This window comes from Elgaria multicarinata, chromosome 10 (genome assembly GCF_023053635.1).
Source record: "Elgaria multicarinata webbii isolate HBS135686 ecotype San Diego chromosome 10, rElgMul1.1.pri, whole genome shotgun sequence".
Taxonomy (NCBI): Eukaryota; Metazoa; Chordata; class Lepidosauria; order Squamata; family Anguidae; genus Elgaria; species Elgaria multicarinata.
The window spans coordinates 58,030,834-58,102,922 of record NC_086180.1 but is presented as its reverse complement, the minus strand read 5'-3'; the positions used below and the strand labels follow the sequence as shown (position 1 = coordinate 58,102,922).

General features: G+C 41.9%; 1 protein-coding gene across 1 annotated transcript; it reads left to right on the top strand.

The window, feature by feature from the left end:
- The first annotated feature begins 12,199 nt into the window (after positions 1–12,199).
- Positions 12,200–59,828, top strand: KDR (kinase insert domain receptor). Its single transcript, XM_063135168.1, has 30 exons — positions 12,200–12,369; positions 17,545–17,635; positions 19,594–19,790; positions 20,467–20,609; positions 20,819–20,987; positions 21,755–21,909; positions 22,944–23,115; positions 23,737–23,848; positions 24,843–25,006; positions 29,645–29,801; positions 32,957–33,080; positions 34,367–34,475; positions 36,039–36,380; positions 38,380–38,526; positions 39,398–39,529; positions 42,083–42,189; positions 42,641–42,776; positions 44,894–44,998; positions 47,628–47,741; positions 49,206–49,294; positions 50,319–50,463; positions 50,978–51,078; positions 52,550–52,672; positions 52,917–53,028; positions 53,860–53,959; positions 54,371–54,476; positions 54,898–55,049; positions 57,619–57,715; positions 57,833–57,921; positions 58,156–59,828. The coding sequence occupies exons 1-30, from the start codon at positions 12,297–12,299 to the stop codon at positions 58,367–58,369; spliced, it is 4,077 nt and encodes a 1,358-aa protein (XP_062991238.1). The 5' UTR covers positions 12,200–12,296; the 3' UTR covers positions 58,370–59,828.
- Positions 59,829–72,089: the final 12,261 nt, after the last annotated feature.

Below are 72,089 nucleotides of genomic sequence, written 5' to 3'. Positions count from 1 at the left end.
GGGGATCCCCAAGGTTTGCTGAAGTACTAAAAATACTGGGGGGGGGACTTAGGGTGGGGGAACCCAAACAGCCCAATGAGGACTGAGCATGCTCAGTAGGCATGGAATACCAACTGACTGTTTGGGGGAAAGGGAACCAGTGGGGGTGGAATATGAAACGAGGGCACTGTGGACTGGCAGGAACCCTGAACATGAACATTTCATACTGCTACATTTTGTTGCTGGTCTCATTTATTAGCCAGGGTCCCCAACCTTTTTGGACCCATGAGCACATTTGGGAATTTGAGAAACTGTTGTGGCACCACCACAAAATGCCTAATCAGTGGATCACTGCTTTGATGTTTACCCCTTGTGTCTATGGTGGATCTTAGGCTGTGTGTTATTCAGCAAAAACATTTGTTTCATGTCTGTTAAACACCACAATGTCTCTTTAATGAGAGATTGTCTAATTCAGCTATGTGCTGGCAGTGCAATACAGCTAATGCTTCTTTTAAACATATGTTTTGATAGTGTCCTTTAGTTGCTTCTTTTTGGGAGGAGGTTATTATACAGATTTTTATTTTATTTTTACTGGGAAAGTCTTTAATATTCAGAGATGTACATGCTCTTTTAAATTACTTACCTGGTTCATGGAAATTAACAAATGGTCAGCACAAATGGAGTCACTGCATTCTTTTGACAGCAAAAAGACTAATTTTACATCATTGGAAGGCTAAATACTCACCCCCTATAATGCAATGGACTGAGGACCTTACACCACTTTCAATATTACAATGGGTGAAATAAAGACACCACCTTCAAATGGATTCTTATTTGGATATTTGTTCTGCTTTTGTTGAAGCTTATGTATAATTGGTAGAAGGTAGAAGGTTTCATATGTATTAATTGCTATGGATAAATACAAATACATGTATGTATATTTTTAAAAACAGATTTTTTTAAAAAGTTTTTACAGGTTTCTGCAGGCATCACATTGGTGACCCCCTGTGTTAGACCTTGGTTAGATTGCTTGCCAGAATGTGGTTTTACTGGTCAGACATGTCCAGAAGGTAAAACGTTTCTTCATCCAGTGCACAAGCTTAGGCATATCACATGTCAGAAATTATAGTTAGTGCTCTGACACCACTTTAATAGTTCATGTACCATTAACATGGCTAATTAACATGGTCAGTTTCACCATGTGCACATTCAGTTGGGACAACAACAAAAATCTTAATGCACTGACAAACAAGCCCAATCTGAAGTTGTTATAACCGGCCCTTTGGATTGCTAGAATGAGAAGACAAAGTCAGTGGTTTGCTTTGCATTGTAGGGGTGCTGTGAGCAACTAGCTAAGAAGGAGCAACTAAAGTCGGCATAAAGATCTGTCTGCTGAGTAACTGTAGTAGTATACGTGGTCACTTTTGTTCAAACAACAATTTTTGGACATGTGACAGGTACAGGATGTCATTGTGCTGACAGATCAGAGGCACAGGTGGCAACTCCTCCCTGTTGAAAAAGCCAGCAGGTCAGGAAACATGTGGATCTAATGGGGAGGAAGTGAAAGTGGTGATCCCCAACTCATTTTCCTGATGACATACTTGTTCAAAAGGAAAGCAAGTGACGTTGGGAAATGACTTTCACTGATTCTGGGCACTATGCAGTGCAGTAATGATGAAAGTTTCTTCCATTCTTCTCTGATATGTCCAGATAGAGTGTTTGGCTGTACGGTATAATTTAGAGCAGAAGTGGGCTGACTTCATTCCTGAGTGGTTTTATTTCTTTGCTTCCCTTCTACTTTCTGGTTCATTGTTTCGTACATCCTTAAGCAAGAGTAGATAGGATCATTTAGTGTTGAGGAGTTATGCCTTAACTATTAAAAGATCAGGAGTATATACTCCTGCTTTGTAAATTTAACAGATATTTCTTGGATTCTGGGATGCACCCATGTCAACAACAGCGAAAACAATGAACCAAGCAGCAAATTATTTCTTAAGTGTCTCTAGAATATATATGTTTGTAATGGTGGTTTTGATTAGTGAAAAGTATTTTTAAAAATTATAAAGGACAGTCTCCCACTCATAGAGATGTATACAGGGAAGTCCTAATTTTATTTTGGGGAACAGGGTCACATAAACTTTGGTTGATTCCAGGCTGGTGATGTAGTGGTAAATTTTGAAGGGCAAGTGGTCCGCATGACAGTACCCCCTAATCACACCTCTAAAGAGAGCTCAAAAATTCAGGAATTTCTGTGGAGCAATATAAATTTGTGTGTATATACATACCCACACCCACCCACCAGTATATAGCATAATACACAATTTATTATGATCAGTTGACAATCATAGAGAGGCACTGTAAAGCTAAAGGGTCTTAATTGTGCATTCTAAGATCAAGTAACCCCCAAATACTTTTCATTACAACTAGGAGAGCTCACAACAATATATTATTCCTGTCAAAACCTATTCTCCTCCCCTACACATACTCTGAGGATTGCAGCAAAGTTCAAAGGGAAGGGGAAAAGCTGAGGGGTGGGTGGGTGAGAGATGATGTCATCATGCTTGCTAATCAAAAAGGCCCAGTGCTTCCACTCTGTGGGCCCTCACCCCACTACACCACTGTTCCAGACAGACGGCTCCTAGCACAATCAATCAAAAGGCAATGTTTTGCTGGTAAGAAAAAAGATGGAAGAATGCCTGAAAAACACAGGAAGATTACAAACTGGAGACAATGTGATCTGGACCCCCTGTAAAATTCTGTGAACGAGGCAGGGCAATGGCACAATAATGGCCTCTTCTGGAAGCGCCCTTTAGGACCTTATTCATGGTTGAACTATGCATTATGTTAATGGCATAGCATGTAGCTAAGACTTATCTTTGTTTTTATTTATTTTACTCGGATTTGGATTGGGACCATCTCACACTGGGAGGGGAGCATTACCCTCCTCACACACACACAGTTTGCTTCCAGAAATCCCCTCTCCATGGTACTTAAGAAAAAGAAAAGAAAAAGTCTGCATTGGTATCAAAGGAGCCTTTTTTTCTTTTCTTAACCCCTGCAGTGGCTTGAGAAGCAAATGGTAGGGGGAGGTTTAATCCTCCCCTCCTGATGTGTGCTGGTCCCAATCCAAATTTGGGGCATGTACACTTACTCTAGAGGTGGTTTTTTTAAAAAAAAAAAAAAAAAAAGCCTCAGCTGTGTGCAACACAATTGCACACTGCACCTAATAGCACCAGGATGTTATTTCCATTGAGGAATGGAGGTTGGGGCCAGAGTTAACCCCCCTCCCTCAGCACTGTGGACATGATCCAAATCAGGCTGCCTTATGGCTGTATTTAACAGCAACATCATCAACAACAACAGCTCCAGTTTTTGAGGACCCTTGGGCAAGACACTCTCAATAGGCTCCCTCCCTCAACGACTGGGTTCACAGGCTTGGCAGCTGGCAGTGTGGCTTAAAAAAGCCACAGTGGTTTGTGATGCATGCTGGGCACCATTGTGTATATTCAATTCATGACACGGGGTTGCTGCAGCATATTGTATCATATGAACCTGGCCAGGGTGCCTTGTTACCATGGTTAAAAAGCCACCCAGAACCCATGGGCTGTTCTTGGATTCCGGGGTGGCTTGTTAACCATGGTAACAAGGCACCCGACTTGGATTCATATGACACGATAAGCTGTGGTGACTGCCCACAACAGCTTGAATATTCACAATGTTGGCTGGTATGTGCCACAAGCCACCATGGCTTATTTAAGCCATGCTGCTGGTAATTGCCCACTGAGTTTACCTTTTCACCACCACTGTCACCCGCTGCTTTGGCTTAGAACTCCCATGCTTCCTCACTGTTGGCTATGCTAGTTAGGGCTAATGGGAGTTGTAGGCCAAAATATCTGAAGAGCCTCAAGTTGTCCACCCCTACTTTATAACATTAAGAATTGTTGTTTGAGTTTTCTTGTTTTCCTTTTCCCTCCCCATCCCCTTTTCGTTTTGTACCATGTCTTTCTATATCATAAGCCTGAGGGTTGGGGCTTGTTGTTTTCATTGATCTGTAAGCAGCTCTGGGAGCTTTCCGGCTGAAGAGCAGGATATATACGCTTTCAAACAATTAGTCAATTAATATGTAAGCTGGTCCTTTGATACACATGCTCTATTTTAAAGTAATTTATCTTGCCAAGTGCATGGAAGATCTGAACAGAATTTCACCACTTGTATACCTTATCATCGAATACATATGTCACAAAGCTGAATTTAGCATAGTCCAATTCCGAGTGCATTTTGACAATTTTATTTTTTTTATTTTTTTATTACATTTTTATACCGCCCAATAGCCGAAGCTCTCTGGGTGGTTCACAAAAATTAAAACCATTAGGAACATAATAAAACCTCCAACAAGCTAAAAACCCAAATACAAAATACAATATAAAAAGCACAACCAGGATGTGAAACTCTCTGACAGTGGAATCTTATGTGTGTTTACTCAGAAGTGGGGCTGATTCCTAAGTTACTCTACATAGCATGGATCCTGACTAAAGTGTAGCTGTCAATGAAGCTGGGCAGAGAGCATGCAGTCTTGTGCAGGCTTGCTAGAAAAAAAAGATAGGAGCTTAGGTTCCTCTTTCTCCTCTTTCTTCCTTCTCCCCATGCTGAAGGGGAATGCAAATGGACAAATGGGCTGAGGTCCAGTCCTGAAAGTTTGTCCAAAGAAGTTCTCTTCCCCTCCTCTCCAAGATGGATTCAGAAGAAAAGATGTGGGACACTTAGCACCGAAAAATCTAGTGATGACTTGGATATACAGAGAAGGCCTTGTTAATCACTGATAGATGAAATTGGTAAAATTTACTTCTGGCTTTAAAAATGTTCAGTCAGCAACTTCATTTGTTGTTGTTTTATCATACTTCAAGTCATGTCTGCCACAAAATATGTTTCCATATCTGTTTCACTATGTCTCTTTGGCAGGTGCTCATGACCTTGATCTCTTCATCTTCCACCCTTCAACCACTCAGGAGGTCTCTCTTTTGGCACCTAGGAGGTCAACAGATGTCGACACATAAGGGGGCATGTGATGCCCACCATTCCAAGGGCTGGCACAAGGGGAATACATCCTGCTGTGGAAATGCCAATTGTAGCTTTTCATGGAAAACTCATGAAAAGCTTTGTGCTTTTGATACTTTGGGAAATCAGTGAGGGAAAACATTAAAGGTAGCATTCTGCTTTTTTTGAACATGCAGAGTGCAAAATTTATATGGCTCTCCTGACTTCTGAAATCTATTTTTGTATATATTAGCATATAAGAACATAAGAAGTGCCCTGCTGGATCAGACCAAGGGTCCATCTAGTCCAGCACTCTGTTCACACAGTGGCCAACCAGCCATTGGCCAGGGATGAACGAGCAGGACATGGTGCAACAGCACCCTCCCACCCATATTTCCCATCAACTGGTGCACACAGGCTTACTGCCTCGAATACTGGAGATAGCACACAACCATCAGGACTAGTAGCCATTGATAGCCTTCACCTCCAGGAATTTATCCAACCCCCTTTTAAAGGCATCCAAACTGTTGGCCATCACTACATCTTGTGGTAGTGAGTTCCATAATTCAACTATGCACTGTGTGAAGAAGTACTTCCTCTTATTTGTCCTGGATCTCCCACCAGCCAGCTTCATGGGATGACCGTGGGTTCTAGTATTTTGAGAGAGGAAGAAAAATGTCTCCTTATCCACATTCTCTATACCTTGCACAATTTTATACACCTCTATCATGTCCCCCCTTAGCCTCCTTTTTTCCAGGCTAAACAATCCCAGTTGATGTAACCTTCCCTCATAGGGGAGATGCACCAGCACCTTCATCATTTTAGATGCCCTTTTCTGCACTTTTTCCAGCTCTATAATATCCTTTTTTAGGTGTGGTGACCAGAATTGTACACAGTATTCTAAACGTGGTCACACCATAGATTTGTATAAAGGCAGTATGATACTAACAGTTTTATTCTCAATTCCTTTTCTTATAATGCCTAACATGGAATTTGCCTTCTGTACAGTGGCCGCACACTGGGTTGACATTTTCATCGAGCTGTCCACCACAACCCCAAGATCTCTTCCTTGTTTGGTCACCGCCAGCTCAGATCCCATCAGGTTATACTTGAAGTTGGTTTTTTTTTTTTGCCCCAACGTGCATCACCTTACACTTGCTTACATTGAACCGTATTTGTCATTTGGATGCTCACTCTCCCAGCTTGGAGAGATCCCTTTGGAGCTCTTCACAATCCCTTTGTGTTTTAACAACCTAAAATAATTTGGTGCCGTTGGCAAACTTGGCCACTGCTCACTCCTAATTCCAGATCATTTATGAACAGATTGAAAAGAATTCGTCCCAATACCGATCCCTGTGGGAGCCCACTATTTACTGTAACAGTCACTGTAACTCCATGTATTATGTTATGTCATTTCCCCCCTTTCTGTCCAATTGTCAATAACACTGGGCATCCAAAGTGTTCACGTTTTCCCCTTTCTCAATATCTCATATGGTTGAATTGAAATCACCATTTCATCTTTGTCAAACTTAAATTACATGGTTTAGAGCACAGTTACAACTCTGTCGGAAAGGGAAGTCTGCTTCATCTTCCTCTAGATATCTTTTGGGTGATGGCTTTCATAGCCTCTTCAATTTAACACCCCAGAATGTCAGGGATGTTCTATAATACTATAATTCTATAATGTTCTATAATTAAAGAGAAATAGAACCTGCAAAAAAATGTGGTGTGCTTCGCCTCAGTGTTCTAGCCAGCCAGCCATGTCTTCTTTCAGGGTACTCTATTTCATTTTGCATCCCCCCAACAGACATTCTGTGATCATTGAGAATGGCCAGTTGTCACTGGGCTGTTGTCTTCATAGCTCCCCCACTAAAGTTTTGTTCTATTGTTGCAAAAATTGGAGTTCCCCTGGACATGTTGATGCCTCCCACTTGTTTCTCAGTAGCCCAATTTTGGCTATGTAGCTATCATAACTCAGCACCTTAGTTTGCTGTTATTATATATGATATGAATGATAGGCCAGAAGGAACAGTGCTTTCCCAAGTGGTACACAACATACTTAAAACTCACATCTTTTCAACTTTATCTCTCCACATGAATCTGCTGTATTGACATCTCTTAACTAATGATAAATGTGTTTCCCCAATCTATAATAAGCAGCTAGATCAAAAGATACTGAATTATATCTCTGTTCAGGTGAATTGGTTAGCAATTCTCTATATAAAGTAGATTACATCGTTGGTGTACAGTTCTTAGATGTTTTAGAATAGATTAAGAGGGTGTCTAGAAAAATGATTTGAAATGTTTTAGCTTATTGATCCATCATTTTCATGCTTCAGTTTATGCTTCACGCATGTTTGAACAATAGGCAATGATATATTTCCTAATGGTGAATCCACAGGAGTGTTTAAGAACAGGACTTACATGTTTTTCTAATGCATGCTGAAACCAAATGCAGTTTGCCATCTATATATGGCAGTCAAATCTTTATTTGACTGCCATATATGGCTTAATAAATCTTCCATTTCAGTGCCTCTGTTGGATTGCAATAATAGGGGGAAATGCCACATCTCCAGTCAGAATGGGGTAATCAATCTGGTTCCCCCCAGAAGTTTCTGGCATACAGCTTCCCTGACCATTGGCTATGATGGCTGGGGCTGATGGAAGTTATAGTCTAAAAACATCTGGAGGGCACCCTTTTGGATGGTTTGTATTGGTAAAAAACCACTGCACCATAGCAAGAGACAGAATATTATTCAATAGAGTCTGCTTTTCTCGCATATTTAGGGTCAGGATGGATTTTTTTTAATCAGGTGAGATTGAGCAGTAGCATGAAACACAACACACTTGTTTTAGCTGATTGGTATAACTACAGTAAACATTCCTTGTCCTGCAGACACTTTTAACATGGACCTTGAAGCTCCCTACTTTTTTTTTTGTCATTCAACCATTTCACCATTGCTACCACCATGGATTGGCTTAGCATAGCAGCTAAGAAAGTGAGCCATAAATCAGAAAATCCTTAGATTGAATCTCAGCCCTGTCATGAACCTACTAGGGCCTCCTCTGAGGCAAACCACTGTCTCCTAGCCTCGGTCCCGCCATCTGCAATGGAGATACCAATGCCTTACAGGGTTGGTGTAAGGATTACTACTAGATAATGCATGTAAGCACTTCCAACATTCATAAGTGTTATGCAAATATTTCTTGTGGTTGCTATTGATAATAATAATAATAATAATAATAATAATAATAATAATAATAATAATAAAATTATTTCTTACTTGCCTTTGGTAACTTTCAAATCCCCTCGCCTCCCCTTCCCTCCCCACAGCCCAACAATTTGGTGATTTTATTAAGTAAGAAGATTATAGGAAAAGGTAATGCCTCTGTACTGTTTTATTTATTTATTTTTTAAAAAATCAGCTTGCTCTTCTGCTGTAAATGGGAAGCTGTTTATATTGCCCACTGATTACAGAAATTACAAAGCTGACTGTAAGACTGGAACGTCTGTGCCAGGATCTCTCTCCCCAAGTTGTTGTTTTTCACAATTAAGGAAATGAAAGACAGCTTGCTGTTGTGTCTGCTCCTGCTGCTGCTGCCTCCTGTCTTGGCCAGACTCCTTCGGCCAGAACCTGTCTGTCGGCAAAGTGCTCACGGCAGGTCTGGGGAGAGGAATCGTGACTGACTGAGAAGCAGCAGCAGGAGGAGACATACACTGGGAGTGTCTGGGAGACACCAGTGCTTCCTCATTCCCTGTAGAGCCTTTGGAGCGTTTTTCATGAGCTTTTGGTAGTCCTTTGTGCCTTGGGTTTAATGAGGTTTTGGCCACTGAAGGGAGAAGCAGATGCACAAACAAAAGATGGTGAGCATCCAGTATAGCTAATAGGAGATGTTTGTTTAGCTCCCTACCTCCCTCTTTTTTAAAAAAAATCAAACTGAAGATATATCTTGGAAATGAATCCTACATAATATGGTTCGGCACACTAACATGGAGGAAACCAAGCCACACCTGGAATGGAAAATGTTGAACTCTGGGATGTCAGTTGGCTCTTCACATTTTAATCAGTCTTTGAGGCATTCCCAGTAGCAGACAGGGTTGTGAATTGCCCTGAGGGCATTTGCCAGTAGAGTGGTATATAAATTTAACAAATGAACAAATAATAAAAACTTATGTTGCAGAATGCAGGCTGAATTTACTAATATACACAAAACATATTGACTATAGGACTTTGGCCATGTAAGTGTGTCTCCTAGGAATTCTGGAAGAGGATCTAACTTCCTTGAAAGTGGGAGACATTATAGGGGAACCCAGGGAAGAGGGATTTTCTGCCCCGGGACCAAAATAATATGACTAGCCTTGGATACTGTGGACTTCGATGGAGATGGGGGAGAAATACTATTTACTGTTCCTTCTCAGATAGCAAAGTGTCTTAGGCCTTAGCTAGACCTAAGGTTTATCCTGGGATTGTCCTGGGGTCATCCCTGTTCACGTAAATGACATACAGGATATCCCGGGAGCAGGCAGGGATGACCCTAGGATAAATCTTAGGTCTAGCTAAGGCCTTAGGATTATTAAGAAAAGTAAGCTAAATGTTTTATTTCCTTGAAAGGAGAAACCTATTTCTCTCAGGAACTGAAGGGGACAATGAAAACTGGTATGGATGTGTTACTTATGTAGTAGTTCTGTACATTACAATCACCCTTTTTTCATATAAAACCCATAAAGTGTGTCACATGCCACATAACTTATAAACACTGGATGTTTTAGTGCTTTTCCCTACTTCAGAAAGCTTTGATATAGCATCAGTGACAGTTACAGTTTTTTTTAGCAAGAATGTAATATGGTAGTTTGTATTGTCCAATAGCTGAAATTTCTGTTGATGGCAATGTAAAATGCCTTTTTGGAAAGCTGTAGGGTAATAAGCTTAAAATTCGTCATAACAAAGAAAATTATTTCAGCAACACCATTATGTCTTTCTACTGTTGTTATGCACCTTTGACAGAAATGTTGTCTTCAGCATTAATGGTGGGAAGCAAGTATTTTTTATCAACCATCATTTTAATAAGCATGCACACAAAATGGGCACAATTAATTAAACTTGGCTCATGGGGATTAATGCCTCTGAGTGCAGCTACAAGAAACCTTGATGAATGGTCTCCTTATTTTGGAAATTCATAGTATCTTTTAGCTAAGACTTTGAGAAATGCAGCAGGTCAAAAGATAGTCATTAAGGACAGGTTCATTTTAAATGTTACATCAGAATTAAGTTCTCAGGGCATCCAATGTTAGTTTAACAATCAATTAGTTTTAACTCTTTAGGAAGGATTTGTTCAGACAATTTGGGAGATTTGGCAGGCTCCAAGACTTAATTCTTTTAGGCTTCTGGACAAAAATATGGTGACTTCATAAAGTTTTCAGTTGATTCCTTTTCTGTATTTAGTTATTTTATTATAATAACTGTCTTAAGGGATTGAGTTTTGTTCTGTTATTGGTAGTTCTGATTTTGATTATTGGATACTGTATGGTATGATTATTACTTTTCATGGCTAAATGAATAAATACATGATGGGAGATTAGAAAAAGAAAACATTTAATTTGGGTGCAATGCTATGCATGTTTAGACAAAAACAAAAGTCCTGGGGATTGCTGGGAGTTGTAGAACTTTTTCTGTCTACACGTGCATAGGATTGCATTTTTCAGTATCAACAAGAAAAAAGGTGAATGTCTCATTATTTCCCCAACAGTGTCTATGTAGTGAATGGCAATGGCAGGCCATATGAACGGTACATTATGCCTTCCAGCCTTGAAGTGCTTTCCGGACAAACCTTTTATTGTGCTCATTCATGAAGTTTGCAGGAGTGAATACAACATTCAGTTCGTAGCACTTCTGAGTTTTTCATCTTTCTTCCATCTTTTTTCTTACCAGGAAAAAAAAACTGTTAAGGAAGAAGAAGGGAAAACATGCGCAGTGCCAAGTTTTGATTGTTCTCACTAGGAGCCATTTCTCTGGAAACATCTTTGGGAAGAGATTCTACATTGTCCTAGATCAGGGGCTGAAGACATTTGGCTGCCTGAGACAAAGGCCAAGATAGTACCTGCCCAGCATTCCATGTCTAGAGGCCCGCCAGACTGGCAACTGAATTTTACTTCCACATTGGTGATGGTACAATGCCCTCCACTGCACCGGAGAGCAGCAGACTAGTTTTGGAGGTGAAAGGCAGGCCAGATAGCATACATTTATTTATTTATTTTAAACACTTATATCCCGCCCTACATCATTAAGATCTCAGGGCGGTGGACAGGTAAATACATATGCCCCACAGCTGCTCCCTGTCTGTCAGCATCTGTTGCCTGAGGCAGCTGTGTCATTCTGCCTAATGGTAGGGCCGGCTCTGTTAGGGGCAAATAGACTTCAGACTTGTGGAATCTATTTGTTGTTGTTTACTAGAAGCTCTGTAAAAGCATGGCTCGGGAGAGCGGAGACATGCTTGAATTAAGGTCCAGGCCACCTGGGAGAACATGCTCAGCCAGGAATATGTTCTCAGTGCCAGAGCTGAGCTCACGAACCTCATACACATACACCCCTTCTGTTCCCCCATCCTCATTTTCAGCAACCTATTTTCTGTGTATGAGAGAGAGAGAGCTCACACACACATTCACACAGAGAGAAAAGGTTGCTCAAAGGAAGCTTTTAGTTGTTGCTATTGTTAAACCGTTGTGCTTAGGATCCCTTGCTGATCTACCACAATTCCTCAGAGATCTACCAGTAGACCAAGATCTACCTTGTGTTGGACTACAAATCCCATAATCCTCCAGCCAGCTTGCAGTCCAAGCTATCTGGAGGGCACCAAGTTGGAGAAGGCTGTGCTAGAGAGAGCGTGGAAGCCGGGCTTGGGGGCGGGGCTAGCATCTTGAGCTCCTCCTCCGACCCAGACAAGAAGCGCTGAGGCCGGGGATTGGTCTCCGCTGATTTGCCAAACGCCGCCTGCCGGGAAAGGCTCCTGCCGGGGCTGTGCAGAGTGCGAGAGAGCAGCTAGAAGGGAATCCGCAAGAGTTTCCCAGCCAAAAGCGCTCGTCGCTGCGCTTCTTCCGCTGGTTTGCCGAAGCGCTTGGATCTAAAAGGAAACAGCAGAGGGTGGGCTGGGCTGTTGTTGTCGTTTTTACGTCGTTGTTGCTCCTTGGCTGATGTCAGGGCTGTAGTCGAGGGATCGCCTTCGCCCGGTGGCTTCACCCGGGGGACCTTCGTGGCTGTGGCGGTTTTGTGGTTACTTTGAGAGAGATGGAGCTTGCCGCAGATCTGGGTCTGATCATCGTGCTGTGGTTTGCCGCGGAGCCCTGGCCGGTCGATTCAGGTGAGCGGTGGGGTTTTGATCCGTGTGGCCAGTAAGAAGCACAGCCGAGCTCTTGGCTCCTTCCTTCCAGTCTGAGGATTAGCTGGATCCAGGAATCGGATCAGTCCTGCTGGGTTCAAGTAGATTCTCCCCAAGCCCTCCTGAGCCATCCCATGGAGCTGGGTGGATGTAGGGGTGGGGAGAGGAGAGGAGGCCCATTTCACAGGAGGAAGGTGCGAAGAATAAGGCGACGGTGTTCCGTGTGCGATACAGCGCTTGGCACACAGCCCGAGCAGCAAACCAAATGGGAATTGCGTTCACCAGTAGTCGTGGTCGCGTGGTGTAGCGAGGATCCACAAGGCGAAGAAACAGTTACTTGGGAATGGACCTAGCTTCCGATCCTGACCCCATGGAGACTTGACACCCACAGGGAGCTTCATACACGCGACCATGTTGACAGTAGATGTATGTCGTAAAACTCTTACCGCTTTGTAGGGCGGTACCAATGGCCAAGCTACTCACCGGGCTGAGAGAGATCGAGAGAGGAAACTACCACCCCCGAGGTAGTTTGGACCTCGGTATGGGCTCATGTGTCTTTCGTCCTAGGTGGGTCGCGCTTGCGATCTAGGCACGGGGAGTGAAGGGGAAGTAAGAAAAGGAAGGGGGGGGGGAACTGCCTCCTTCGCACCTTCTCGTTATGAAAGCAAGGAAAAGTTTTGCCCTAGACACAGAAAGCCAAATCAGGTGTTTCTGAAAGTGGGGTGGGGGTGGGGTGGGGGAGAGAAGAGTGAAAGGGGGATGATTTATCACTTATGTGTAAGGGTAAAAAATGTGTAGAAGGGTTAGATTGTAAGCTCCTTTGGACAGGGACCTGTGGTATTGTATTCTGCAAAGTTTCACACACACTGATGGTGCTATATTAACAACAGCAACAGTAATAAATTAATTTAAAAAATACTACATCATTCTTTGTAAACAATATACATGTCTGTCCACATTACTGTGTGTATGCACAAAACACTATAGGAAGCCACCACCATTTTTTGTTGTGGTTGCAGAGGGGCAAATACTCTACAACAACAACATCATCATCATCATTATTTTTGTCATCAATGTATATGGCATGCCTGCATTAGCCTTTTGTAAACCATGCCCACCATGTTTCCTATATAGAAAACATCTTTTATGAACTCTCCTGAACTTCTGTCAGACATGGTTGACCTAAACTTTCCCAGCCAAATGCCCAGCAGTTGTGTTTGGACTGCAACTCCCATCATCCCTACCTGGTGGGGTTCCAGGTTGTGGAAGTTTGTAGGCCCTACAGTGTAAGGGAATCGATCCCTCTACTACTTATTTGCATATGCTATGTCATTAAGATGACACAAATTGGCACTTTATAGCGATGTGAGTTATAAAAGAAAAACAAAGTACTAAAAATAAAAATCCAACCAACCAATACTGACCACTTTTCAAATTGCTTGGGGGAAAGGAGGTTCTTGGAAGATTGAACTAATCATTAAGACCACAATGAGTTTTGTACAATGATAAAGGAAATAATCAGCAAAACATTAAGTACCATACTTATTCTTGAAGGAGAGCCCTGGGGCATCTGCTGTGGCTATATTATTGGTGCTAACGAGGTGGTAGGCACTGGAGGAGAATGTCAAACCTCAGATGCTGCCAAGGTCCTGAAGGGCTAAAGGACTCTTTGGGTTGGTTTCTGGTGCTTCCTTATTAGAGATGGATAACTGGAGTATTATTATATTAGTGCTGTTCTAAGTATTGCACAACTCATAATAAAGTACAGTGAATACTTATATGGGAAAGATGTTTTCTCATCTCAGTGAGCAGAGGATCCACAATCTGTGATACCCATTTTCAAAATGTATAGTGTAGAGCAGGGGTCAGTATACGGGATCTACTTGTTTTTATAGGAACCTTGGGATCCACCAACTAGACTCTGGTGCAAAACATTTTTGAGTATCACAGTCTTTCCTCACTAAAATCCATTCCTGGTTACCTTATGTTCTTGTCATGTTTGTAATATAATTTAGGGTTTGGAGCACCTTGGATAGGTCTTTTAGAGTTCTGACTGGTTCTGACTGAAACCCACTGACATTGGAGCCACCAGCCTCCAGTGATGGTGAGGGAATCATTTTGTTGCTGCTCTTGTTAAACAGTTGGGGAACAGAAATCCTTACTGAACTCCTGCAAATGACCCAGAGATCTACCAGTCTGTTCAGATATCTCTGTGTATAAAGCCCTGTCTTTCAGTTTTACAAGGAAATATGGCCAGATAGGCAGAACTCGGTTTCTAGATAATTTTTAATTTCTCTTTTTGGAGATATGAAATTTTAGTATCTTCATTTTTTACTTTTACTTTTTAATGTTTTATCTTTTTCCATGGGCTATTGCTTGTCTGGCTTCCTTTATTCACCTTTATTCTTTATTTCCTGTCTTCCTTGAGGTGGTGTAATTCACATAAGCAGGATTGTTCTGAGGATGACTGAGAGAAGAATGTATTTACATTGGTTGTGAGCCGGCAAAGGTGGTCGTTCCTGAGTTCCATTTAAATCAATGACAATTAGCAGCACCTTACTGCAAGATGTGTGCATAAGATTGTAGTTTAAAGCTAAACTCCTATATCTACTTACCTAGAAATAAGCCTTGTTTATTTATTTATTTATTTATTACATTTTTATACTGCCCAATAGCCAAAGCTCTCTGGGCGGTTCACAAAAATTAAAACCATGAAAAGCATAATAAAACAACCAACAGTCTAAAAACACAAATACAAAATACAATATAATACAAATACAATATAAAAAGCACAACCAGGATAAAACCACACAGCAGAAATTGATATAGATTAAAACGCGGGATTAAAACAGCAAAGTTAAATTAGGTGTTAAAATACTGAGAAAATAAGAAGGTCTTCATCTGGCAACAGAAAGAATACAGTGCAGGCGCCAGGGGACCTCTCTGGGGAGCTCATTCCCCAGCCGGGATGCCACAACAGAGAAAGCCCTCCTCCTAGTAGCCACCTGCCTCCCTTCCTTTGGCAGGGGCTCACGGAGAAGGACCCCTGTGGATCCAGGACCCCTTATTGAATCCAGTGGAAGTTACTTCTGAGTAGACATCTGTAGGATTACTCTGTGAGTGATACTAATGTGCATATGGCATGTGCAAAGCAATCTTAAACATGTTTACTCAGAAGGAAATTCCACTGAGTTCAGTGGGGCTTACTTCTTGGTAAATTGGTGTAGGAGTGAAGCTATAATCACAGCTTTTTCTGGATATTAACTTCTGCATTTTGGGGATAAAGTGATCTACAGTTAGGTAACAAAACAATAGCCATGTTCACACATCATAATAACCCAGAATTCGGCAATCCTTAGATTAGCGTAATGTGTGAACCAGGTCATTGTGGCTGCCAAAGCAGAATTTAAAATTACGTCTGAGAGACATAAACATTCAGCAGGTCTTGTTTCTGTTGGCCTGCCTACGGTTGGCCCCTTGGTAATGCCTGATTAAGTTTGATCATAACTACAGAAGCTACTTCCCAATTCTAGAAAGCTACCAAAGAAAAGAGATCTTACTTATTTAAGATTTTAGCAGATGTTCTCTGCTGTTTGGGATGCTTGTCGCAGGAATATTTTAAGTCATTGCATTTGTGGTGTGCGCAAAGTTGAAGATAGGGTGACCATATGAAAAGGAGGCTGGGGCTCCTGTATCTTTCACAGTTGTATTGAAAGGGGAATTTCAGCAGGTGTCATTTGTATGCATGCAGCACCTGGTGAAATTACCTCTTCATCACAACAGCAAAAGCTGCAGGAGCCCTGCCCTCTTGACCAGATACAAAGGGTCTACTCTAAGCATGACTAAGTCTGGATCAAACCCAAAACATGTCAAAAACTGATCAACCTGCCAGTTTCAGTTGGTCAACAGAAGCAATAAACAGTATGTTAAAACCATCTCTTAATTTAAAGTTTATTATGCAAATATCTGTCAGATACTGAGAAATCTAGGCTAGCTTATGATTCAAACCAAAGAATGACAAAGTGACAAAGGATGCCCAGAATTACTTGCTCACTACTTTCACCTACACAATTAGTTTAACAGAGAGCCTCTGAAAGCTGGTGTAATAATAATGTTTAACAACAGTTAACAAAATGGTGGCAGATTATTGGGTGGATGGTTGAGGTGACCATTTCAAAGAGTGATAGGGCCAGGTGATTTGTGTGCCTGCTCAGCCTGTTGTCGTGGTGCTAACTGCTGCTGGGTCTCTCTTCTTATGGTTCTTTGTCTTTAAACTGGACTTGGACCAGTTTAAACTGGACTTGAACAGAGTCCAGTTTAAACTGGACTTGAACAGAGGATCCCTTCAAATAGAGGACTTTACAAAGGAAAGCAGAATACATGGTCATTATAGCATTGGCCAGGTTGGGTAGAAGATGATGGGAGTTGTAGTCCAACGCATCTAGAAGACACCAGGTTTGGGTAGGCTTTTGTGGGCTACAATTCACATCATCAAATGCAGTTGTCGGTTGGTAGATATGTTTATTAATCAAACTTTTTGTAAGTTCTAATCCAGCTTTTTCACCCTGGAGTCTTCCCTTTCAAGTTCTTTCCTAGCCAAGAAAGGCAGCTTTCAGATCAGTGACCGAAAGTTTATATTGACACATAACTCAAAGCAAAGGAGTTGATGAATTCGAAGCATTGGCTAACTATGTTTAAAAAGTGTTTAAAAAGAAAAGATGTCGATTATCCCCGAGTGAATGAGATCATCATGTGAAACCAAGTTCACTTCATTTCAATGTCGCATATCTTTAGTTAGACCTTGAAGTTCGTGATACTTCAAAACAGGAACTCCACCCTAGCTTTATGAATTGCAGAGTTGAGTTGCTAGCTTCTGACCATCTGCCCATTCTTCCTGTTATGACAGAGCTTATGAATTTCTGTATGATGTGTGAAAGGCCATGTTTTATCCTTCATAATTTAACCATTTAAATGCACAATCGCTATCCCATAGTAGTCAATGGTATCATTCCCCTTTACATACACAAATCTGGCATGCATCCCAAATTCATATGCTCACTTAAATATACAAGCAACATATGTGTGACATGATATAATCACATTTCTATTGAGCATGCTTCTTAGGCTATTCAGTTTTTGATCTTTTGCATTTTGCAGGCTCATCTGTTTCACTGGATCCACCATCCCTTAGTATCCAAAAATCTATTGTTACTGTAACTGCAAATGATACACTACAAATTACTTGCAGGTAAGGATGGAGCATCAAGGTGATGGTCATTTTGTATGTAGTTCCCCCCTCCCCCAATTACGTTCTTTCCTTTGTACTGTGATTTCCTTGTCTTGGGTGCATAATAGAGAGTTACATAAAATGTAGAATGCAAACAAAGAACTGGGAAATCCAAGGATGCCTAAAGTATTCCCAATGTGGTCTGGCTTAACTATTTAAAGTTCTATGACACAGGGAGGGCTGGGGTGGGGGAAAGAAAGACATTGTCTGAGCCCTAGCAGAATGGGAGATTTTTATTTTATCTATTAAGTGTATTTAAGTATTTAGGGTATTTCCATACCACCTTTCATAAAATTATTTCCCCCAAAGATAGTAAATGAGCAAAACACCCATGCCTTCCCTTGCATCTTCCTTGAATATTTCCAAAATTGAGGAGTCTGAAGAGACAAAAAATAATCTCCCATCTTCTAAGTCAGAACCATCTATCAGACCACTCATAGATCAAACTTTGTGATCCAGACTGTAATCTGCCACAAACAGATAGCAGCTACGCTGGAGAAAGGTACCTGCAGAGCAGATAATTCCAGATGACCCTTTCAAGAGAGCCAGGCCACATACAGTATTTCACAGGTGTAATCTGTGTGTAGTGGGCCACATTGCCGAGATGGGGAGGATTGAAGGCAGCAGTGGGTGGAGCCAAGGTAGATGGAGCCAACATTTCTCTCTCTCTCCCCTCTTTCTGATATGTTCTTCTCTCTCTCTCCTCTTTCTCTCTTCCATATACTCTCTGTCTCCCTCTCCTCTTCCTCAGAGTGGCTCACCCTTAAAACTACCTGCCAATGAGAAGACTAGCCAGGTGTTTAGTAAGAAGACTGCTAATGTTGCATGTATTTATGACTTCCGCATTCACCCCACATAAGCGTTGAATGTCTCAGTTCACCATCTTTTATTCTGGTAGCAGTCTTCTTCCCTGTGTGTATAAAAAGGGGGATTCACATAACTTTATATTTTGGAACATTGCTTGCCTATTCCTCAGTGATTTTCTGTGTACATAGCAAAAGAGAATGCTAAGCATAGGCAGCATTGTCTACGGATGCTAATTGTGGTTTCCAATTGTTATTGAAAACCACTACAACACATAGCACATTGGAAGAGTTTTTGTAAATATGAGTTGGATCCAGACTCCGCCATAGTTAGAACAGACACATTGAAATCAATGAAAACTAATTTAATTATGACTAACTTAAGTCCCATAGATTTCAATGGGTCTACTCTAAGCATGGCTAAGTCTGGATCCAACGCAATGCATCCAGTTTAAATAAATAGACATTGGTTCAAACCATGGCTGAAACCATGGTTAGGTATGAAATAAGGCTCAAACCATGATTAGGTATGCTTAATTGTTCCATGTGATGTACATATTGACAAACTACCGTTCACAATAGGCTATCAAAGTAGAGTCAGGTTGTTTGAATGGGGGCTGTCAACCATGGTTTTTCTAACTGGTTTGTTGTGATGTCTGAATTGATAAATCATAGCTACAGCTATTGCTCCTCCAGAGACCACTGCACCAAAGAAACAGGAGAGCTTGGCAGATATAAAATGAAAGCAGACATACAGTTCTAAGCCATTGTCTGCCTCCATGTTTGGAAGCCATGGTTTAAATTCTGAACTATGGATTAGCATGGTTTTGCATGATAACTGAATGGAATCTAACTATTTCTGAGAACAGGCTGTTATAAAATTAAGGTTGGAAATAAAGATCAGTGCCTTAGGCGTGCTTCAGACGAATGGTACACACTATGAAATATATTGTGTTTGAGCTGACCTTAGGTGGTGTTGGCTTGAGATGACTCATTCAGACACACAGCTTGATACTGTAGTTTATCAAGTGATAAGCACACCCGTGTGAATCATCCTTTAGTATTGTGGGGATATTCTCACTTCTGTATCCTTATATCTCTCAATTTCCCCACTAGTGGTGAAAGAGCTTTGGAATGGCTTTGGCCTAACAACCAGACAAGTTCTGAAAACCGTGTAGCGGTGACTGACTGTACAGACAATGTCTACTGTAAGATGCTCACACTTACCAAAGTCATAGGCAGTGACACAGGGGCCTACAAGTGCTCTTACCAAGACAACACTACAACGTCAAGTATTTATGTTTATGTACAAGGTAGGTGTTTACTGAGGAAATGCTCTTTTCCTATTTAACAGATTAAGAAATTGAAGATTAAAGCTGCATTATGTTGAAGAAAATGGGACTTACTTCTGAGTAAACTTCATTTTCAGTCCTACACATATATCGGAATTATTTATAATAGAAACGGCAGAATTGTTATAAAAGAAAAGAAACAACAGCGTTTGTGTGTCAGAGATTCTGAGGAAAAACAGCCCTGTGGCAAGTTTTAAAACTGAAGTGGGGAACCTGTTGTCCTCTAGATGTTGTTAGACCCCAATTCTCATCATTTCTGATCATTGGCCATGCAAGCTGGTGCAGATGGGATTCTGAGTCCAACAATAGCTGGAGGACAACAATTTCCCTGTCCTTGCTTTCAAACCATGTTCTTCAGTGCAGCCCACCAACATTTTGTTTTCATCCACATGAGCCAACCATCGTCTCCCATAGTTTCTAGATGTCTCCCTCTCTTCTCCTTAATGTCACATTTTCACAACAACCTAGCTGATTGTCTTGTCTATTGACAAGCATGATGGGTTCCATTGGGTTTCAACCTACCATTAGTTCCATTGATGGCAATTACCCATGGAATCTCTAATTTTCATCCTTGTAATCTTTTGTTTAGAAAGAAGAGGTTCATGCAAACTAGTAATATTTATTTAAATTTCTCTAGATTTTACAGATCTTCCAGATTACAGATCTCCATTTGTGAAATCAGTTAGTGATCAAATTGGCGTTATATATATAACTGGAAACAAAACTGTGGTGATACCATGCCTTGGGTCTACATCAAACTTAAATGTATCACTTTATGCGGTAAGACAAGCAACATAATGCCTTTTGCCAGTTGTTTCAGCTGTTCCCAGTGTCCAGTTGACATATTTTTACATTTTGGAAAGGAGGAGTTGACAGTAAGGAACTGGGGAAGAGGGGGGAAGTAAAGGTGTGGTGGGTGATTTGATCACCCCCTAGATTCTTTCAGAAAATATTGGAGTTTACTGATTGTTGTTCTGATCTTCATACAGAAGTATCCAGACAAAATATTTGTTCCTGATGGTAAATCAATTACATGGGACAGTCAAAAAGGTTTCACCATCCCCACCAACTTGATCAGTGATGTTGGCATGGTCTTCTGCAAAGCTAAGATAGATGGTGAAAGCTATCAATCTGTGATGTACATAGTGGTTGTTGTAGGTAAGTCATACTCTACTGGCTGTGGACAATTTATTTGCTTTTAAGATTTTGTTTAGCATAATGGAGGGAGGGGCAATGGAACAGCATGAAGCTGCATTGGCTGAAGCAGCTTTCAGGAGACCAAAGCATCACCATCATTATTCTAAGATTAAAATTATATGTATTTGAGAACCAAGAGAGTTGTAAAAAGAAACCCAATTATTGTTTAGAAGTGAACATGAAAGCAGAAGAGCTTTGACCCTTATACAGGAAACTTCACAGTTTGCTTCTTCATCTGCCTTCCAATTTGAGCCATTTTGGATTTAGATACATTCTCATTCTCATATGGGCAATGTCTACAGAAATCTCAGAAACTAGAGAGGTAGTTAGGAAAATGTGTTTTGGTCTGGGCAGCTCACCTGAGTAGCAGAAGTAAAATATGGTAATTTAAATAACTTACATAACACTGTTACTTTGGTGCAAAAAGTTCAATTTTCAGCTTCTTTCGTTACTCAGTTCCTTAAATCTCTAATTTTCTGAAAAGTCACTGTTGTGGTTGCCACTGAAAACGTGAACTGTTTGACTTTATCCCAACCTTTCCCAATCTAGCATTCCCCGGTTGTATTGAACCACAGCTCCTATCATTTCCAGCCAGCACAACCAAACCATGCTAGCTGGGGATGGTGGGAGTTATTGTCTAACACATACGGAGGGTGCCAAGGAATGGACTTCTGCTTTATTCTATGTGATTTTCATTCAAATTGTCACCGTTTTGTTTTTCTGTTCAGGGTATAAAATTCATGACCTTACTATGCATCCTCCTCACCAAGTAGAGCTGGCAGCAGGCGAGAGGTTAGCTATAAATTGTACTGCAAGGACTGAGCTGAACGTGGGCATTGTCTTTGAATGGGACTACCCAGCTAACAGACCCCCAGCAAACAAGGTAGCTTCCTTTTGAAGAGGAATATGTTGAACCAAAGCACCAATGGTCCTGTTCTGTGCATTGTTATTTTCTTTTTAGCTTTCAGAAATGCATTGAGAACAATTATAAATTTGGGGTTGGCAATCCAAAATTTAAGGTGATTGTTGTGTGAATAGTAGCATCACCCAATGGAGAATTTTGCTGGTAGGAACCAGTGGCTACTGTCTTGGGGTGATGGAAAGAGGGAAGGAAATTCCTGCCCTTACAGGTAGTAGTTTGTAGGTGGCATTGGAGTCTGGGAGAAACTCATTTTGCATCATGTACTTGTGCAATTACTGATTGGCTAGCTGTTCCACTGACATCAGCAGTCTGGGCCCATGTCAGGGGCAACTAGAGAGTCAGAAACCACACACCTTCCCAGTGCTGACTGATGAACATCTGCTCTTCACTGCTACCTCTAGAGTGGTACTGATAAAAGTAGGGATTCCTCTCCTTGTTCAAGTAGTGGCCAGCACTTCTGATGACAAACGTTCTCCATTATGCACTATTGGAGACTTTGTGTTTAGAAAATCACATGCTGGTATGAATCAGTTGGGTCAAATGCAAAGGATGGCAGGGCTCTTGCATTTTTAAGGGTTGCACAGATGAGGATTTTTCTTTTCTTTTTGGACATGTGCAGCTTTTCAGACTCCTGCAGCACCCCTGAAATCCTTTCTTCCTATGCTCCTGTTAAACAGCCTTGCAAATAAGACTCCAAAAACTGTTACTAGCTTATCTTGATGATATAGACTCCAATATAGATCACTTGTGGTGTGTCATTAATGTTCTAAGCTATTTGACGAAAAACCTCCCTCTCTGCTCACCTGGGAGCAATCCTTGTTCACCACAGGTACGTAGGTGAGAAGCTATTTACAAATCTAAATGTAAAAGCACAGGAGGCCTGCCCTCCACCCCATCTGATCAACCTAGTAAGAAGTCTGCTTGCTTTCATGTATGCAGGTGAGGGGAAGCTGAAAGGGTGATGTTGGAATGATTGCTTTCAACTGTTGTTACAGAAAAAGCATGTTACAATAAGGGATGTAAAGACCTTGTCGGGTGATGAAGTGAAGAAGTTTGTAAGCACTCTTATCATAGAACACGTGACCTTATATGACAGAGGTCATTACAGCTGCATAGCCTCCAGCACCCGTATGATGAAGAAAAACAGTATTAATGTCATTGTTCGGGGTAAGGCATTTCTCTGAATTTACTTGTGAAAAGGTATTTCTCTGGATTTACTTTTGTATAACCTGTAAACACCTAATGTTAAATATTAAAGCAGGGCTGGGCAGCTTGTGGTCTTCCAGATGTTTTGGCCTACAACTCCCATCACCCTTCACCATTGGCTAGGGTTGACAGGAGTTGTAGACTAAAACATCTAGAGGGTCACAAGTTGCCCACCCCTCTTTTAAAGTTTTGAAAGCGCCAGATCAGGACAAGATGGGACCTCACAGCACCCTTCAGGACAAATTCCATTGCTCCTTCTTCTCTCCCCTATATCAAGCAATAAGGAATTGCCTGAGACGATGTCAACATGTCATGCATTTCTCCATCACTGCCACCATGACTGCCAGTGATTCGGTTCAGGAAAAGGCAAGGCATGAGGAGGCCACCTCAGCTATGGCAGGGGGAGCTAGGCATGAGGGCTGTTGGTTCTGAATGCAGTAGTACAGTACGTTTCTCTTCTTAAAAGATGCTGCCTTTTGCCTCTATTTAAATTCTGTTGAGCAATAAGAAAACATAGGCTTTGGAAAATGAGAAAATAAATCCATCGTCTAAAATCATTGTTGTCTTCTAACATTTTGACAGAAAAGCCTTTTATCACTATGGGCAGAATGCCGTCTTTGGTGGAGACAAGACTGAGTGAACCAGCTAAAATTCCTGTGATATTCAAAGGGTATCCACCTCCAGATGCAAAATGGTAAAAACCAGGGCGGCTTTTGCTTTTTTTAAAAAAACTCCCTCCCCGCCCACCCCCTCTCTCTATAGATAGATATGGAATAATGTGAGCAGCTGAAGAAGGCAGAAGCTGAAATGTTTAGCATGAAAACTTGAATATGACTGTAACCTCAGTCATTTGATTAACTGCATCCTTTTGGCGTCCAGAACAAGCTTTTCTGAAGTGCTGTTTGATGCTTTAAAAATAGTCTCTCTGTATCTCACCAAACAGTTGGCCATTTCTACACCTATGGGTGTAGAGGGAGGGAGAGGGGGCGATCCCGGACTTACCTGCTTCCAGGATCATCGCCCTCGGTCTAAACGGGCCGCGTGATGTCACGTGCATCACGGCTATCACGGCTGCCATTTTTTTTAAAAAGGGCCAGAGCTGGAGTACACTCACGCTCCAGCAAAAATGAAAAGGTAAAAAAAAGAACCCCCACTCCCACCCCACCCCACCCCACCCCGGATGGCCCTGGACTCCCCCCATCCCAGCTCCTTCCCTCTGATGACCCCCGCTACTCACAGGGAAGAGGAAAGAAGCTGGGATGGGCACCCACACCGCCCGTGGTCCTGGGTATCGTCCTGAGCACCAGAGTTTGCTTCCTCCTTTGCCATTGGTCCATGATGCCTTTCCCTCCACATTTCTGCTTGCTAATATAGAACAACACAGCACCTGCAATTTTGGGCCCTCCTTGGGGGTGTGGCTATGGAGACTGTCATAATAAGCGCCTGCACTTCCAAAATTTACCACTACACCACTGCACCTCCATTTAGCTGTGATGCTCACTGGGTGACGATTGGCAAGTAATTTTTTCTCAGCCTAATCTACCTTTTGCGGATAAAAAGAGTTTCTCCCGTGTTTGTTGCTTTGAGCCCCCAGAAGAATGTGATACAAATGTGATGCTATATCTGTCCTGTGTAAATACCTTATATTTCAAGCTTACCAAAAGGCCAACTTTTTTTTTTTTTTTCAGGTATAAAAATGGAAAACCCATAGCTGCAAATCGTACTATTAAACTTGGTTACTCCTTGACAATTACTGAAACAAGTGAAAGAGATGCTGGGAATTATACTATTGAGCTGACCAATCCCATTAACAAGGAGAAGGAGAAGCACACATTCCGTCTGGCTGTGAATGGTAAAGTCCTCTTTCCTAAATCCTTGCTTCTGTCAGAGTACAATTCTGCACCCAATTTCAAGTGATGGTAAACTGTGTGGGAGGGCAACATTTCATTCCCCATTTACGTTAGACAAGTCCTTCCCAAATTATAATATTCAGGCCACAGGAGCGATTGTAAGGACGTGGTTCTCAAAAGTATGAAGCAGGCCTCTCTGAGAGGCCTGCTAAGGAGTTGCTAAGGAGCAGGGCCGGATTAAGACCAGCTGATGCCCTAAGCACAGCCCAGTAATGGTGCCCTCTTGGCCCTTCCATTGCTTAACTGGCAAGACATTAAGACTCAGTAAGTGCTGAAGGTGAAATAATACATCAAAAACTCAGTTTTCTTCAAGGCCATTCCCCATGCCAGAACACACATCTATATTAAATATAAACTGTTTTTATTATATTTGTAATATTTATTTAACACTAAAGAGCAGCAAGCAATATTAGCCAACAGAAAAAAATACAATTTTCATCACTTTTTTATACATTTTTTTTTAATAAAACTGTTATAAGGGGGAAATGCAAATGCAAAAATTTATTGGAAATGATTTTTAATCTGGAATTCCTTAAAATTAGATGGCTACATCTATGGTACCGGTACTCTGTGGTGTCCCCCTTCCCTTGGTGCCCTAAACACGTGTTTATATTGCTTAAAGGTTAATCCAGGGCTGCTAAGGAGGATGCAGGGGTGGGGCAGTAACTCAGGGGTGGAGCATATGGCTTGGATTCAGAAGAACCCTGGGCCTTTCCAGGTAGGACTGCAGACAACCCTCCAATCTGAAACCCTAAAGAGCTGCTGCCAGTTCAGATAGATAACACTGAGCAAGATGGGCTGTATAAGGCAACTTCCCATCTTTCAAAGATACAAACTTTTCCCCAGATCCCCCAAGCTTTTTTGTGAGTGTCCTAATTGGCAACAAGTGGGGGCAACATTCTACCTCTTTGACCAACGCAGGGCAACACAGGTGTCTGGGTGCCAACTTTTAGTTTCCCGGGAAGATGTGTGGAAAAGTGTATCATAAGGTACCGACAGATTTACACATCTTCTAGTACAAATTGTGACCTACTATGCTGAATGCAGCCCACCAATCAGTAACCAAGAAATGCTCTCTTTTTACTTATTTATTATTTATTTGTCTGCTTAATGCATATACTGCTCAACTGGCAGGTGACTTTGGGCTAGTTAACAACAATAAAAAAAAATCCACCTAAAACAACAATAGAATAACAACTAAAACAATAAATGCAGCAATACAAATATCAAACCATTAAAATATTTTAAAATATTAAAGAGATGTAAAGTTAAATTAATAATCTGAGCAACAGACTGATGATCAAATGCCTGCTGGAAGAGAAAGATTTTAAACTGGTGTCTAAATGTATACAATGAAGTTGCCAGGCAGGTCTACCTGGGAAGGCATTCCACACACACAGGGTGGGCATTACAGGGAAGGCCCTTTCTCTGATCGCCACTGTCACACTATTGTGAACAGCAACACCCAGAGAATATTTTTTTATGTTTCACCACACCTCTGTTTTTGTGATGTCAGGCAGACAGCAAAAGCAGTTGGTTTATCAAGTTCCAGGTGGGCCGACATCCATTCCACTTGTTTTGCTTGGCTCTGGCATCCTCCTCGGTTTATTTTATTTTGACAGACTTTGGATTACCCAGTTGTTTTACACAAAGAAATAAAAATGTTTTGACTTTACTGTATATATATGTTTTGCCTTTGTGTCCTGCTCCCTTCCTGTCTTCCATGCCCTCTCTTACTCCTGTATATCACAAGTCCTTCCCCTGCTGTCCTTGTGTGCCTCACCCATCCTTCCTGCTCTCCCTGCACTGGGTAGTTTAGCATCACCCCGCTGTTTGGCGGCTCAGGAAACATTCTTGTCTGTGGCTTCGGAAAAGGCTATAATGGGAGAAAAATCGACTTTAAGATTTATAACTGAATGGGAACCTTTTGTAAATTTTATGAAGGGACGAGAAAAAGATGACTTGTATATCTGTGGATTCAACCAATAATGTAGGAAATGTTAAGAGAGAAATTAGAGATTTGGATTTGACAGTGATAGAGTAAGAAAATAATAATAATAACATTGTTACATATTTTTGCTGGGGAGAATATTGGAAGAACATTTTATTTTTGTGTTTTTTGTTTGTTCGTTTTTGTTTTGTTTTTTGCTCTGTAATGTTTTTTATTTATTGGTGTTTGGAAATAATAAAAAAGATTAAACCGCGGAAAAGGCTAGTTGAAGGACAACAGTGTCGCATTGGTGCTGTGGAATGGTGAGGATAGCTTCATGGTAAATACAAGTTGTTGGCTGGCATGGGATGGCAAAAAGGAGCACAGAGTAGTCAGAAGGACAAATAAGGCAGTTTTTCACTTTCAGAGTTTGCCTGCAACTTAAAGATGCAATATGAATGATATAGATATAGCTATTTATAGTGCACTAACAATGTCTCTGAGCACACCCCTTCCTTTTCTCCTATCAAAGAAAATGGTCACTACTCATTTCTAGGAGGCAAAGTAGGATGTTCCACACTGTTGGAATATGAGGAAAATCCCCACTCCTATCCTGTCTGACATGAGGCCTATTCTAGCATGAGGCTTACAGTTTGAGTAAACATACGAGCTGAGAGCGGAGCCGTGCCGAGTGGGTCTGCCCCTGATGTCACACATGTCACATAACCCTTCCCACTAACAACTGTGCATACACTGCAGACATCTGCAGCAAGGGGGCCTCCATGAATATCTGGGGGAGGGTTTGCATGGCATCAGGGACACAGCTACTTGGCTTGGCTCCCACCTTGCTCAGTTACCCAAACTGTTAAGTATACTGCCAGAATAAGGCTCGTGCCAGATAGAATCCTACTTTGCTTCATAGGAATGAATGAGAGTTATTTTCTTTAATAGGAGCAAGTAATGGAGTGCACTTTGGGATATTGAGGCTCTGCTTAATCAGACCAGAGGTCCATCTAGTCCAGCTTCCAATTTCCCACTGTAGCCAACCAGATGCCTCTTGCAAGCCAACAAGTAGAATGTTTACAGGCATGCTGCCTCTGAAATCAATATGTTGCATATTAGCCATCCGGATTAGTAGCCACCAATAGGCTTTCCTTCCAGGTATGAGTCTAATCCCCAGATAGAGCCACTTGAGCTAGAGGCCATCGTGTGGCAGCGAATTCCATGAGTTAATTATGTGCTGTGTGAAGACGCTCTTCATTTTGCCCATCCTAAAACTCCTGCCCTGTATTATTGGATGACCCTGACTTCTGGTATTATGACAAACTCTACTGTGGTGGGCCTAAAGCTCTTCTCTACCCTGACAACCACAGTGAATGAGAGTCAAGTGTGCTATTACTTGCTTTGCTCCATTGTAGATTCTGTTTATGGGTCACTGGAGTAGGGAAAGTGAAAGTGAATCTTGGAAACTGGCATAGAGAGGAAGGTAGGGCTCCATTAAAGATGCCAGGAGTGAATTTCCCAAAATGACCTGTACTTTAAAGGGCATCCATCTCTTCTTTCATAACTCTTCATTGCTAATTCTATGAATCTTTCATAGCTCTTTATCCTATCACTGGATGATGTGCAGCAAGATATGTGAGTTATCTCTATTGGAAAGTGTTGTGTTGGAAGTGAGATCTCTGGTTTTGTACCTGATCAATGATGGATGCTTCAGTCATGCAACTTGACATTGCAATGATTGATTTGATGAATGAGCTATGTAGAATTCAGAATCTGGCAACTCCACGGTATTAGAAAATGCTCAATCATGAGTATTTGAATACTTCTGACCTTATTTATTTATTTAAAAGTAGAGCTGTGCTGAAATGGCCTCTCAAAATTCGCCACCTTGTTGGTGGGCAGAGAAATTGGGAGGACAATTTCAGTGAATTTCTCCAGGGAGAAGATTATACAATGAAAGACAGGATAGTCAAGCACATTTCTCAGCCACCTCATCAGTAAGATAAGCACAAAGACCCAAAACCCAGCCCATGAGAATTTGTCTGAACTTTCCTTCCTCTTTGGATTTCTTTTCGAAAGCAATTTCTTTTCCATTAAATAGAATAAGAATCGTCCAAAAAAAAAAAAAAAAAAAAAGTGGAAGAAATTTTCAGCCCAAGAAAGGCTGTGAATATGATCTTGCTTATATGCAAATCAAACAATATCATTTCCTCTATTTCCAAAGTTCAGAGGCTAGTGCCATTTTTTTTGTAGCCAAAACAGGACTATGCATATACAAAATGGAGGTATCAGCAGGCTTGAGAAACCCCAAGGTTTGAAGAAGTACAAAAATATATATAAATCTTTAGGAAAAATCCAAAAGGGAAGGGAAAGCCCAGCCCCTCTCAATCCCACCTCATCCAACACCCCAGTGAGGACCGAGGATGCTCAGTGGCCACAAAAAGCTGACTGACTGTTGATGCAAACTCTACCCAGGCCCCCAAGAGGCAGAATGGAATGGAGTATCATGGAGGAGGTCATGGCTGGCTGCAACTTTGAATAGGAGCATGCCACAGTGCAACTTTTGGATGCACCTCCCAGTTGTCTTTCCTAAGCACAGTTTGATTATAGGAATCTAATCATGTTATTCCTTCTTTCCTTCCTGCAGTTCCACCTCAAATTGGAGAGAGTGCTCTTTTAGCTCCTGTGGATTCTTATAAATATGGTTCCACGCAAGTCCTAACATGTACGGTATATGCTGTTCCAGCAGTAGCCAAGATTCAGTGGTACTGGCAGTTTGAGGAAGAATGCACTTTCAATCCACAGTAAGTACAACATGAATTTGCCACTAAGTTGGTAATAATGCATTGTGTTGGCTGTTGTGCTGACTTTCTGTCTCTCTCTCTCTCTTTATTAAAAGAAAGATTCAATGGCTTGGTATCCATGCTTTTTTGGTTTGGATCCAACATCCCCCTACATCCCTAAGATCAGTTGATTGTGCCCTTTTTGTAATTTTATTTGGGACAAAATAAAAGAAACAGATGCTGTTTGGATGTGGTGTGTGTGTGTGAAAGCATTTGTGAAAATGACACCCCATTCTTACCTGATTCTGCTCATCTGTTTCTGCTCTTGTTGGGTGAGGGTATAGCTCAGTAGTGGAGCACCTCCTTTGCATGCAGAAGGTCCCAAATTCAATCCATGGCATCTTCAGGTAGGGCTGGGAAAGAATACTGCCTGAAACCTTGGGAGAACTGCTGCCAGCCAGTGTCGACAATACTGGGCTAGATGGACCCATGGCCTGACTCTGTATAAGGCAGATTCCTCTGTTCCGATCCCTAGACTACACAGATCCCTATTTTGTTTAAAAAACACACACCCAAAAACACACACCACCCAGTTGTGTTTTGCTGTACCTTGTTCACTGGAATAGCCCTTTGGACAGTGAAGCTGGATAATAATCCCAATTTTGGATTACAGGAAAAGCAGAGGCTGTATAAAAAAAGATTCATTTCCACTCCTTCCTGGCAGTAGACACAACTTCCGCCAACTCTGCTGTGGCGTTGTGATGCAAAAGCACTTGGGATTCAGCTGCAGGAACACATGTTGCTGGCTACCCACAAGGAAGTGGGAGATGACTTCCTCTCCGCTTCCCACAATTCCCCCCCCCCACTCTCTTGGGCAAAACTCCCACTGACCTGGTTCACACGACGCTGTGTGGCTTGTTCGGGGTTATTTAACGCTCAACAAGCTGCAGCACCCGCAGATCCCACTTTGCATATCCAACCCCTGTTCAGGAGTTGTTGTTGTTGTTATTATTATTATTATTATTATTTATTACATTTATATACCGCCCATTGTGCAAATCCGATTTGCATGGGTTATGCAAGGGTTGGTTTACCCTTGCATAAACCACACTTGCCAGGTTTGCATGACTTGACAATCCCTGAGCTGGGAATGGAAATGCAAAATGGTGGCAGCGCATGCCCTGCAGCCTCATTGTGAGTTAAAATCCCATGGTGAGCTGTCATGTTGTGTGAACCGGCCCACTATATCATAGGACTGTCCAAGTTACGGTTCTTTTAAGTATATGTTTTTTTTAAAAAAACGGCTTCTCTTTTCTTGTGTTCAGGAAGTTTTTTTTAAAAAAATTGATGGTTGTTGGATTGGTTGACTTAAGCCTATTTATATCTTGCATTTCCATACAAAGGTGCCTAAGATAAAATCCCAAACAACAATTTAAAATATATAGTAAGTGCAGAGCTAAAGGGAAACACACTCTGGCCCTATCTATCGGCCAGGGAATGAAGAGCTGCTTGGTTGTGTTCATGAGGATAATCTGATCAAAATCTGCTCTATCCTTATTTGGCTATAACTGTGCCATCAAGTTAAGCTGCTTAAAACTCACTGGTTATTGGTTTGGATCAGATTTAGTCATACTTAGAGTAGATCCATTGGACTTGATGGGACATAAGTTAGTCATATTTTGGACCAGCCCACGCCAGAGCTTTCTGTCGGCTGTCGCCACCCCTAGCTCCCCCAAGGTCAAGTCTGTCACCTCCAGAATATCATCCATCCATCTTGCCCTTGGTCGGTCCCTCTTCCTTCTGCCTTCCACTTTCCCTAGCATCAGCCTCTTCTCCAGGGTATCCTGTCTTCTCATTATGTGGCCAAAGTACTTCAGTTTTGCCTTTAATACCATTCCCTCACCCCACTTATTTCAGTGGGTCTACTCTAAGTAAGTCCCATTGATTTCAATGGGTCCATTCGAAGTATGAGTAAGTCTGGATCCAATCCAATGGGGTTTAAGCAGTCTAACTGTGCACAGGATTTCAGCTTTGGGCAATTGCTGGTTCTCCGCTCTAAATTATTTTGGTGCTGCTGCTGTTGTTGTTTATGCTCATGACAGATCCTTGTGTTTTTTGCTCTGATTTCCTCAAGGCATCCCACTGCTGAATCTGACACTGTGTCTTATCTCTGTGAAAGTGTATCTCAGAGGAAGCGCCTTGATTGATGTTAGGGAATGATAGAGTGAGCTTCTGACCATTTCCCTTATCTTAGTTTTGCACAAGGCCAGACTTCCTTTTAGGAATGACAGGGGGGGGGGGGGGGAGAAGGAGCCAGCTTTCCTGTTGTTGTTTTTAAAATGACTCTCTTCTTCCTTTGGTGCCTGGTCATTTCCTACACAAGGCCCAATATCCTAGAGAAATACTTTAGGGAATCCAGTGATTTCTATGATGCACTCTGTCTTCCTTTTGAACGAAATTAATTCAAATGGACAATTTTATGAATGGAGGTTTGTTCCCAAAATAGCTGATTCTCCCCCATCAGTATCCTGATTGGGCTGACCTAGTCAGAATAATGAAGGCATTTACCTCTAGGCCCTGGGAAATTCTATTTTTGTGTATCAGCAAGGTCTCAGGAGGTGGGGGTATAGCTAACCAGCCAGCTGTACCCACCCTCCAGGATACCAGAATCTATAAAAGACTCAAGCAGGCCAATTCACACATCTCTGCCCCATTTTTCTGGGGTTTTTTTCTAACTGGCACTCAACATCTGGTGGTTCCTGGAGGCCACTGAATGGGCTGAGTCCTTGTTGACCTGTTTTTTAAAATATATTTTGTACTTCTGCATAACTTGGGGTTCACCCAAGCATGCTGATAGCGCTGTCTTATTTCTCAGTGGCCCAGTCCTGTTGGCACCTCAACAACTTGAGTTCACTATTATAGGGAATGGTACTCATAGCCCATCCATCCTTTAGAGCAGCTTACATAGGGATTCCAATGATTTATAATCCAGATGAGCTTTAATTCTGCAGCATCAGACGTTCCCAGACGATTTACTATGCCCATAAAGGTTTACTTGCATACCCTTGCCCTGTGTTCCCATTGCTGTATTACGGACATATCTTGGACATTTGCTAATGCAAGGAAACAAACAAACAATTTAAGAGTGATTTTTCCCCATGATCTTTCTCTCTCAGACAAGCTGGACTAGGGAACAATCCCTATGCCTGTAAGAAATGGAAAGACATTACTGATAGAAGAGGTGGAAATCAAATTGAAATAGTAAAACCCCAATTTGTTGCTATTGCTGGGAAAATGAAGGTGAGCTACTTATCTTTTGTTGCTATTTGAAATGCTGTTTGAAAGTATCAGGGTCAAATTTAATGTATTGGCATATTTGTGAATATTATTTTCTTGGGCCAATTTTGATCCTAAACACAATCACACAATACCATGACAATGGATAGATAGATATAATTCTCATGTAAATCAGTGAGATTCTCATGTAGACATGCAGGGTTGTGTCCATGAAACTGAAAGCTATATGGTCCAGTGATGGAGATGATTGAACTTGGTTTTAAAGCCCACGTGGTCTCAGATACTCACTCTCAACCTTAATGTAAAATGTCTCTCAATCAGTAAAATGTGGCTGATAGTGGTGTGCCTCATTTAGTTCTACTCAAGGCAAATACAGTGAAAGTAAAGGATTTGCAAACACTCTTAGAGCAGTATCCAACAGGTGTGCTTATGCCCCTGCTGATGTTCTTGCACCCCGCAGATTCCATTGCGTAAGCAAAGATCGTGCAACAAGAGGTTTAATGCTTTCTCAAAGAAGCCCTGAAGTGAGTGGGAATGCTCATTTCTCAATCAGGACAGGTCAGTGGAGCTCCCTTATGTGAACAACGCTGACCCGCCCTGTTCCAGAAATGAGCTTTTTTGCTCGTTTCTGGTCTCCGTTCCACAACTGGTGGGTGCTACATGCAGTCAGATATTGGTGGAGCATAAGAAAATAGGCAGGTGCATAAGCATCGTCATTACCAATCCTGGGGAGAAAAAGGTCGAGAGAGAAAGAGAGACAGGGAAAATACCATTAAAATGATCAACCATTTTGAAAAATGAAAGCCATGATAGAAGAGATTTCGAAGTGAGTTTCCTACAGCTACGTATGTGTGGGACTATGACAAATGGTATTTAACCATTCTTGTTGTCTATTAGCACAATCCTATGTATGTTTACTTAGAAGCAAGTCCCATGGAAAGTAAGCATGTTTTGGGGTGCAGCTTAAGGATGAAAACTTGAGTGAGTCATGTTGAAGTCAGTGAGACTAACTTTTGCATAAACAGGCTTTGAGTTGGCTGGCATGGTATACAGAAGGAATGCTGAGGAAAGTGGTGTATTTTCAGTTTTCCTTAATGTTGAGGTCTCTATTGACAGCAATAAGAAATCCATTGACAATTGTTTCACGACCTAAAACAATGGTGGGTTGTGTTGTGCTGGAATTTTATGATAGCTTCACGGCAAGATGTTCAGCTGACTTATTGTGCAAGACCTAGTTAAGCCCTTTAGCATCAGTGTGGCATGAAATTGCTTGACTTGTTCTCTTGTAGACTGTGAGCAGCCTTGTAATTCAAGCAGCAAATGTGTCCGCTTTGTACAGATGTGTCGCTACTAACAAGGCTGGAGAAAGTGAGAGGGTCATCTCCTTTCATATTACCAGTAAGTATAGCATGAGTGTTTGCAATTAATATAGTCACCTGTTTCATTAAACATATCGGACTCCTTACCCTTCTATACCATCAATATGTAAAAACATTTTCTGAGTATGCGTGTGACTGCTGGCATATGTGCTCTGCCTGTTTAAAATTCAGAGCATTTTAAAAAAAACTCAGGATGTGTGTGTTATCAATGACTGTAACTGAGGAATTATTACTTTTAAGGCCAGTTTTTCTGCTATTAAGCTGTAAATTGAACTTTGAAATCTTACAATTCGTGAAAAGTGAAATGTCAACTAAAGTTATGATCTAAAATATAGTAAACAAAAACTGTGTGTTTACATGAGACATTCTATTAAAGGTGACTGCGGTGGTTGCTACCAGATGGAGGGATCCTTGTATTAACCATTAGAAGGGATTGTGCAGCTATTCTGTCTCTTTTTTTGTTTCTTAAAAAAAAAAGACAGACGTAGAGGTGGAAAAACATGGGCAGGATTACAAGTGGAAGATGAGTGGAATTTTATGGACCTTCCAAAGTGGTCCAGATGTGGTTAGTTTTTAAGTATCATTAGTTGAAACAAGCTAAATTCAGCCATAACTTAGGAAGGTGGCTTGTTTTCATGGCCATGCTTAAGATTCAAGGCTTGGATGCAATGCTGAACTCTGGTTAATTGAAACTGGAAGAATGCGCTCCTGATCTTCTTGTGGTCATACTGGAGGGCAGGGGACTTGGGAGCACACACAGGTCAAAGGAAAGTGCATGTAATAATAAGCCATTGTTTATCGTTATATCCAAACCAGGCCTTTGTGTGAAGTAGGAAAGATCTAGAGCTGAGTCTTAACATGTTGACTAAACAATAAATGATTGCCTGTTTTTACCTGTAGCCAGAAGTGCAGAGGTGAAGAGTCAAATACATTGGGACTACTTAGGGCACTGCAGTATTCATTAATGAATTATTACGTGGATGATTAGATTTCCTAATGGTTCAATTAGATTAAATCAGCTTCTCCCTGCCTGGTGCCCTCCAAATGTGATGGATTACAACTCCCAACATCCCCCTGGGAATTGTAGTCCATCACATTAAAAGGGCACGAAGCTGGGAAAGGCTGAATTAAACAGTCCCAGTGAAGGCTCATGGCTCCGATACCAGTGGGGTGGTGAATCCTCTCCAGGTTTCAGGCACAACCAGTCAGAACTCTAAAGGAACTATCCAAGGTACAAAGCAACTTGGATAGCTCCCTTAGAGTTCTGACTGAAAGCGGATTCACCACCCAACTGACATCAGAGCCATCAGCCTCCACTGAACAGTCACTTTTTAAAATAGCTCTCAATGTGTATATTAAATGCACATGTTCAGTTTGATTCTTGATTCCTTGGTACTTTGTGTGCCAGTATGCATTCAAACTGATCGTATGATAAGGAACAGGAGAAATCCCAGCATTTTCAAAATAACATTACCTTGGATCATTTCAGTATGAACCCCCCTGTCTCCCAACATGACAAATGATGACACTCTCTCTCTCTGTCTCTCTTTCTCTCTTCTAATAACTTCATTTTTGTTTGCAGGAGGCCTTGAAATCAATCTTCAGCCTAAAATTCCTACTGAGAAGTACAATGTATCCTTGCTGTGCGCAGCGGACAAGCTCACTTTTGAAAATCTGACCTGGTTTAAGTTAAGCCCTCGGACCTCCCTGACGCACCTTGGCAAGTTGCCCATGCCTGTTTGCAAGAACCTGGATGCTCTTCAGAAGCTGAATGCCACAGTTGCAAGGGCCAACGGGGAAAATGTTGCCATGGAACTCCTTCTCTGTAACATTTCCTTGCAAGATAGCGGGGATTACGTATGCATAGCTCAGGACAAAAAGACCAAAACACGACACTGCCTTGTCAAACACCTCACTGTTCAAGGTAAGTCCATACAGTTTGAAAACAAGAGAAACTGTCCCCTGTTTTAATTAGGGGTGGATGAACCTGTATTTATTTATAGAATTCCCAGCTCTCTGGGCATTTCACAAAAATAAAAAAGGTACAGCATAAAATATAAAATATGGAAGCTTAAAACCATGGCATAAAAGTACAACTAGAATCAAACTTAGCATCAATGCAGATCGAATTCCTCAAGCATCCCTAATTATGCTAGGAGTGTGCAATGCATTGTCTTTGGCCTTCAGAAGAGTTCTATGGAAGTTTCTAGACCTCTTGGTTTCTAGATAGCAAGTGGCCCATAGATGCACAACAACTGGAGAACAACGAGGAAGATAAAAGGAAATGCTTTTGAACACAGCATGTAATTAATTTGTGGAATTTATTGGCGCTAGGTTTGGTGATAGCCAGTAGCTTAGCTAACATTAAACTGGGCTGGACAACTTCATGCAGGTTAGAGATGCATGGCTGCTAGAATGGGACCGGTAACAGTTATCGGAGTGCTAAACTTGATTGACCTTTGGCTTTTATCCAGTAACACAATTCTAATGTTGTTAAAATGCTCACAAATGATGCGTTCAAATGTTACTATTTCTAAGCCTATCTTATGCTTTTTAGAGGATGACTCAGGGGAGGGGAGCAGGTGTAGTTTAATGGTAGAGCAGCTACTTTGCATTCAGAAGGTCCCAGGTTCAATCTCCGGTTTCTCCAAGTAGGGCTAGGAAAGAAACCTGCCTGAAACCCTGGAGAACCACTGTAAGTCAGTGCCGACTGGGCCAGATTGACCAATGGTCTGATTCGGGATACAGCAGCTTCCTATGATCCTATAACTATCTGGACAGAGATAGCCTATCTGGATAACCTTATCTGGACAGAGATAGCCTAGCTACAGTTATCCATGCTCTGATAACCTCTCGTTTGGATTACTGCAATGCGTTATACGTGGGGCTGCCTTTGAAAACGGTCCGGAAGCTTCAGCTGGTACGAAACAGGGCAGCCCGTTTACTAACAGGGACTGGCTGGCGAGATCACATTACGCCAGTCCTTTTACAACTTCATTGGCTGCCAGTCCAGGTCCGGGCCTGATTCAAAGTGCTGGTATTGACATTTAAAGCCCTAAAGGGTTTGGGGCCAGGTTATTTGAAGGAACGCCTCCTCCCATATGTACCTGCCCGGACCTTAAGATCATCTACAGGGGCCCTTCTCTGTGAGCCCCTGCCAAAGGAAGTGAGGCAGGTGGCTACTAGGAGGAGGGCTTTCTCCGCTGTGGCACCCCGGTTGTGGAATGAGCTCCCCAGAGAGGTCCGCCTGGCGCCTACACCGTACTCCTTTCGTCGCCAGCTGAAGACGTTTTTATTCACTCAGTATTTTAACACTTAATTTTAACTTAAATTTAAATTTCACTGGTTTAACTCTGTATTTTAATCTTATATAAATTTTGCTGGTTTTATCCTGGTTGTGCTTTTTATACTGTATTTTGTATTTGTGCTTTTAACTTGTTGGTTGTTTTTATTATGGTTTTAATTTTTGTGAACCGCCCAGAGAGCTTCGGGTATTGGGTGGTATAAAAATGTAATAAATAAATAAAATAAATAAAATAAATAACCCTTGTTGAATATTACATTTTAACAGTATCAAGGCTCTTCTTGCCCACAGCTAAAAAAACCCCGAGGATTAGGCAAAAACACCGAAGTTGCACCTGTGTTTCCACGTGTACTCCCAATTTTTGTAAAGATGGTTCCCAGAATTACCACCACCACCACCTGTTCAAAATCAATTTAGCAATTCAGCAGCAATCACATCTTAGAAAAATGCAGAGCAAGTTGCCTTTTACAAAAATAATTATTTTTTCATGGTACTTCTCGAAATGTAGTATGAGTGTTTGGTTGGCACAAATCCACGCATTGTTCAGTAGCTGAAGATTTGTGATTCCAAATTGACATTTTCAAATCGTGCATTTAAAAATGTTCTCCCTCGCACCCAGAACCAGTGGCACCCACAATTACAGGGAACCCTGAGAATCAGACAACAAATATCGGTGAAACTATAGAAGTATCCTGCATAGCAAATGGAATTCCTTCTCCACTCATCACATGGTTTAAAAACAACGAATCCCTTATTGAAGATTCAGGTGAGATTGAATGTTTGCTTACATAAAATTCCCCATTGATTTTGTTTAGGATGCTTCTAGATGAGGCTTTTATCCTGCCTCGTTTATGGAATTTTATGGAAGAAGGGATCTTGTTTATGCATTCAAGCTAGTATGGTGTAGTGGTTAGTATGTTGGATTGGGGACTTGGGAAACCTGGGCTCTAGTCCCCACTCAGCCATGAAACTCACTGGTTAACGTCAGGCCAGTCAGGCCCAACCTACCTCACAGGGTTGTTGTGAGGATAAAATGGAGAGGAGGGGGGATCATGTATACCATATTAGGTTCATTGGAGGAAAGGTGAGATACAAATGTAACAAACAAATACAGGGAAGTTGAACCTCTTTTGGACCAAAGGCTGCATTTAATTTTAGAGAAAATCTTGGGGGCCACAGAAGGCCAAAGTGTTAGTGCCAACATTTAAAAAAACAAAAACAAAACAGGCATATTTTAGCTTAAAGCTTTTATGGCTAGTAGCTAAACTTCAGGAGAAGTATTTCAGTCTTTCAGATGTGGGGGGGACTGCAAAAGCCAGGAAACCCTCAAATTATTGGTAGTTGGGGGAAAGAGGGGATGGCCAGGGGAACAGGGGGAGTGGCCATCTGAGGAACCTGCACTAGGATTGGGGAGGAGGCAGGGGAGGGTGTTTAACCTCCCCCCACAGTTATTCTCATCAAGATTACCATTGGTGCATTGTTTCCCTGCTGGTACATGGTGGGAGGTAAGAAAGTCCTAAGCAAAAATGTACCTACCTCAGTGTCTTTGTCTTATCAACAAAGGCCAAGTCAAATTAACAACAACAAAAGATAAATCATTTTTGTATGTGTGTGTCTCCCTCTCTGTCCTCCTCAAGGTATTGTTTTGAAAGATGGAAACAGAACGCTGACCATACGAAGGGTGAGGAAGGAAGATGAAGGTCTCTACACTTGTCGTGCATGTAATATCTTGGGCTGTACAAATGCAGCAACATTTTTTGAAGTGGAAGGTATGCATCAGCGTGCATCTCTGATTTTGTTTTGCAAAGTGCTTTCCACTTCATTGATACTTTATTATAGCTATGTTTAAATGCATGTGGAAACATGTGGAATGTTAAGACAATGTCATGGGCCCTCTCACAAAATGGCTGCCATGAGGAGATTTTCTCATCATAAAATGGCTGCCATGGTAGATATGGCTAGTCACAAAACACTCATTTCCCAGAAGGCAAATAGGTGAGAATAAAGGAAAAATAACTTGCCTAAGAACCTAAGTACAAGCAGAAGTAGAGTCTGAGCTCCAAAGCACAAAACCCCTCTTTTGAACCCAAATAAAGATGGCACTGGTGGGCAGCAATTCACTTTGCAGCATGCCACTCTTACAACTAAAAAAAAAGATAACTAAAGCAACTTAAGAAATAAAATAAGCTAGAGGGGCAGGGAACCTGGTAGGCTCTATGAGCTGTGTTACATGGGCACCATGGTGGAGACCCTAGTCTAGAGGTAGCTTACTCTAGCTCAACTTAATTTATGTTGGTGCTAGTGCTGAATAGGGTTCTGCCCCAGGGTTACTAAAATCCAGGTCCAAGCAGGGAGACCAGAAGCTGTCAAGGAGCAAAGACCTTGAAGTACCTGATTTCAGGTCATAGTGGTAAAGGGAAAGGTTAGGACAAAGCTATGTACAGAGAGCCTTGTGCAACTGGATCACCTGAGAGTGGCTCCTTTGACTTTATGTAAGTGAGTAGACCATTGTAGGATCAGTCTAGTTCATGTGCTATAGCCATATACAACATTGTAATAAGAGCTGTCAAAATAGCAAGGGAAACCTTGCCCCAGTATGATAATCTATGAGGTTTTTTGTTTTACCAAGCAAACCAAAGCAATATCCTGTTATTCTGATAGTCCCCAGCAGGAGATGGAAATAATGTGCCATGTGACCTATTTTTTGTTGGATGGAAAGTGCCTGAAAATAGTCCTCCATGTAAATATGTGCATTCAGCTACCTAACAAATGTGACTTGCTGGACTATAGCCTAGCATGTTTTGAGGATATTGGGTTGTTTGTTTTTTAAAAAGGGATCATGATTGTGATAGTTTCGAAAGAGAGAATTTATGACCTGTCTTGTCACAGGCTGTAGAATGATATTAAAACAACGACCCATTGTAAGGAGAAACCATATGATGCAAGAGCTTGACGTAGAAGGGCACATGGTGAACTTAGTGGCAGACATAAGTTCTTTGAGTGCTGACTTGCAGAATGTTTTAGTAGTAATAAACTTAATCTGCGCTTGCCTGAGGTAGGATTTTTACCACATAGGAAGTTGCTGTGCCCACTGGTTCATTTAAACCAGTATTGTCTATACCGGAGTAGTCAACCTTGTGCCTTCCAGGTTTGGGATCTTCTGCATTCTAGTTGTGTGCTCTACCATTGAGCTATAGCCTATAGCAGAGGTGGACTAAAACATCCGGAGGGCCACAACTCCCATGATCCCTTTCCATTGGCTTTGCTGGCTAGGCCTGATGGGAGATGGGAGAATCACAGTCTATATCGTGTGCTGAAGCTCTTGGTTCTGTCTGTCACGCTGTTTTTAATCATCCTACCTTGTGCAGTGCTCTGGTAAACTATAAACAGAGGCTCTATCTATGCCGTTCATTGGTTATAGCGGTCTTAGTTCACTCCCTCCCTTCAACATCTGACAGTGAGCCCTTTCTTTCTCTTCGAATTGGATCATCTTCCACTCAAGTCTCACACCCAACCCAGTTTCACTACTTTTCTTGGCCACTTGCTTCACTGAGGCTAGGATCCCTTGCTGGTTACCTAGCATTTAAAAGCTTCTTCATGCAACCTGGGTCCTTTCTTTATATCCATTCAGAGTGGTAAAAGTAAGTCTGTGCAAACATACCTGGAGATGAAGGGCATAATCCAGCCAAACTAAAACACGTTTCAGTCCCATTGATTTCAATTGGGAAGTTCTTAACTTGCAGTTCAACCTAAAAATGCCTAACTTTGACTGAACCTTGTTAGTTTGTGTGGACCTCACTGGGGAAGAATTGAACCTCAGTGATAGAGCACATGTTTTGCATGCAGAAGATTCTGGGTTCAATCCCTGGCATCTTCAAGGAGGACTGGGAAAGAGCCCTCTCTGAATACCTGGAGTGCCATCGCTAGTCAGTGTCGGCAACATTGAGCTATATTTGCCAGTGGTCCAACTCAGTATAAGGCAGCTATCTATCTTCCTAACTTTGCTGCCTTACATGTGTGTATCATTTGCTTTATTACATATAACAGAGAAGACGAATTTGAGAATGCATTGACCAGTGTTACGGGCAACTCTTGGCTTCATTCACCTGTTGTGCTACAGTGGGGAATGTATGTTGTATAGTGAAGGATGCACTCCTCCTTGATACACTTTTTCACGACTTTGTCTTAGTTGACTTGCCACTTGTTGGGCTTCTCAATTTGTCTTTCTTGAACAAGGAACTCTTTTCAGTAGTTCAGCTGATGACCTATTCCAATAGGGCTCTCGGCTCCTGTCAATGAACTGTTCAATTGTTTCTTCCCAGGCACCGATGAGAAAACGAACCTCGAGCTCATTATTCTCGTTGGAACGGCAGTAATTGCCATGTTCTTCTGGCTGCTCCTCATCATCATTCTCCGGACCGTTAAACGGGTAACGAAACCAATTCTCCCACCGTCTCATCAGTATTTATCTTGCGTGGCAAATGAAAAGTGACGGGCCTGCTTTTGTGTTGTTTCTCGCATTGTCTTTAAATCAACAGCCGCATTTTTCCCCTCTTGGTACCGTCACATTCTTGCTGGGAACTGAGGGCATACAAAGTCTTGCTTTTTAATTGACTGGGCATTTAGGGGACAGAGGTGTGGAGGGGGGAGAATGTCCTTTTTCGTATATTAATCAAGCAAGTCATTAACAATGATTTGTGGGCACACGGCCTGAGACGCAGCGGGGGAAAACAGCATACTTGCATTCCTGTGGACTGAAATGATAATAATAATAATGATAATGATAATGATGTTGTTGTTGTTCTGACGAAGCCAGTTGCACATTGCCCAACCAGTAAGGATCACTTTATTTCATGCGCCCTGATGCTGCTTCTTTTCAGGCCAACGGAGGAGAACTAAAGACCGGCTACCTCTCTATCATCATGGATCCTGATGAAGTTCCTATGGATGAGCAGTGTGAACGCCTCCCTTATGACGCCACCAAGTGGGAGTTCCCCAGGGACAGGCTAAAGCTAGGTGCGCTTTCTTCCTTGGAACAAAGGAGGCAATGTCCCTTACCCTTGAAACCAGAAGCTGCTTTGGTTTGCGGGGTGGTGGTGGTGGTGGTGTGTGGCATTGGGGACCATGCAATACATACCTAATACCCAATATAGAGGTCCACATGCACTGTGAGCTGTGCTTGGCGCTCCTGGATGGAAAGGACAGCGTGTATGCATCTGTACTCCTGAGTCTGCAAGGAATTCCTATTATTGACGTATTTATTGGTTACCTTTCAGGGTTATCCCTCCCAAGGAGTTAGATCAGGGGTGCCAAATCAAATCTGCTCTGCCTGGCTCCACAGTTCATCCCACGGAGCCTCCTGCAGTTCCTCCAGGGCAGGATCCCTGCTGTTATTTCTGATCTCAAACTGGAGATAACAGCAGAGATGTGAGCCTGTGGGGACTTGGCTAGTGCTGGGAAGAACGCCCACTGTGGGGACGCCGAGCGCTGCATGAAGCCAAGGAATCGGCTAGCGCTGGGAGGAACAGCTGCTCTTTCCATTGATGGGCAAGATGTTTTCTCCTTGTTGGGAGAGGCATCGGATTCTGTGCCTCTTGCAGCACAGAGGAAGGCTAAAATGACAGGGGTGGGGGGCAGGCAGTGGAGGCTGGTGGCTCCGATGTCAGTGGGGCAGTGAATCCACTCCAGGTTTCAGTCAGCACTTTAAAGGAGCTATCTAAGGTGAAAAGCACCTTGAATAATTCCTCTAGAGTTCTGACTGAAACCTGCAGCAGGTTCATTGCCCACTGACATTGAAACCCCCAACCCCTACTGAGGGCAGGACAAGGATGTCCATGACTATGGTCACACCCACTATGTCATCTACTCCATGGGGGCCAGTTCAGCTTCTTACCCAAGAACTGTTTGGTACACCTGAGCTAGAATTACAGTTCCCCAGGGGGCACTGCATGCTTTATTTTGAACCAGACCTCAGTACTGGAGCCTGTTTGTTTATAGCAGGCCAATGTCCATAATACATGTTATGAAAAGGCCTAAACCTGTAGAGAGCTCCATTCCACTACTAGAGAGTCACTACAGTGCACCCCAACACTTCTGAAGCTGGGAAGCAGGGCTTCCTCCTCAGAGGGCCTAGTTCCCAAGCAGGTGAGCGGCGAGTCAAATCTCTTCTTTGCCACGAACCCACTGGGTGTCCGTAGGCAATCCACTCCCACTCAGTCCCAGTCCCCCCGCCCCATCTGCAAAATGGGGCATAATAACCCAGACTTCCCCATGTTGGGGATTGGGTTCAGTACCTTGGAAAGCTCCTTTAGAATTCTGGCTGGTCCTCTGTGAAACACAGAGCAGATTAATAGCCCCACTGACATCAGATTAATAGCCCCACTGACATCAGCCTCCACTGCTTACAGGTTTGTTGGCAGGATTCCAACTAAATAATGCACACTTGAAAGCACTATACACAAGAGGATGACGACGACGATGACGACGACAGCAGCAGCATGTTGCTGCTGCTTCTATTACTATGTCATGGGTAACCAATGTGTGGCATGGGTTGCTGCAAGTGGCACAGCCAGCAGAGGTTTGTGGCACAGCTGGATAGGAGCTAAGGAGCCTGCAGGCCAAAGAATTAGGCCTGTGCTCTTGCCTTACTCCCCTGCACTATACTGCCTCCTGCTCCCTCGTTAGACTAAAAGCAACATCATTGCATTCAGAGAGGGTGGCATGTGAACTATGGTGCATTCTGGAGTAGCACTATCTCATACTTTGATTTGTAACGCAGTTTCCAAGAATGTTGGCCAGCACTACTATATATGTTCACAAGTACAGCAACGTGTACACTGATAGTGCTATATAAATAAATAAAATAATATAATAATAATAATAATAATAATAATAATAATAATAATAATAATAATAATAATAATAAGAGCCATGATCCGGAATGAGAAATTCTGCTTTTGTCGGGTTGTTTCTTTTATAGCTGTGGTGTTCCCTCACTCCTCCTCCTTCATGTCAGCCCTCTCCACAGCCCCCCCCCCCTTTTATAACTGAACGGCTAGCTTTCTCTCACATGACTGGGTCAGTAGACAGGTAAAAAGTAACCCTTTTTCTTTCTCTCCTTTCTTTGTATCCAGGTAAGCCACTTGGTCGGGGAGCCTTTGGCCAAGTCATTGAAGCAGATGCATTTGGCATTGACAAAGCTACTACCTGCAGAACTGTTGCAGTCAAAATGCTTAAAGGTGAGAATCAAGAACTGAAAGCCACCTATGAGGGGAATGCTGGACCTTCAATGGCACTTAATGACAGTAGCCCTGTTAGGGTGTTCTGCGTGTGTCTATAAGTAGCACACTAGGAGAGAGGGTGAGGAAAAGCGCACTAGTTTTACCCCCCTCTTGTCACCCTTGAGATGGGCAACTTTAGGATGCCTATGGGCCATTTTTGCCCCCAAATTCCCCTGCTTCCATGGCACTGAGGGTGGGTGGAAGGCATTTGGATCTTTTATGGATCAAAATTCGCTTGGGTCAAAAACGCTTCAAAATGGGCCGTCTGGATGCCATTTTGTTTTGTTTCTTTTCTTTTTAATTATTATTTTGCCATTCAAGGGCAGGGGGAGCTGGTGGGGACCTAAGCAGTGGGGAGCCGGGCTGCATATGGTCCATGGGCTGCACATTGCCCCCCACCGCCCGGGCAACTGAGAGTCTCTTCTTTTTATAAAGGCTATTTCTGTGATTTAGAAGCATGGAAAATCAGGGTTCTAACACACATGGGAAGATTCTACAGATACAAGGGGTTCCTATTACAGACAGCCACCCCCAACATGTGTGTGTGTGTGAGAGAGAGAGAGAGAGAGAGAGATAGAGAGAGAGAGAGAGACAAGAACGTCGAAAAGAACTTTATAACATGTTTTTAATAAACATAGACTCAAAGTTTAGAGTACAGCTCCTTTTCAAATAAATTCGTTAATATAAGCATACCATATATCTGAATAAGCGTCCAGATGAAACTGACAGCTATAAGACACATGTACATATGCAGCAAGAGCAGTAAGATCTCCAGACCATTGAATAATCCATGCTGGATGTTTGTCCTTCCAGACTTGGAGTATACAGTACATGTCTTTGCAACTGTTAGGGCTCTCAGAATCCACTTTTGTGACACATCTGTTAATCCCCACATTATGGGAATATAATTTTAAAATGCATGGCCATCCACAGTTATCACAGATTTTCAAGAGCAAAAGTTACTGTTATTGGCAGTAACTTCCAATAAAAAAGAAGCCACCACAGGGCATGCCCACATCATATGCAACTCTGAGATCTTAATGATATAGGGCGGGATATAAATGTTTTAAATAAAATAAATAAATAAATAAATATGCCTCAGCAAGGCACTGTAGGCATTACAGCACCAGCATCTAGCAGAGTTAGTCAGCTTTTTCTTAACCAGTGTTTGTGGTGTCCAATATACACGAAGCATTCATTATTATTGAATCATCCTTAATTTTAAATTTACAGAAATAGTACATATGGAGGCTAAGGTAACTTTCCATTGATCAGGCTATATAGAGGAAGTTCCCTATATAGTTCCCTACTCCATTCCTTTCCAGTGTACTGAACATCCATTTTATTAGATTCCAAAAGACATTTATAAACAACTATTGTAGGCTTATCTTTCTGTAAAGTTGCAATTAATTCCTCCAGCAGCATAGGAGGTGATTCCAGGTGCTGAAGCACTCACCAATGGCCTAGAAGGTGCTGTAACTGAATATATTGCCATCCATCCCTAGATAAGTAATATTTATGCCACAGTATTGAAAATGGTAAAAACATTAAGTGATCTAAAGTATAAATTCCAATATCAACCAATTTCTCCACAAAAATGGCTATTTATTTTCACATCAGGATTCCTGTGTAAAGTTAATTTAGCATGAGAATGAGAGTCAAACTGCAGCTGACGAGACGTTGGCAAGGTTCACACAACACAACAACCAAGAGTAGTGTTGTCATTGAACCATGGTTTGTTATATGAACCCAGCCACGCTAACAAACCATGATTTGTTAACCACAAACAACCCATGGAGAGAACCCATGGTTTATTGTTGGGTTATGAACTGTGGGTTGTTTGTGGTTAACAAACCATGGTTTGCTAGTGTGTCTGGGTTCACACAATACAACAACCCACAGTTAAAATACAGCCCACACTCAATCTATACTCAACCTGTACTCTGATTTGTTGTGTTCTGTGAACTATGTCATTATGTGACATATCTCTCTAGCTGTTTGAAGGAGTAGCCATTCTGTTCTTTTGAAAATGCCTTAGTGTCATCCATCCATCCTTTTTTAAAAACAAAAACAAACCATTGGTCTTGTGAAGAATTATTATGAATGAATATGTCTTTTTTGGTATGTACTTGCTATTGTCCTTCCCCTTTTTTGTTCTGTTTTGTTGTAAATCCAAATAAAATTCTAAAACAAATAGAACAGAGCTCTAAGTGCCATTGCACAAGATTTTGCTTACCAGTATCACACTAATAATAATAATAATAATAATAATAATAATAATAATAATAATATTTCTTACCCACTTCTCCATTCTGATCAAGGCGGGGAACAACAATAAACGATAAAATACATAAAACTGAATTAAACATAATATACATTGTTAAAAACATCCTAAAAACATTCTAAAAACTTCTTAAAATTCCACTGGATAGGCCTGCCGGAAGAGATCAGTACAGAAAAGCTATACACATCTTTGGGATTGTGTATTTTCTTCCCTCCTACTTTGATGGAAGGTGGCAGATGAACCTTCATTGTCAGTCTACACACATCATATAAAGAAAGTCTATCTTTTTCTTTTCATTTACAGAGGGTGCTACACACAGTGAACACAGGGCACTAATGTCTGAACTCAAAATCCTCATTCATATTGGGCATCATCTCAATGTGGTTAACTTACTTGGGGCCTGCACAAAACCAGGGGGTAAGTGTTGGAAGACTTTTTTTTCTCTTTTGGGGAAAGGCCATAGCTAACTGGTGAAACACAAGCATGGGGTTGAATTCCAGCCTATTGTTAATGGATTTCACACACCTCATCTTGCAGACACTTGCAGCCTGCGGATCACCAATCAAGAAAGAGAACCCACAAATATAAATGGAACCATTCAGCTGAACAAAAGATTAAACAATAAATCCAAATCAGAGGTTCTCTTATCTTAATCGTGGGTTGTATGTGGGGTGACCTTCTCTAGACCCTTTTGTGCATCCTTAGAGAGCCACTGCCAGTCAGAAAATGCATGCATCCACATGCAAATACAGCCTGCCTATGCAATCTGTCCTTCCGTTTTTACAGAAAAACTAGATACTGACGTGGTTCGCATGTAATAGCTAACTATGGGTTAAACAATCCATAGTTAGTTGGGGTGTGCAGCAGCAAACGAATGTGCTGCTTCTTGACTGTTAGCCACTTTGTATCAGTTTTCATAGACAATGCAGGAACACCCATTCCTGGGTTGTTTTCTGCAATGCGCAAACTTGGAGCTCTGTGTTGTTGAGGGGCAAACAATCCAGAATTTGAACCCATGGTTTGTTGTTGGGTTAAAACTCTGGGTTGTTTGACCCAGAGTTCCAGGTTCTAGAATTCCACGTCGCATCAAACAACCCAGGAGTGCAAAGCAGAAGTTGCAAGGGTGCAGGGGACAGCACAATTGCTTTTCATTAGGTGATGACACGCAGGTGATTAGACTGTTACTGAACTCCCCTGAGGTGAGGGGAGGAACATTTTTTTACCTCCCTTTTTCAGGACTGTGTCATAGCTAAGGCTGTGCCTGCACTTTGAGGTGTAGAAGAATGTAACTATTATTTTGTTTGGAACCTAATATATACTGCATAGGGAGGGATACTTACTCTGGTTGAGTTTGCCTTACTTCAGGAGTGGGCAACTTTTGGCCCCCCAAATGTTTGGGCCTGTGTTGCCCACTCCTGCCTTACTCATCAGAACTGTTTAGGTGCGCCCGACCTCACATTACATGTGGGAAAGGGGAATAATGATCCCTCTCCCTATAACTGTGTTTTTCCAGCTGGGGTCACTTCTGGTTTCAAAGCATAGCTAGATCTAAATAAAATAAAAACTGCTGGGTGTAATTTGTTAGGAAGAATTGGCAGCACGGAGCAGGGTTAAACACTTCCTTCCGTTCACTGGTTCTCGCCTCCAAATGCCACTCCCTCCTCATGCCCTTTGTTAAGGTTGCGAGGGATGCATAGGATGGAAGCCATAATTCCGATGATAATATCTAGTTCCTATCATGTATAGAGCTTGCATGTTATGTGGTGTTGTGTGTAGATCAGCTGCTGGTCTTGCAAATATTTTTCTTAGGCCTCAGCCAAAAAGCAATTGTCCAAAAAGTTAATGAGAATCACATTTGTGTTCTTCATTTTATTTATTCAGGTCCACTCATGGTGATTGTAGAATACTGCAAGTTTGGAAATCTGTCAGTGTATTTAAGAAGCAAGCGAAGTGATTTTGTTCCATACAAGGTGAGGTCTGCATGAAGTGTAGGGAACATTTTTTAAAAAAGTTGAAGAGCTTTCAAATGTTTCCACTATGAGATCTGTTGGATGTTACTAGCTGTTGCATCGGAATTAAAATAACTGAGAGCCAGTGAGGTGTAGTGGATAGAGTCTTGGACTAGGACTTGGGAGATTTGGGTTCTAGTCCTCACTCTGCCATGAAGCTCACTGGGTGACTTTTGGGCAATCACTGACTCTCAGCCTAACCTACCTCACAGGGTTGTTGTTGTGAGGATAAAATGGAGAGAAGGACTGTGTAAGCCGCCTTGGTTTCTTTGCAGGAGGAAAAAAGGTGGGATGTAAATGTAATGATGACCATGCAATGCCTCCCCATGCCCATGCGACCCACCACCAGCAGCCATGTGGTTTTTTTTTAATTAACATTCCCTCCTTCCCCAACCTCTTTTGCAAGCATCTTTGTTTCACCCCCATCCCCGTGAATTTTCACCCCCCCACAAAGGAGAGAACTATTCAGCACAGCTTTAGTTTCAACACATATGTTGCAGAGGTTTGAAGTCCTTTCCTTGCAAGCGCATCCTTCACACATTTTTTGAAAAACACAGATGCCTTAGCAAATATCCTAAAACCGTGAGTTCACAAAGCACAGGAAAGGGAGAGCTGGGTTGCTGTTCACTCCTTAGCAGGGCTGGCCCTGGCAGTTTCACGGCCTGAGGCCAAGGGCAAGATGATGCTCTCCATTCCACAGAGAGGATCCAGACAGATGGTCAGGTGAATGTTAATCTAACACTGGCAACGAGATAGCATCCTCCATTGCACCAGAGAGCAGCAGGCTAGCTTAGAACAGGGGTGCACAAACCGTGTGGGTTTTGCTCCCCTTTGTTTTCTGCTGCCCCGGGCTAATGCAAATTCTGTTTATTTATTTATTTATTTATTTACAATATTTATATACTGCTCCACATTGAAAATTTCGGAGCGGTGTACAAGATAAAATAAAATAAATGCCCTTTGCTTTGCCTTTTAAATGTCATAGGCCAATAATGCCAGGTTTAGGCATGGAAATGGTGAAGTCCCTGCAGACCCGAAGAAACGCTTGGACAGCATTGCAAGTAGCCAAAGCTCCACAAGTTCGGGTTTTGGGGAGGAGCGATCCCTCAGCGATATGGAAGAAGGAGAAGGTGGGATTTGTCTTCCATCATGATATAAGCCCTTAGAAGAATTTCCCCCAACCTGGTGTCCTCACAGTCCAATACATTTGGTTGGGGAAGGTTGTCTTAGAATGTTAAGACTGATGTTCAGGTGGACTGAAAGTCCATTTACTACAGGTGATTAAAAAAATTACCTCTGAGTTTGAAGAATTAGATAGAAATCAACAAACTAAATAAATAGATGAAAACTCAATTGCATACCTAAACATTCCTAACACATGCAGTCTTAGAATAATAGAATAGTAGAGTTGGAAGTGGCCTAAAGGCCATCGAGTCCAACCCCCTGCTCAATTATACAAGTCTACTCAGTCAGAAATAAGTCCCATTGCATCCTAAATCACTGATGCTGGTATCTGTTGTGCAACTCTATCATCCATATAACCAGAAAGCAAGAACTGTAAGGATGGAAACTGGAGGACAGGGTGTTAATCAGGATGCACTGTGTTATCAGACATTGTATATAAATTAATCTTTCTCTTTACAGCAATGTCTGAAGATCCTTGCAAAAATTCTCTAAGCCTGGAGGACCTCATCTGCTACAGCTTTCAGGTGGCCCGTGGGATGGAATTCCTGGCATCTCGGAAAGTAAGGAATTTCTCTCAGGGAAATGACATCTGTCAGATGACTCCATGCTTCAGGAAATGAGAGCGATAAGGATGGTGCTTAATAGAAGGAAACTGTAATGCTCATGTCCGGAGCTCACTCAACATTTCCGAACACTCGGAGTCTAAGCTGTTGATATTATGAAGTGCTTTGATAAGTATGTCAGCACTTGTAAATTCACCACCAAGCCTGTGCGTCCATATGGGGAATATGCTGCCCATTTCTTCTGGCACAATGGGGAAGCCTGTTTCATGATTTATTGATCTATCTGTCTGTTTAATCAATCAATCAATCAATTTAGGCTGCAATACTATGCATGCTTAACTGGGAGTAAGCCCTATTGAACTCAGTGGGATTTAATTCTGTGCAAACCTGTATAGGATTGTGCTATTACTTGATTTATACCTCCATGATCAGAGGCAGTATGCTTATCTACACTAGTTGCTGGGGAACATGGGCTGGAGGTTGCTGTTGCACTCATGTCCTGCTTTTGGGCTCTTGGTCAAGAGTTGGTCACTGTGTGAACAGAATGCTGGACTAGATGGACCCTTGGTCTGATCCAGCATTGCTCTTCTTACGTTCCTACGTTCTTATATTCCACTTTTCGTCCAGCCCCTGTATAAAATACATTGGATACCTCAAGAACCACACTCACAAAACAACCGAGCCCACTTGAACAGGAGTTGGTATCTCATATCCCTTCCCCAAAGGACAGTTGGTGGTGGATGGCCCCAATGGTGGGGTGGGGGATCCAGATGGAGCAGGCTTTGATATCTTCTTTGCCTCTTTCCCTTGCTTTCCTGTTTTTTCCCACAGGGCAGCTGATAGTAGATGGCTATATGTTGAGCAGGGTTGGAGGGGTTGGACAGTTCAGCTGAAGCAGGCTCCAAGTTCTTCTTTGCCTCCCTCCCTCACCAGTTCTCCACTACTCCATAATTATTACCTGTTAAGCAGAAGTGATAAAAGGCTGTGGTCAAAAGCTACACAGGAGTCACCTATGCATATGGCATGAATCCACTGATCTACTAAGAACAATTCCCTATGTGGCTCTTTTGTAAAGCTGCACCGCCACAGGATACTTGTGAATAATTGTTTATTTTGAAAGGTCTCCCATGACAAGATCTTCCCACACATGGAATGTTTACAGCCAAGCCTTCTCCTTTGCAAATAACACTTCCAGCTGCAGGGAGGTTTTAGTATGGATGAGTTTTTAAACCAGTGATCTCATTTATCTTCCGAGGTGATATAGTCTTTTGAGAAGACCGTACCCCAGTAGAAACAGCATAGTTAAACTGAGTCTCCTTGACTTGCTTTTGATAATCCTGCAATGACATCCCACAAGGAGCCGAGCCTTGCAAAGAATGTTCCAATTAAGATAAGGTTAGCAAAGTTGTGAAACTGGCAAGCCTCTGGAAGAATTCAAACAACAGACCTATTGTTCATCTCCTTACAGTGTATCCACCGTGATCTTGCAGCTCGCAATATCCTCCTATCAGAAAACAATGTGGTCAAAATTTGTGATTTCGGATTGGCCCGCGATATCTACAAAGATCCAGATTATGTCAGAAAAGGAGATGTAAGTTTCAGTGCCTGAAGGCTTGAGAAATTGGAAATGATACTAAAAATGGCATCACAACATATATTTAATGCTTCCTTTTCTTCATTGCTTTGCTAATATTTTGTAATCGACTTAAGTTGTTTGCTTTATGGTTTTAATTTTTACTGTAAACTGCCCAGGAAACCTTTTTCCCCCCATTATTGGACAGTATATGACTAATGTAAATAAAGAAATAATATATTGTTGCTTCTTAAACTTCCAGGCTAGGCTACCTCTAAAATGGATGGCACCGGAAACTATTTTTGATAGAGTATACACAATTCAAAGTGATGTGTGGTCATTCGGCGTTCTGTTGTGGGAAATATTTTCATTAGGTATGTCACATTTGTTTGCTGACTACATGTCTTAAATCTTAACAAAACTTCTTAAATGTAATCATATTTAGCCCTTCTTTCAGAATTAGGATACATAGCAGCTTTTCCACGAATGCAAGACAAGCCAGAAAATGTTTATTAAATCTTTAAATAAAAATTGTGTTTGGAACTTTTTACTTTGCTGGCCCTCAGTAAGATGCAAGATAGAGATATGAGTGAGTTATACAGTCAGTTGTGCTCCCATTGAAATCAGTGACAAAAATCTTATTGATCACAGCAGGTCTAGAAATAGCCTCTGCCTGATTTTGTGGACCTTCTCTTCCCTTTCAGCCCCCCCCCCCCCCAGTTCCCCATTTAGCAGGGTCCCCTAATCCTTGGGTAACCTTTTCTCGAGGGGAAGTCAACTTCCATCAGACCCAATATGTGTGCTTTTCTCCACATCCAACCCATACTAAATGGATAGATTTTATTGGACCAAGATTTTAAGCAATTATTGAATTTTCTTGATGCTTTAGCTGTCCAATCTATTGAAGCAGGCTATGCTATTACAATGCAAGACTACTCACAAGTGAGGTAAACAGCCTCTTTCTAGTTGAAAAATGTATAGCCCAGCAAATAAATATTCAGACATTTTAATAACATTCTGTGAAGCTTGCTCATGCGAACAGAGTTGTTATACTTACAGATCCAATTTAATTGATCCTCAATGGATCCGGTCTAAATGATCCCCAACATTTGTAGCTAATGCTTGTATCCATATACAGTGATAAAGTTGAGTAACAAGGCCGGAATGTTTAGCACCTTATTAAAAGGAACTCTTTGTCATTTTAGGAGCCTCGCCATACCCTGGTGTAAAGATTGACGAAGAATTCTGTAGAAGACTGAAGGAAGGAACAAGGATGAGGCCTCCAGACTACACAACACCTGAAATGTAAGGAGGATTGCTGGTGCAAATACAACTCACTTAGGAATGGGCCAGGGAAAACATCACACTAATCCTGACACAGGTGGCCAATGGGGCTGTGAAACTAATGGGGTGGAGGGAGGACCCACAAGAAGCGAAATCTCTTTAGTTCCTTCCTTCCTTCCTTCCGACAGGACAATTTTGACCACTTCTCATGCCTTGTTCTAATGAGAGTAAGCAAAATGTGTTAATACAATACATTTGTATTTCTTTATAGCAGGGGAGGGCAACTTGTAGGCCCACAACTCCCATCAACTATCACCCTTGGCAATGTTCGCTGGGGATGATGGGAATTGTAGGCCAAAATATCTGGAGGGGCCACAAGTTGTCCAGCCCTGATTTTATCGGAACACTATTATTGTTATTTTATTTCTCTAGGTATCAGACCATGTTGGACTGCTGGCATGGAGACCCCAAGCAAAGACCTACTTTTTCAGATTTGGTGGAGCATCTTGGAAATTTACTGCAAGCAAGTGTTTGTCAGGTACATCTGTGCTCTTCAAATAGGGATGCCAGAGAATCCATTTGGGTGTGGAGCTCAATGAGCTTTTTGTTGGATTGGCCCCCTGGACTGTGTGGCCTGTTTTCTGCTAACTGGCCCAACTCAGTCTGCAGTGAGATCGGCCAGTTAGCGGCGGGGTGTGTGTGTGTTTGCATTCCACACACATTTTTGCACATTTTAGCCCAACAACCCCACCCCTCTGCAAAAGTCCCCAGTGTTCAGAGGAAACCCATGGCTTGGCTCGCAAAGGCAAGCCAAGTCATGTGGGCAGTGGAAGTCCGTCGAACCTCAAGGGCCAGATTTCCAAGTGATGGACACCCCTATCCTCAAAACTGCCATCAACTCTCTGAAAAAAAATCACTACTTGAAATGTAAAAATATTTTTGGCTGTCTTCTGCATCAGGACGGTAAAGATTATATTGTCCTTCCACAAACGGCATTGCTGAATATTGAAGAGGATTCTGGACTCTCCCTGCCAACCTCACCTCTTCCCTGCATGGAAGAAGAGGAAGTCTGTGATCCTCAGTTCCATTATGACAGCACATCAGAAATGAGGTTTGTACTATAATGAGCAGTCCACTGGCCAGTGCTAGTCAACCCTTGACTCTAGCCCCTGCTATGTCTTTGTGAGTGAGATACAAAAACAGTGCAAAAATGACAGATGTGTCCAGCATCCCTGGAAACATGGCCACAGGCCAATCAGGGACTGTGGAGCAATCCCCTCTACCTATAGAGGGAGCCAGTGAACTCTCACAGTTGGGATACACCATTGCATTACAATACATGCAACATGTACAATGATGCTAGAGCACCCATCAGACCCAGTGATACAGCCAGCAATAGCCCTGTGATACAGCCAGCAATAGCTGCCTTTTTCTGGGCATCGCAAAAAGCCATGCTTTAAATTCTCTTGTGGTCTTCACAACCTCAGTTTTATTAACATAACTCATACAAAGTAGGGGGTGGTGGGCAGGAGAGCCCACACGACACAGCAGCCACATGGATCCCTTGGCAGGACATCTAATGTAAGCACAGACAGCCTTCCAGGGACAAGGATTCAAAACCCTCCCAGGGAGGGAAAGATTCTTTTGCGACCCAGCATGAGGGTGGGGGTAAGTCATGCAAGACGGGGAACCACAGTCACACTGAGAGCCCACAGCCTCCAGGGCTTCACTGCATGGGACAGAGAGCAGGAGATGGAAGTTTGGGTCCCACCAGGGGGAAGGTGGGAAGGGGCAACTGTGACCGTCAAGAGATACTTTGTACGTTTGGGGAAACAGGTCTGTCCATATGACCCCCTTCCCAAAGGCCTTGGGAAGTCTTCAGCTCCCACTCTGGCTGGTGATAATGTTCCTGTGAACTTTGGTGATATCTAGGAGTGGTGTTTGTGTTTTTCTGCATAGTGCTCTTAGTAAAACAAAGATTGTAGAGATGTGTTTTTTAAAAATAAATAAATTAAGGACTATGATCGAGGTACTTTAAGCCCCATATTAATAAGATTGTGGTTAATAAAGTTTGCAATATGACAAACTTGATAGAATGTTGAAAACATTTGCGCTGGTTCTCCATTTGCAGTTCCCCACTGGTTTTGCTTGCCAACCCACACTTTCCTTTTATTCTCTAATAATGAAGGAGTTGGGGAAAGCTACATACTGTATTACCTTTTAAAAGGGATTCTAGTCTGCTGGAAGAGAAGCAGCAGGAAAGGAAGCAGCTGCAGGACTTATTATTCTTAATTTATTTCTACAACACCTACAGTTGACTAGGCACTGTATAACTACATCTTTCAATGATGCTATGTGAAACATGTGAATCATCCTTGCTTTTGTATACATTTCTTTTTCTAGAGACCCCAAATAATATGTTAATGTCGCAATGTGTCTTTTGTTCAAATGTTCTGCTTCCTACTAGGAGCTATTCTGGTTTACCTGTCAGAGAGGGGTCATTCTCAGATCCCATCAAAGCTTTCCAGATCTCACCAAATCTGCCACAGGCCACCCTTCAGTTTTAGGTTACTTTGTCGATGGTAATTTCCAGCTCATAACTTATTTCCCACTTTGGTGATGTCGGTCACCTTTGGAGAAAATATGGTGGGCTGATTGTCACAGAGTTAAGAACTCTTCCAGCTCAGATGGTTTTCTTTGGAGAAAAGCCTTGGGGAAAGGGGAGTTGAGCAACATTCAGTGCCAATTGCAACAATTTAAAAGGAGAGGAGTTTGCTGAGTCGGCTGCCGCTGTCTCCAGTCCCGTTAGGGGTCTCAGAAGCAGAGTCCAAAGAAAAAGATTTACAAGAATGATCCAAGCTTCTTTGTTTGTTGTACTTAAACAGAACAGTTTGCAAAATAAGAATTTGAAAAATGGAACAGCATGCTTAACACAGAAAGCAACAGATTCTATTCTATTTTGTTTTTTCAATAAAAAGGTCTTTCCTGAGTTCACTTCAGGAGAAATATTTTCAGCATCAGAAGAAAAATGACTCAGTCTTGTGATCAGACCCTTTTTTCCTGCCTGGGTTAGAATATGCTTGTGGTGCCAAATAAGTCATCTGAAGCACTTGCCACAAGCCCAAGCCACTGCTCAAACCATTTTTACTATGTTTGAAGCAGCGGGAAAAGTTTTGGGTTTGTATTCACTACAAATGATCAAGACAAATTGGTAACCAAAAGCATAGTCAAATCTAACCCAGGTGGGAAAAAACTTCCTAGCCAGTCCTAAAACCTATGCTTTCTTACTGAGACTTTCCTTATGAAACTAATGGATATTTTGAGGTGCAGGACAGCATGTCTTATGACCTGCCCAAGCCAATCACAGCCATGAATTGTAACATGCCAGGGGGTTAACAACTCCCGCCTTCATTTTTTGCTGTCCCAATGCAGGTCGCAAAACTCAGAATTGTGTTTGGTTTAATGCCAGGATAGGGAAGTGCTGGCCCACAGGCCAGAAATGACTCACAGAATTACCCATCTGGTCTGCCAGCTCCTCTCCCTGTCCCCTCCCTCTAACTCAGGCTCTCCACCACTGCCTTCATGGATCACAAGTTGTGTAGGCCTGGCATATGATGATAGCCTCCAACACTCTTGTCAGCTCCATTAGCACTGACAAGGATGATATCTTTGTTTTTCAGTCTGCACCGCAAAGGAAGTAAAAGAAAAAGCCGTCCTGTGAGTGTAAAGACCTTTGAATCTGTACCAGTAGAGCCAACAGTAAAAGTGGTTCAAGAAGTGAGTTCATATTGCATGTTTTATTGTTTGTTTCTTTGATCCTTCTTGTGCTTTTCCATTTGAGACATGTCTTTTGGGGGTCTTTCAATTTGGGTCCTGTCTTTTGGGGTTTTGCAGGATAATCAGACAGACAGTGGGATGATTCTAGCATCCGAAGAGTTAAAGACACTAGAAGAGAAATCTAAGCAACTGATTTTGCCCTTTAGGTAAGTCTGGACAAGTTAACATAATACACATTTTCATTTCAAGATCACGTAGAACAGGACTGGACACTTGAAACAAGAAGGCTAAAGTTGCCCAGCCCTCCTTTGGCCTCTCTGCCTCCTATCCTTGTAAGGTTGCCTACCCAACCCCATGTTTATCTGCAAAACAGATGGGTAAACAAGAGCTAATTTTCAAAGCATGGTGTGAAATTGCTAATATTAATTTTTATTTTGCAGTGGGCTGGTCTCCAGTAAAAGTAATGAGTCTGTTATGTCCGAAGCTTCCAATCCAACAAGTGGCTACCAATCAGGATATCACTCAGATGACATGGACACAACAGTTTACTCTGGTGAAGAAACGGAACTTTTAACTCTCAGGGAAGATGCTTCTCAGGCTTGCTGCACACTGGCATATGGCCCTAGGGTACCCCTAGGCCCTCCTCCTGTTTAAGAAACTCTCCAAAATAACCATTAACTGGAACTTGCATGTAACACTGCCTTTTTCTTAAACCAGTGGTATTTGATGCCCGGAATATCTGTGATCACAGGAATCAGAAAAAGTATGTGTTTCTCTACATCTTCTTTGATAAGAAGGCTACAAAGTGCTACATGGAATAGAGGATCCGAAGTCATTGCTTGAGAGAACTTAGAAAAAGTGACCGAGCTTTGTCTACGCCCATGACAATATCCACGTAGATGCTTTGATGACAAGAGAGGATGGCAACCTTTGAGACATCCGTGAAACCACATTTCTATGCAATTGTGCTGAAACCACATTTCTATGCAATTGTGCAAAGATAGAATAGCATTAACCAGAATCCTTTGGATTTTCAGTCTTGTCAGCAATCAAGTTTCAACAGTCCCTGGACATAAGTCTTCAGGATGACACTGTCAGTACAGTTTGCTGGTCTTGCAAAATTACCTTTCACTTACATCTCTACCATTAGAAGGAAGCTTTAGTCTAAATCTCACTTATAAATACTGGTGAAACAAACTGGGGAATACTGGTTAAATAAACTGAGGAAGATTGGTCAAAAGCAGAGAGACTATCCCTCTTTTTGAAAGAGGTCATATTTAGGCTGCGTGGAACTTAATCAGCTGAGGTTCTTCTTTCGATGGACATTTCCCACTGAAATGAAACATTATGTTTTGGCTCGGTCAATATGTACAGAATTAGTGGAATGATCCAGAAGTTTAACCTTACGTTTTGGAGATTTTTGCTTTATTTGATCAACACTGTAAGGTTCCCCTTGAGACACAGCTGCGAGCTTCTTGCTAGGGAAAAACACACACATCTTGGATGTAGCTTCCATGTAACCCAGCAAATAATGTTGTCAGTAAACTCATGTATTAATTACATTAATTATCAGCTGCTCAGATTTTATGGCAGATGCTGTTTAATGTAGAAATTGTTAGAGCAATTTCTGTGCGTTTGTTGCCCAGAGTTCCAACAACATATAATGTATATAACACGATTTTGTTTTTAAAAAGAAAAGAAAAGAAGGATGTCCTGGTGCTATTTTGACTGGTGTTACTTTTGTATTTGTTTTTTATTCATGATTTTGTATTTTGTATAATATTTGGGAACCCATGAGTTAACAAAAATGGCACATATAGTATTTATAGTCTGAGTAGAAAGAAATGTAATATATTATTAAAATAAATATATATTATATATAATGACAATGCCATGGGACATTCTTCTGACTAAACATGGATAGGATTGAGCTCTTACTTATAAATGACTCTGACCCCAGACCAAAAACTTTTCAACATGTGATCATTTTGCAGTTCACATGTAAATATTTCTGTTCATCACTTTGCATATAGCAGTTATGTTCCCTCTGGTGTGACATTTGTACATTTCCTGCTTCCAGTATTCATATACAATGGACCAACCAATAAATTAATTTTGTGCCATTTAAAATTATTTATATATCAGATTTTATTGGGCAATCATTTCCCCCAAAAAACATTTTAAAAGTATTTCAGATGATCAAAGGAACAACCTCACACCTGGTTTTGAAAGGAAGTTGGCCTTGCATGTTTCTGTTTTTACATGTATTCTGTTTCAGGAACAAGTCAGAAATCTGTTGATCTATTTAGCACACATATACAGTTCTTTTCTTAGACGTTTGCATTGAAAGGCACCTGGCCTTTCAAAATACATGTTCTCAGTGCAGTATTCTTGGCAAAACACCAGCTAGCCCAGCAGATGTCAGATTATACAGTATTTTTATTATGAAATTTATGGTTAATTCAACCCAGTTCAAAGACTATGGATTCATGGCTGACTATGCTTGCCTGCCCGCACACTCTCTCTCGTACACACACCATTTAATTTATACATTTTGTTTTGGGGGATTTGGGTGGGATGATGATGATGAAGATAATAATAATAATAATAATAATAATAATAATAATAATAATAATAATAATTTTATTTATTACCTGCCTCTCCATTCTGATTGAGGTTGGGAACAACAATAAATGATAAAATACATAAAACTGAATTAAAACATAAAATACATTGTTAAAAACATCCTAAAAGCATTCTAAAATCCTCTTAAAATTCCACTGGATAGGCCTGCAGTTGCATCAACTGTTTTAGTGTATAATGGTCCTGGAAAATTGTATTGACTCAATTGTATTACTTGGAAACAAGTTCCAATGAGTTCAATAGGACTTACTCCTGAATAAGAATGCACAGGATCGTAACTTCAGCCATGATGAGATGGCCATGTGCATCTGTTGCCACTTATAAGATTCAGCCAAGATATAGGTGTTTGACATACTACCATAAATACTCAGAGAGAAAGCTTTTCTTTGCTGTGATGTTGTCAATTTATTTATTTATTACATTTCTATACCGCCCAGTAGCCGGAGCTCTCTGGGCGGTTCACAAAAGGTCAAGGTCAACCTCGTGTGCATGGTCAGATACATCCAACTGACTTCCCTGAATCACGTGGCTGGCAGCTGGTGGAATTTTCTTAGGGTGCAGTTCTATTCATGCTGGGGCACGGTGGGAGTTATAGGCCTATTTTTTTTCTGTCTAAAAATGCATAGGATTGTGCCTTTATAATCTTAAGGCCTGGCATGGGTAGCTGCTACAGGAAATCAAAATGGGCAAAGCTTCCCACAATGGGAAACAAAAATGGATGGGATTTCCCACAGATCACCATGCAGGGGCCTGACCATAAATAATATAAGGTAAGGAAGACTATGAAATAGGCTCACACTGTTTATCCATCCCCTCCAACATCTCCCAACTCAACAAGCATGATGGTGATATGATAGTGGGGAAGTCTTTTTCAATGAGCTCTTTTGATTGGCTTTTTAAAAGTCCTGCCTCTAGTATTTGAAAGATACTGCTTGGCCCACATCCCAAGGGGTGGGTGGCTACCCGTTCTTAATGTTGACAGTAAAAGGACAGCACTCTGGGTCCTCAAGAGACTTAGAAAGCCTGTTACCTTGTTTTCTGATAACATGTGATTAAGGGCAATGAAGGCAAGGAGTTGGATCCAAGACTGTTGTTCCATCAGTCCATATATCACTTGTGGAATAGGAGTTCCCCATCATCCAACTTCACCTTATGCCTCCCCATGTGCTCTCCAAATCTACTCTATAGAGTTGGGGACCCTCTAGAGAAGATTTGGAGGGTGCGCAGGGGCTGCTGCATAGAGGGAGAGGATGGGGGAAATCCCATTCTGCAAGTAATATCTATTCCACTAGGGTTAGATAGCTTGGACCCAACCATAGCTGTCTGCCCCCTTGGCCACGGATATAACTGAAAATGGACATTTGCAACGTTGAACCCTAACTCCTTTTAAGAAATATCTTTGACAGGATCTATACTACTGCTTTGAAACAGCTTATAACAGTACTGTTGACTGTCGGGGGCCAGGAAACACTCCATATACAGTTTTCAAACCATTTTCAAAGTATTGTATCCTTCTTGGTGTAGATCTGGCCTTTGCGTGTATGTGTATGTTGGATTCCATGTGATCCAATTCCCTAAGAATGAATTATAAACTATTGAGGGGGAAGCATAATAGAGATGTGCTCATAATACCCCAGTTGTCATACTGAGACCCCATGTCTACCCCTGATTTAAAAGCCAAGTATAGTTTTGCTGGCTGTTGTTCTCTTGGTTAAAGTGATATTTGGGGGGGAAACCACTTGTTCTACAATATGTAGCCAACATTTCAAGATATATATCAACAATGCAATGTTGTGCATTGCATGGAGCTTTAGTGTTCTGACATTTACATTTACACTGGTCCACACTAAAGACAAAATGGAGGAATCAGCCAATCAGAGATTTAACTTCTAGGAGACTCTGGAGAAGGAGCTAAACAGACTCTCTCTCTCTCTCTCTCTCTCTCTCTCTCTCTCTCTCTCTCTCTCTCTCTCTCTCTCTCTCTCACACACACACACACACACACACACACACACACACACACACATCTATCTATCTATCTATCTATCTATCTATCTATATTCTATCATCTATCTCTATCATGGACAGATACCAGAAAATAGGAACTGATCCTCCCTGTAATTAGGGACAATTGGGTGTGTCTGATTTATTTATTTATTTATTTATTACATTTATTTATTAATTTATTTATTACATTTATACCCTGCCTTTTTTCCTCCAAGGAACTTTAAGGCGGCATACATAATCCTCCTCCTCTCCATGTTATCCTCGCAACAACCCTGTGAGGTAGGTTGAGCTGAGTGTGACTGGCCCAAAGTCACCCAGTGGATTTCCATTTAGCATTTGTTACATTAATTATAGATTTAAACACACACACACATTAGATCCTTCTTGTCCATGACTGACACAACATTCTGACCACAAACACGATCCTTCTTCCTTCTTCCAGAGCATCAACTTTCTGACATCATGAGCCATCATAACATTCAGGAAAAGTTCAAAGCTTTTTGATTTTTTTTGCCAAAATGTGCAACAACATTTGATCCACCTCTGCAGATAAACTGTCTCCTTTCAAGAATAGTTTATCTACATTTGAACAGCCCTTGGATTATGCAAAAATGATGGATCTTTTCCCTAGGCCATTCAAGCAAACAAGGACAGACAGTATCTCTTGATTGGATAATGTGTTGTGAAAGAATTCACATTACCATGAAATGTATCTTTGCTGCTATGATAAAATGTTAGCAGTAGTAATTTAAACAAAACGAACACTGAAAGTTTGCCCACATATATTTGTAATTTTGTGCCAAGTTGGTTGGAGCAAACTATTGACAGAACTGCTTCATTATTATGAGCTTTCGACCTGTGTTTTGTTGGGCTGGTAACTGATTTCAGTCCCTCACACTTCTAGCATTTTGGCCTGATTACATTCTGGGAAAGCTTCCATGGGGTCATGGGGAACGGAGTAGGAACCCACCATGTGGAACTGATAAGGATCTCAGCATCTGGGATAAGAAGTTGTTTAACGGGATTGTGGGAAGGTTGGATTTTGTTTCCATAAATCTGAGCAGTTTTAAGTACAATCCCCACAAAGATGGAATTAGCTGTTAACCCTACCAGGCTCACAATAAAATACGTTCTGCTAATTCATAAATTGCAGCTACTTAATTGGGCCCCAAATTGGTTTAATGTAAAAAAATGGCAAGCTGGTAGATTACTTGGTCTGCCACATTATGCACAATGCAAGGGAGCTTCCACAAGTACCATGTTTGAACAATTAAAATGGATTGCTCATTGATCTCTAGCAGCCCAAACTTATATGCCACTGTTCTAAAACAGTAAGACCATTTTTGTAATGAAAGGCTTCCATGGATTGGGGACTGCTCATCCCAGAAAGTCTCACTCTCTCTCTTGGCTTTTCCTTGTAGGGCTTTTCTTCATGAGACATGTATTATGTGCTTCTCATTCCCTACTTACTGTTGTTTACAGGTTCTTTAGACAATGTCATAATCTTAAAGTTTTGCCTCTGTGTCTAACAAGCACTTTCAGTGTGTTTTCTTAGAGTAGGCAAAATGCAGCATTTAATTGTGAAAATGAAAGAAACCACTTTTTCACTTGTGTATTTGTGCTATTCTGCTATCGTGCTACCTAGAGGTTATGTAGTGGTAAAGCAGGAAAGGAAACACACTTTCGTGCAGTGTTTGGATCTCAGTTCTGTGACGAAACCGAAAGTAGATGCAGCGGATTAACAGCTTCATGTACAAAAGTTTGAAAAGAACTGCAGGGAGAATCCTGCTTTAAGACCTATATCAAAAAGAAGAAGGTAAGATCAACTGCAGAGTTCTGCTGCTGTCTCGGACACCATGTGGGACTAAGAGGGTTCGACCCGGGGGAAAGATCTCTTCAAATCAAATTCCAACATGAACCTTGCTGGGCCAGTTGCTATCTTCTAGCTCAGTCTTTCCCAACCTTCTTCCTTCCAGGTGTATTGCACTACAACTCCCATCATCCCCATCCAACATGGCCTTCTGATCAAACACAGGCTAGAGCTCATTTTAGAGCCTCCTCTGTGGGAATACATCATGGCAAAGAGATCTTAAATCTTACTTTCTATCTCTCATAGTTGGCCACCAGAATTGAATCGCCCAGAGAGCTTTGGCTATTGGGCGGTATAAATATGTAATTAATAAATAAATAAATAAATAATCAATCCACATTCCCTATTAGGGATACTATGAGGCAGTATAGACTGCATTTTATATCTAGCATTTTTATGACTTGTAAAATGGAAAATGAATGGTTTATTATTTCTTAATTATTTGTTTGATCAAATACTTGTAATAAATAAATAAATAAACAAATATCTGCAAAAAATAAAAACACGCAACAGCAACTTAAGTAACTAACCATTTCCTACTCTTTCATAGCATTCAAGCTCAGTTGCCTGAGGTGGCCATCTCATTCCGCCTAACGATAGGGCTGGTCCTTCAAACTGGGAAGAGAGACATGCACACATACATTCATATTTCTATCGCAAAATCCACCTGAATGCTTGGTTGTCTCAGTAAACGCCCGCCTTACGAGGAGCCTAACTGGAAAGCGCAAACCATTAGGATAGAGAAACGCAACCATTAGTTTGCACTAAAGTTTATTTAATGAGCTTTGTTTCGTGGCATAAAATGAAATGCGTTGGCTATGTGGGAGCCTTCAGGAGATAATTTTACAATAACAGCTCTTTGGGTACACTTGAATGTTTAGTTTTAAATTACAGTCGCCAAGACTTCTATACATTTCCTGATAAAACTCTTAACCTGCCAGCGGCTGTATAGTGTCACAGCTTGGTTAAGTACTAAACCAGCATGGCATATGCAGATAAGGCAAATGCAATTATAAACACAAAGACCGGTCATATTATTAAATCAATGGCCTTTTCAACCACGTCTCACATTATCTCTGCTATTTCCTTGATGAAGATAATTAGGTCTTATTAGCAATTTGGAGTTCACATTAATTTTTATGGATATTGCAGAGAGTACTGCCATGGAATAATGTTGATTTGCCACAATGATTATATCGTAGTAGTCACCATTTAAAATGTGTAGATTGATGTGGAAATATTGATGCCGTGCAAGAAGGGAATCAGTGGTGGAATTTCAGGTTGAATATCTGTCTCAAAATTGTGCAGATTTCTTCAGAATTGACTGCATCCTTAGATTTCCCGTTGTGCCACACTGCTCCACCACTCTTCAATGTTATGTACTTACTTCATAGACACAAGCTGGGCTACGTGTGATTGCTTAAAACTGCATTACAGCCAATCCCAGCTTCCAGGTGCATGAAACTGCAAGTTATAAACCAGAAATGAGTTTGGCCTATCCATATCTTAGGTGCTTTGTTGCTAATGGGGAGAACAGGAAGAAGAAAAACTGTTGAAGAGGATGGAAGGAAGGAGATTTATTGTAATGTTCCACAACTATCCTGAGTTTAATACTGTGAAGAAAATGGGTTTTATTTTGCAATATAAATACAAATTATTGTTAAAGTGGGTATATTGTTGTTTTTCTCTTTCTTTGTATTGCTTATTATACTTATTTGTCTAGTTTGAATATAGAAAAGGCAAGAAAGAGTGGATTGAGGGGAGGGGACTTTGCTGTCAAAAGTATGAAATAGCCATTAGGAATAATTTACCACTTCAACAAGCTTAACTGATGGGGAGGCTGGAAATAATGTAGGTTGATAATTAATATCTCAAATGAGCTATCTTAGTCACAGCATTATGGAGATAAAGTGCAATCCGCTTGGAACAGAGTAATCCCTGTGACATTGCCAAGTGTAACATTAAGTGGCGTAATGTTAGTAAAGCATAGTTTGGATCCTATGAACTCTAAGCAAAAAGGCTGAAAAAAAATGCCAACACTGCCAGAGCATATAGCCATCCCGACAACCAAGTGCCCTGCATTCATGCAACATTGCCAAACCCACCAATCACTGGGCTATCAACCAAGCAACGCCCCAGCTGCACTGTCACAGGAGCAAATGGCGGTAGCCTGCTTTGTAAAGTACCGGGATGAGAAACAGGCAGGGAAGGTTCAAACCCTATCCAGGGGACTGGCAGAATTAAGGCCAAATTCAATTTTTTTGCAGGCCTGTCCAGAAATAGTCACGTCAGAGGTAAAAACAAAACAAAACTGGACCAAATATGAATAAAAGAACCCACACCCTGCACTCCAGAGATAAGCTGTCTAGCGAACCACTAAGTCAAAGCAGCAGGCAGGAAAAAGACACCTCATGAAGTGTTTGCCACCCTTTAGATGCAGGATAACCCCACAGTGATAGTGCATTTCTGCTTGCACAGGTAGGATGGCCACTGCTGGTTCTATCTTTGTCCCTTGAACCAAACAGCTTTTTTTCTTTCCTTTTTTCCCTTTTTTAAAAGTTAGTTCAGGGCAGCTTACAGCCAAACACAAATGAATACAGTCCATAGAAGGTAGAGTGGAGGCATTAGCCAGTATAATAGTGGGAGTGGTAGGCTGTCACACGATGGGCAACAGGCAAAGAAGGTTATTCTGTATGTGTTTGCATTTACATCAATGAAATGTTGAGGGCACGCACTTACCTAAACAAAACCATCAATTCTCTCACAACACTGGTTCCAGGAAACCCTGGGAAGATCACTAACAGGCAAGCAAGTTTCCCCCAAAGGGTGGCTTACCCCACTGCTATAGATCTTCTCCTGTAATGCACTGCTGAAATGTAAGTGTTGTGTTTGAGTGGACCGTCTCTGTTCACACAGATGTGTCAGTGAATCTCTACACAGCGTACTGAAGGCGCACGCAAGCGCGTGTGTAGATCCTGCCCTGGAAGAGGCGGAGGAGGAGGCGTCCTTGCCGCAGCCGCCCACCTCCCCGCCGGCCTCCTGATCAGCCCGGAGGACGTGCTGGGGCTGGGGCTGGACTGGGCAGGGAAGGAGGAGCCTGGTCCGTGGCGGGAGGGGGTCTCTCCCCCACCCCCGTGGCTGGGATGAGGCCAGCGGGGAGGTGGGTGGTGGCGGCGGCGGCAAGGACGCGGCCAGATTCCCCAGCCGCCGCCGCCGCCGCCTCTTCCTCCGCCTCTTCCAGCAGGATCTACACACGTGCTTTCGGGTCGCACTGAAGGCGTTTGTGTGCGCCTTCAGTACTCTGTGTAGATCCCCTCCAGGATGGAGCAGTGCAGCATGCCCTAGACTACATGCCCTAACCCTAAAAGAGTCTTCCCTGACATGGCAAACTCCAGATGTGTTGAATTACAGCTCCCATCTGCCTCATCCAGCATGGCTATTGGCCATATTGACTGGATAGTCCAACATACCTGGAGGGAGCAGGTTGGGGAAGTCTGCCCTAAAATATGTCCCAGAATCCTCTGCAAGGCACAAGGGATTTCCACCACAGATGTGCATGGGTCCCCCAGCAGATAGGCCAATGTCAGAAGGGTTCCATGAAGGTTGAAAGTGAAAACTTTCTTACAGTTTTCCATGAATGTTGTACAATTACCTCTCAACCTCCCTACCTGCAACCCACCCACAAAATGGAGGTATAAATCTCTGGGGTGCACCTAGTCCATCTGGTAAAAGAATTTAGCCTTTGCTTTTCAGCCTTTGAGTTGTGAATGAACAATGCCTTTTTAACATTTCAAAGACACAGCAAGGACATCAGGACATCAGCAACCCTCAACAGCTGATGTAAAAGGAAATCTTCTACAGATTCAGGAACTACTAAGCTTCCCATGTATTCTAAACAAGTTGGGAAGAAAGCAAAGGTTCTAACTATAGATATCCTGTACATGTCTACTGTCTTGGCAATGCTATCTATTCTTTAAAAAAAAATGTAGAGAAGAAGAAAAAAGCTCTACAATTAAATTTGTAGAGAAATTGATTTGCTGTCATCCCACATTTTCATTTACAGATTTGAGACATCAGAATTATTGGCACATCACTTTGTGGGATGTATGCTATTGCTAGGAAATGTACATATCTGTTGCATAACACAAATTCTGGTTCCACAAAGAAAAACACACATGAAAAACACACATGAAAAACACACCTACAAATTCCCGTCTCTTTCAAAGAATCTCATTTTGTATAAACAGTTAATGTAAGAATTAGCCTTGATAAAGGGATTTTCCTAAGTGTTCCATTTTACCTCCACTTATGCCTTGCAGCAATCCTATAAAGCAGGCTTGTGTTATTGTTCCTATATTACAGATGGAAGACTGAGGCCAAGATCTAATGATTTATCTAAGTTCTTGGTGAATTTATAGCTAAGTTGGAAATTTGAACCAAGGAGCTTGGAACTTACGTTCTGCAGAGACCTACACCTCTGCACAATGGTATTTCATTATTGATAGCTCCTCAAGGTATTTTGTTCCCAATTGTCTTTAGGCTTTGTCTGTACAGAAGATTCTTCCACTTCTACTGAAAATAGGAAATATTAGGAGAAACATCCTAATGGAAAGAGCTGCTTAACATTGGAAAAGACTGCCTTAGGAGATGGTGCTCTCCACTGGAGATATTTAGACGAAGGCTGGACAAACAGCTTTCAGGGTTGCTTTAGTATTTTTATTATTTATTTATTTATTTATATAGCACCATCAGTGTACATGGTGCTGTACAGAGTAAAACAATAAAATAGCAAATCCCTGCCGCATAGGCTTACATTCTAGCATCCTCCTTTGAACAGGGGGGTGGACTAGTTGATCTCTAAGATCCCTTCCAACTCTAAAATTCTAGGATTATGACCTAAATTACAACTCCGACCCAGCACTGCACCTTGGAGCCCATACCTCACTATTGTCTCCTCATGCCCAGCAGAAGGACTGGCGACCAGCATGAGCGTCAGATTCTGGTGGCTATGAGAATGCTGGAAAGATCAGAACAGCCCTGAATGAGGTACATCAAATGCCCATAAAGCGCTTGGTGGCTGCACATTCTACAGAGCATTTCACAACGTGCATGTTTACAACTTGATGACTGCAACATGAGATGATGACTCGAATGTGTGAAACACCATCCCAGACCAAACTCCAGAGATGAACACCAGAGATGAACGTGCATCAGAAACGAATGCAATAGCTTGCCACAGAAGCGCAGCCCATACATTCAACAATGAGCTACTGAATGTTGATATACATGCATCAGAGCAGGCGCACATGTTTTGCATGCACAAGGTCCCAGGTGCTGGCATCTCTAAAACGTGATGGGAGGAAAAGACCTATGCCTAAGACCCTGTCAGAGTAGACAATACTCTGTAGATGGACTGCTGAAGGTTGTGGAGGGATTGGTGACTTGGCTGGGCTTGCTCCTGATATTGCTCCACCCAAAGATGATTGCAGGATATCAGAAATGGGGAAAAATGGGATGCTAGGCATGAGCAGAGAGGCTAAGTCACAGGGGTTGCTATATAAAAGGTGTGGGAGAGACAGACAGGAAGAGTGAGAGCTGGAAGTCCAAATGGTGAAGACTGATGAGGATCAAGGGAAGCTTTCTTTCCTGGGATTGGTGCTGGTTACAGTAGTAGGAAAGAGATTTATGGAGCTGGGGGGGCGGGGAAGGTACAATAAAAGTTCTGACCTCTGGGCCTCGTCTAGACTGGAGATTCTCCCACTTCTACTCAAAAGAAGAGACATTCGGAGAAACAGCCTAATGGAAAAGCTGTTTGGTGCTGGAGCAGACTCGGTCAAGGCTGGGAGATATGAGCTTTCTTAAGATTTGCAGAGATGCTGTATCAGCTCTGAGGAGGGTCTTATCGGTAAGGAGGTTTCACATGGGCAAATTTGAGCTCAGAAAATTCAGCTTCCTAAGGGTGAATCAGCCCTAAAGGGCTACTGCAGCAAGTTTTATCCTTCAGACGTTGAAAGATACTGCATGGGGGTGGGGGGAGATATTGCTTTGATTTTACTACAAGATTACTGATTCCACAAACTAAAGTTGTATTCCTTTCTGCAACCAATTCCACAGGACATTTTCTGTGGCAAAACCAACAATGTAGTTTGGAAAACAATAACCCGAGTGCTCTTGCAATAAAACAGCATCACACTTCCCTCGCGAGTGAAGAGGAAGTCACAGGCAAGGCGAAGAAGGTGAACTTAGGAACGAAAGGAAAAGACTTCTGGCATTTATAAAAAGCTGAGGTTCACACGGAAACAAAATGACAACACTGAACCGCCCAGGTCTATTTGGGGATGCAAAACATCTTGCCATTTTTCACGTAGCAGGTTTATTCTGGGGTGGTTTTGTAATATCTTTTGGCTTCTCCTTCATTTTAAAAAAAGAAAGAAAAAGGCACCAATGGCTCCTCTCTTGCTCCGAATAGCAATAAGCTATGTCGCTTTCAAAATGAGAAAAGTGAATGGAGTTGCTTTTCTGAGGAGTTTAAAAAAATACTCCAAAGGGAGTTTTTCTGAGGCAAAATGTAAGGATCTTACACCTACACCCTCAAAAGCAGATATAAATTAGAGTATTTTTTTAGTATACTCTCCTACATAAGAAGCCACTTTAACCTGAATCAGTGCAGCAATCCATTTGCTGCAGGGGTAGGGTGACCATATTTTGGAAACCAAAAAGGAGGACAAAATGGCCGCCCTCAGGAGGCGTGGCCACCCCAACATGCCCACCCCAAGGCGGAGCCAACTCAATATGTCCAGCCCCCAAGGGGGCGTGGCCTCGGTCACGTTTATTTATTTATTACATTTTTATACTGCCCAAAACCGAAGGTCTCTGCGTGGTTCACAAAAAGTAAATGATAGCAACCAATGAGTGCCAAAGGCACACAACTACTATAATAATATGCTAAACACTAAAAAAAGAATTAACACTTATATAAAACCATTTCTTTATTTTTATAACATAATAAACAACTACAACCAGTAATCATCACCAGCAAGAGAAGGAGCATTATTAACAAATGAAGCAGAAAATTCATATTAACAAATGAAGCAGAAAAATCTAGTACAATAAAACTGGGCTGAAAACAACAGAATGAAATTTAATAGGGATAAATGCCAAGTTCTACATTTAGGGAATAGAAACCAAATGCACAGTTACAAGATGGGGGACACTTGGCTCAGCAATACTACAAACGAGAAAGATCTTGGAATTGTTGTAGATCACAAGCTGAATATGAGCCAACAGTGCGATATGGCTGCAAGAAAGGCCAATGCTATTTTGGGCTGCATTAATAGAAGTATAGCTTCCAAATCACGTGAGGTACTGGTTCCTCTCTATTGGGCCCTGGTTAGGCCTCATCTAGAGTATTGCGTCCAGTTCTGGGCTCCACAATTCAAGAAGGACGCAGACAAGCTGGAGTGTGTTCAGAAGAGGGCAACCAGGATGATCAGAGGTCTAGAAACAAAGCCCTATGAAGAGAGACTGAAAGAACTGGGCATGTTTAGCCTGGAGAAGAGAAGATTGAGGGGAGACATGATAGCACTCTTCAAATACTTAAAAGGTTGTCACACAGAGGAGGGCCAGGATCTCTTCTCGATCCTCCCAGAGTGCAGGACACGGAATAACGGGCTCAAGTTAAAGGAAGCCAGATTCCAGCTGGACATCAGGAAAAACTTCCTGACTGTTAGAGCAGTGCGACAATGGAATCAGCTACCTGGGGAGGTTGTGGGCTCTCCCACACTAGAGGCATTCAAGAGGCAGCTGGACAACCCTCTGTCAGGGATGCTTTAGGGTGGATTCCTGCATTGAGCA

Excerpts from the sequence above, each read along its gene's own strand:
- KDR (XM_063135168.1), top strand. The coding sequence starts at position 12,297 with ATGGAGCTTGCCGCAGATCTGGGTCTGATCATCGTGCTGTGGTTTGCC. Across the intron at positions 19,791-20,466 it reads TATTTATGTTTATGTACAAG|ATTTTACAGATCTTCCAGAT; the intron begins GTAGGTGTTTAC and ends AAATTTCTCTAG. Across the intron at positions 29,802-32,956 it reads GAATGCACTTTCAATCCACA|ACAAGCTGGACTAGGGAACA; the intron begins GTAAGTACAACA and ends TTTCTCTCTCAG.